At 52.5% G+C, this 70,369-nt stretch overlaps 1 protein-coding gene across 1 annotated transcript; it reads left to right on the top strand.

Moving 5' to 3' along the window:
* Positions 1-40,246: 40,246 nt before the first annotated feature.
* Positions 40,247-47,959, top strand: LOC146344244 (uncharacterized). Its single transcript, XM_084859782.1, has 13 exons — positions 40,247-40,266; positions 40,442-40,692; positions 40,930-41,024; positions 42,942-43,076; positions 43,551-43,630; positions 44,214-44,319; positions 44,625-44,723; positions 45,310-45,414; positions 45,904-46,039; positions 46,184-46,284; positions 46,718-46,870; positions 47,021-47,117; positions 47,668-47,959. The coding sequence occupies exons 1-13, from the start codon at positions 40,247-40,249 to the stop codon at positions 47,697-47,699; spliced, it is 1,410 nt and encodes a 469-aa protein (XP_084715908.1). The 3' UTR covers positions 47,700-47,959.
* Positions 47,960-70,369: the final 22,410 nt, after the last annotated feature.

Genomic DNA, 70,369 nt, shown 5'->3' with positions numbered 1-70,369 from the left:
AGACTGGGACTAGAAACCCAGACCTCCCTAAGCTCGGACCGCTGTCTTGATGCTGAAGACACTGCAAAGCCCACTTCTCACCTTCTGCTCATTTTGCTATAGGCTGGGAAAACGGCATGCCTCCTTCAACAAGAGGCCTCCAAAGGGCCAGCCCAGCCCAGCAGCAAAAGAAAAGAGTCCTGATGAATGAGATGGGCCTTCTGGCACTGCTGCTGAGGTGTCCGTATTCATGCCCTGGCCTCAAGACAACAGGAGCACAGCAATGAGGCCATCAAACGGTGCTCTGTTGTCAAGAGGCTGAATGCCCTGGGGATGGAAAGGAGGTCTCGGTTGGACGGTTCAGGGGACGGGATGTGTGGAACCGGGCCTGGGGTCTTCTTGTATCTTGCTCCATGACAGCCTTAATTCTTGGAAACAACCTGGGAGGCATCGACTGGGAGTATAAACCTGGGTCGCCATAAGCTCAGGACAACCCATTCAGCCTGAAGACGCTCCAAAGCCCATTTCCCACCTTCTGCTCACATTCTTCTTTGCTGGGAAGGGTGTAGTCCTTCTTTGAGAAGAGGCTTCTGAAGGCCAGCCCAGCAGAGAGGCATGCAACAGCATGCAGCTGCTCAGAAATTCAGAATGAATGCTGTCCATTGTGCCATCTTGTATCTCCGTCCCTTAATTGTTGTACACAAACTGGGAGGCACAGACTGGGACTAGAAACCCAGACCTCCCTAAGCTCGGACCGCTGTCTTGATGCTGAAGACACTGCAAAGCCCACTTCTCACCTTCTGCTCATTTTGCTATAGGCTGGGAAAACGGCATGCCTCCTTCAACAAGAGGCCTCCAAAGGGCCAGCCCAGCCCAGCAGCAAAAGAAAAGAGTCCTGATGAATGAGATGGGCCTTCTGGCACTGCTGCTGAGGTGTCCGTATTCATGCCCTGGCCTCAAGACAACAGGAGCACAGCAATGAGGCCATCAAACGGTGCTCTGTTGTCAAGAGGGTGAATGCCTGGGGATGGAGAGGAGGACTGGGTCAAGTGGCTCAGATGTGGGGATGTCTGGGCTTGGGGAGGGGGCAGGATTTCTGGGAGGGGACAGAGAATCAGGCCCTGTGAGAAGGCAGGTGTGGCTTTTTGACCTCTCGGATTCAAGAGCGCTTTCGAGAAAAGCAGCACCTCTTGAAGAAGGAAGGCGGGACTCCTTTCTCCTTTCTTCACCTTTCTCTGTTCTTGCCCCCTTGCCATGACTTTCCCCCGTGTTATCACAACAGTTTGGAGTGTTATATCTCCAAACACCACTGACAGAGAATCCCTCTTTTTTGTGTTTGCTATTCCCTCTTGGGAGGGGCTGCGGGTTGATGGGTCTCTGACTTTCCTCTTTTCTCTTTTCGGTCTTCACCATTCCCGGCTGCTGATGGAGACCCTGGCTTTTGCTCAATGCTGGCTTTTCACATCTCCGGGACAGAGCTGGCTTGAAAGGACATGGGATCTGTGCTGGCCCGGGTATTGGTCACCACACGCACATAGCGGCTTCCTTGGAGAAGCAGTGAGGGGCATTTTCCATTCTGCCCTATTTACCTCCCCTCTCATACAAGGCCAGGAACTGCTTTCCCTCATATCCTGTGTTAGACACAGTTGCCCATGAGGTTATTTTAAGCAGAAATTGCTGCTCCCTCGGGTTCAATGGCTCCTGCTTTTCTTCGATTTCTCTTCAGGGTCAAAGGATACGCTACATGGGAGTTCCATGACAATCCGGGACGTATTGCTATGTTACAAAGTGCATTTACGGGGGTGGGGTGACCATCACATTTGGGTCTGCAGCATGATTGGAAGGTGATCTAATGCTTTCCCCCTGCGCTACACTGAGCCAGGAAATCGAGTCTGCGTCCTCAGGTTGGTTCATCGGGGGAGTTTTCACCACGGAAAGAGAAAGAGCAGATTTCCTCCACGAGGTACGTTCTGGCCAAATCCAACACTGCTTGGCAGAGAAAGTTTCCTGGCTCTGAGGTGCCCAGTCGCTTCCTTAGCTGAAGCTGGACACACCTGTTCCATCCCAGGGCAACGAATTGCTAGATAACACACTGCGGCCCCGGGGGAGGGGCTGAGATCCCGTTCGCGACTGTAGCAGGACTGGAGGGATCCAGCACTCCCCCCTGTGCCAGAGGACCAAGCCAGCTCTCCGCTGCACAGGGCAGGGCTGTTGCTGGGGACCTCCAACACGTTCCCCTGGCTGGGACCAGCCTGAGCCACAGTCCCTCCCTCCCCCCCTCCCTCTAATCCACTGCTTTTCCTTTCCTCCCACCAGCAAAGTGAAGCCTCCATTCAGCCGGCAAGTTGAAGCACTGGTCCTCCGAGTGGCTCTCCATGCCGGTCTCAGCAGGGAAAGAGCGGATTCCAAAAGCAGGGTAAATTCTGGTTGGGGCATCCCTGGAGATGGCCCAGAGATGGCAGAAAAGAGCAAGCGGGTCCATGGAACTGTTTCCTGCAGCTGGGTCTCCTTGAACAGCTGACCTACAGGAACTTCTCTAGCCTGTTTGGAGCCTTCCGTCACTGGCAGGGAGGCTCCTTCGGCCGCCACACGCCAAGCTGCTGCTCTCTTTCCTTCCAGTGTTCCTATAGACCCTCCATTGTGGACACCCTGAGCCTCATGCCGAGGGGCTTGCTGGCGGGGTAGCCCGTCCTCAGCCATCTGCTCTTTCTATTGCAGGTGAGCGGCTTAAAGTGCGGGCAGGAGGGATTCATCCTGCAGTTTGGAGTCCAAGGCAGAGTTTCTCAGGGGGCCCATTACTTGCCACCCCTCAGGCCGATTATGGGCCAGCAGAACCGCCCAGCCTTCAGCAGCAGTGTTACGGAACGGGACCTAATCTACAGCCGATTACCTTGACGGAAACAGTTCTGGCTTAGAACATTTAAGATGGAGACATTTCTGGAGCAGAGGAAGAGATTCTTGTGTGGAGGCTGGGGAACCCGCTGTCTCCCTGGGGGCTCAGACAAGGTTCATATGGGCCTCTGTCTTCTGTTACTCCTGCCTCCTGCTTGCCTCTGTAGGAAGGAAGACGGTATTATGTCAAACTATTGTTATGTCAAACTGTTTGCAGTGTTATTGTAAGCCGCTTTGAGCATCAGTATACTTTGGAAAAGCAGTGTTCAAATAAGGTGGTGATGGTGAGGAGGGACATGATACCTTTCTTTGATATCATCTGGTATCAACGCTGGTATTCTACATGTGATTCTTTCCAGGCAACATGATTTGGCATTAAATCCAATTGCAGTAATCTGGTCCCATTTGAGGACCACTGTGGTTGAGCGGCGCTACACGGATATGGTCAATGAAATACCGTGGGCAGAAGCAGGCTTGGGTGTGGTTTGAAAGACACACACACACACACACACACACACACCCCGCTGCAAGGATTCTGAGATGCTGCTTCCTCCTACGGCCAGGAGAGCGGCAGAGCCTCATATGCGGCACGTCCCTGCAGCACTGTGCGTGCAACCTCCCAGAATTGGATGTGAGGAACCCCACATGCTTGCATGGGAAGAAGAGGCTTCCAAACTGCCCTTGGTCTGGAAGGGAACTAATTCTCCCATGTAACTTGCAGGTGCCTTGACAGGGGAGAGAAGGGACTCCGTTCAGAGCCACAGTGGAGGTCAAAGTGTTGGAGTCCCTTGCACCCCTGCCACGGTTGCATCCCAGATTGTGCCCCCAGCACTGCCAAATTGTGAAAGAAAAAGGTTACGCACGAGGGCAACCCACTTGATTAATGCAACGTGTCATTTGGCTCTGCGTGCTTTTAAGTCCCATCTTCATCTCATCCTCCCTCCCAAATGCAAAGTCGGGCAGGGGCATGCACGTGTGACCCCTGCAGATGTTTTGGCCTACAACTCCCATGATCCCTCAGGATTGGCCATGCTGGTTAGGGCTGATGAGAGTTGTAGGCCAAAACATCTGAAGGGCCTCAAGTTCCCCACCCAGCAGTACGGCCTCCCGCTGGACCTCATCTCGTTATTATGATAATTGAGAAGAGGGTGAAATGGTGGTGTGGCTATGTCTGCCCTTTGCAATTGCAGGACAGAGGTCAATTGACACAAAGGGAGGAGCGGGCACAGAAAGGTGTGTCGAGGCCCATCTTGTTTGCTTTCCCACCGGACATTAAGCCCTTCTCTAGGGTTTAATGCGGCAGGGCTCAGGCTTCATCAGACATCAGGCCAGGGAGGCCATCCGCTGCCTCTGCTAGCCCCTCTCTGCCAGAGGGCTCAGAGAGCTGGGAAGGATGGAACAAGCATCCCCTTTTGGCTGGGCCCTGAATCATCCAAACAGGTAATGGAAAGCCCCTTTAAAATCGGTCCCGTCCATCTCAAGGAATGATCACTTTCAGACACATTTTCCATCTTTGCCACCTTAGCACTGTCGCATCCAGCTGATGTCTGTTCTCAGGCTGGATGTTCTCCCTGTGAGGGATTCAGAGGGAAACGTATGCAATAGGGAGTAGGGCTCATCGGAGGAATGATGGCACAACTTTCGGGCTTGTTCTCCTTCCTCTGTGCTCAGAAGGGACCTGCCGTTGGTTTCATCTTGTGCTTGAGGGTTCCTGCTCCTGTCATCCGATGGGCTACACCCCACACAGAAAAAGAGAAGTAGGGAAGAAACCCACAGTCTATCTGGGATTGATTCTCTTCAGATGGACCCAGTCCTTTCTTCCACAAGTCTTAGTTCAGTTCACTGTTGGATCTCAACATCGACAATGTGGGACAAATCCCCTTGGTGGGAAATGGTGACGGGGGCCAGGTACCTAACAGGCACCTGTATGGGTCGGATGCCATTTCTCATGGGATGGTGACAGAAAGATGCCATAGTATTCGGCCAGAAAGATCCATGCTGTCGAGCAGGAGTCCCCCACCTTTGCAGGCCAGTGAACACATTTGGGAATTTGAGAAAGTGCTGTGGGCATCACCACAAAATGGCTCCCATGGAGGATGTGACTAGTCACATCATGGCTTGTAATCTTATACCAGCTTACATAGAAATCAGTGGGAATTACTTGTGAATAGTAGGCCTCTATTCACACACACACACACACACACACACACACCCCTTTCTGCCACTCCAATGGAAATAAAACTGATGCCAGGCCCCAAAGAAGAGAATTTCCCCCCCACCTCGAACCCAGGCTGAGCCACTCTGTCCTGAACCTCGCACTCCTAATGCCTCCTGTACCATCAGAGTCCCTGCCCAGGGAGGTACTGTGTGTGTGTGTCTGAAAGGAAGGAGAGAAGGGGCTGGGGAGGGAGCGAAAATGAGCAAGGCTTGGGGCTACCAGGGAGTGGGAAGCGGTGGGAGAAACACATGGCTGGAAGCAGGAGAAACAGCAAGGTAATGAGGGGATGAGAATCAAGTAGTGAGGCCACAGGCTGGGAGGGAAGGAGAAAGAGCAAAGCAAAGGGGGGAAGCAGAGAGGAAGCAAGACGCCAGAGGATGGCGGGGGGAGAAATAGAGAGGAAGATGTTGGGGCCTGCTTATCCCCCACCCCCAGCCCCCACATGGCGTTGTGGCCTAGGGTTAAGCGAAAGCCTGTCCTTCAGGAGCTTCTGCTGTGCACTACACAGGGAGGTGTCTGGAAGGAGAGAAGGACCAGGGCCCCCTCTTCCAATTGCCCCCCACCTGCACACCTCCCTGTCCTGACAGCCCCAAGCGAGAGCCACATGGCAGAGCAAGGGATGATGTCAGGGGGAAGCGGGTTGGCCCCAGTTCAAGCTTCGCTCTCGTAAAGATCGACGCTTCATCACCTAAGGCCTTATTTCCAGGTTGTGATACGGAGAGGTTGCTCTTGAAAGGTCTCCCTGGTCACTCTGTCTCACCCCGGATGCCAACTGACTAACGGTTAGTCCTGATCCGTCTTTGCGGTTGGAGCTCTCAGTGCCCCAGCGTTTAAAGGTAGATGATCAGCACAGATTGGGGGGGGGGGCTTTTCCTCCCACTCCTCCCGAAGTCTTGCCCCCGCTTGCTGAGCCCAAAACCGCACTACAGGCTTCTTCTTTCAGCCGGGGGAGAGGACTAAAGAGGAGAATTCCTGCAACCTTTCGAAGCAGGTTCGCCCTAGCTCTATTCACGGTCTAAGAAAAATGGAGATCGCCGTCTTGCACACACTCTTATTTCGGTGGCCACTAGTTGACTGTAGGTGCTTGCCAAAACCTTCACACAGAGAGAACTGAGCATCCCAGAAGCCAGCTTTGCTCGCGCACGGGGACCCCTGCCCAGGAGCTGCTGCGTTCGGTCTGCAAGAGGGGAAAAGGCCAGGCCCGTAAAGGGGGCAGCATTTGATGCAGAGGCCGCCCCTGTCTCATGAAGAGTGACGGGGGATAAAGGAGAGGGGTCCTCCAAGAAGAAAAGCCACCCACTCCTCCTGCAAACTTCTCCCTGTGAAGCCTGCTTATTAGTTTGTGTGTTTCCATGTTGCTAGACAATAGCAAAGAGTAAAATCCTCCAGCAGCTCCCTATGCTTTGCAGGCGCAAAGGTCCATGAAGCGTTGGAAGTCCCCCTTCCCAGCAAAGGGAACTCTGCCAGATTCCTGGACACCCCGGACCGGTGCACAGGCCAGGCAGCACGAGGGGCCAAGTTTGGCCTGAGCCTCCTCTGTGAACTGGGATCTTCACCCCTTCCTTGGGAATGACCACGTTCCAAATCGATCATTTAGCTGGGGATTTCTCAGCATGGACCGCCAGCGTTCACAGTGGCAAAACTGAGCCCTCAAGAAGTGTGCTTTCTGCCTGGGTGGGCAGCTAGTTAATCTCTCCCCCCCTTCCACCCCTGCCCCACGGCCAAGGAAGGCAGAGCATGACGGAGTCTCTTCTCTATCCGGATGAGGTCAAAAGGGAAAAAAGAGGAAAACAGCCTTACCTGCCCCAAAGAAATTCATTCACCCCCCAAACCCCAAATCCTACGATTTTGGGAAGGGGATCCCCCAAATTGGAGTCAGCTACATGTTTCCATGATCCAGGTCAAAAGACCATAAGACTCAAACCCCCCAAACAATGTCGTTCTGAATGTGAAATCTACAGTCACCCCTCCCTCAGTCAGCTGGTAACCTCAGTCATCAATCTCTTCTCTTCCATCCAGATGCTGTTATACTGGAGGACTCTGAGGATTTGGGGATCATCCCCTCAGAATGGCCATGCAGCTGACAGCATGCAGAGCAGCACCGAGGGAACGAAAAGACATGACACGTGAAACGGCCTGGGCCAGGAGTGTGAAGGCCCAGAGAGTTCGCACAGAGACAGACGATGGAAAGGCGGATTCCTCGCCCCCTTCAGAAAACATTGCACCCCTTGGTGTGGGAGGGGGGCAATTAAAGGGGCTTGTGTGCAGGGTTCTCTGGTTGGGGGGGTGGAATGGTCTTGAATGTGCGCTTCCAAAGTAAAGCCATGGCGAGCAATTGCGCTGCTGCCAGCCTCCCAGCTCAAGCATTCGATGGAGGGAGGTGGACAAGGCCGTGCCTGTCACATGGCGGAAAGGGCGACGCCACTGACGAAGCCCGGAAATGCGAGGAAGCCTTGAGGCCTAAGAGGCAGTGGCGGCTGGGGGCAGGCGGGGGCTGCTGCACGGCCTACTGCTTCCCCCCGCCCTCCCTCACCCAGAGCCAGCAGCAGGCCTTGAAAGCAGCTGACCTCCTCCTTCTTTTCCACCGAGAGTCTGTTGCCGGCTGGGGGGAACGCTGTGCGCGTGTGCCAGATCCCACGCCAGCTCAGAACCTCCCCCCAGCAAATGCTGTGCCCGTAGTGTTGTGTGGGGTGTGTGCACAGTGTGCCGACGGGAGGGGAATGGCTTTGGGCCAGGGCGACCTGTCCATCGCTCCCCGAAAGCCAGAAGTGTTGGAGAGCGCTCCCTCGCTGCAGAGCAAGGGATTCGTGGGGGTGGCTCTCGGCCCTTTCTGCTCAGGCAGGGCGCCTGGAAGCCAATTCCAGATCGGTCTTGTTCTCGAAAAGCCCATAAACACCCGTGGCTGGCAGGGAGCAGCAAGAGCCGGTCTTTGCGGCGGGGCGGGAATGGGAGAAGCGGCGGCTCAGCAGGATCTGGTAGGGGAGCCATTTCATTCAGATTTGTGTGCGGCCGTGTGCAAGGCCTGATCTGGACTGTGACCATGGCAATCCGGGGGGGGGGGATTCTCGCTTCCCAGTTTTCAGCCTGAAATACCCCCCCCCACACACACACACACAGAGTGGTGTTAAAAGAAGAAAAAAGGCCTTCTGCTGGAGGCCTAGGGGACTTCTGCATGGCGACGGGGAAGGGGAAGAGGAAGAAGGCATGATTCCCCCTCCCGGATTGCCATGGTCCAATCCAACGTGGGGCTGCACACACTTACACAGGAGTCAGGAACGGTCAAACATCTTTCCTTCAGTCTAAGTGGGCATGGAGCTGGATCGGGACCATGGTGCTCCAGGAAGGAGGGGGGGAACCTGGAATTGCACCCCACCCCACCCCACGTCTATCTGAGGCCTCAAAGCCTTGAGCAGAACATCAAGGGTCCCTTCTTGGCTTCTTGATCCCCCCCGGGGCGGGAGGGGGGGAATGGGATTCTGTCCCGGACGGGGAGGGCGCGCCAGTCTCCCTCCGGCAGTGCCACAGCCCCCGTTCAAACTGGGCCGCACGCACTTCCACTGCGGCAGACCGACATCCAGTTTTGCCCTGCGAGGGGAGGGAGGCCGAGGAGGAAAGCGGAGGGAGCGGGTCGGGGGGGAGAAAGCAACAGCCACCGCCACAGCACTCCAGGAGTGATGGCGACTGGCGGGGCAATTACTTCTGACCATGTTCTTTGTGGCTCGCCAGATGTTCCTCTTAAAAAAAGGATCAACTTGCTTACAATTATTTTAAAAATTATTCTTAATGATTGCTTTCAGTAGCAACCCCCCAAGCCACTTGTCTTCCAGAGCAAAGCTGAGCGGGAGACTTGGGATGTTTGGCTCCTTGCCAGGGAGGCAGCAAAAAGCTGCTCCTCCAAGGGCCAGGGAGCAGATTGCTAAGCAACAATGACACGCTCTCCGTTGTGACACTCCCCGCCCTGGGTGGCCTTCTGGAGGTCCTGGTGGGACCACGTCTTTGTGGGGAGTCAGGCGAGAGAGGAAGAGCTAGAGAGAGGGAGAGAGAGAGAGGGAGAGAGAGAGGGAGAGAGGGAGAGAGAGAGTTGTGAGATCCAGTTAGACAGTTACAGGTAGTTTTAGAACCACTTAGTTAGAGATAGTTGGTAGGACAAGTTAGAGTTAGAAGTTTTCAGTAGAACCCGTTAGAGAGTTTCAGATCCTTAGTAGAGCAAATTAGAGTGAGTTATAGTTTGTGACATTTGTTAGAGCAGGTTAGAGGGTGGGAGGGAGACTTAGTTAGATTGTGGGCAGGTGAGATAGTGAGAGGGAAAGTTGGGGAGTGAGACGCCAAGTTGCATCTTTCACCATGTGAGTAGGATCTCCTAGTTGGTTCTGTGTTCTGTTTCTCGGTGTTCTGTTTCCACAGCCAGGCACTTTTCAAAAAGCCCCGTCTTGTCCGCTTTCAGGGTTTCCAGTGTTTCAAGGCTTGCCTTGTCCTTGTTTCCAGTTTTTCAAGGCTTGCTTTGTCCTATGTAAGTATTTACGTAGCCTATCCCGGCAAAACTAAGGGAACGCAAATGCCGGCGGCTACGGCGGCCGCCATTTGCGTTCCCTTTTTTCCCCCCGTTTTAGCCTACGTAAATATTTACTACACCATTTGTGTTCTTTTTTTCTTTTTTTTCCGTAATAGCCTACGTAAATATTCAGACATCCGGCCGCTGGGCAGCCTGCGGGGATGCAAATGGCGGCTGCCGTTGCCGCCGCCATTTGCGTGCCTGTATTGTGCCGTGATAGGCTACCTCAATATTTACGTAGGCTAAAACGGCAAAAAAAACAAAGGGAACGCAAATGGCGGCCGCCGTAGCCGCCGCCATTTGCGTTCGCTGTTTTGTTTTGGTTTTTAGCCATGATAGGCTACGTAAATATTGAGGTAGCCTATCACGGCACAATACAGGCATGCAAATGGCGGCGGCAACGGCAGCCGCCATTTGCGTCCCCGCAGGCTGCCCAGCGGCTGGATGTCTGGCTGCGGGCGGCCCCAGCCGGTGGCTCCGTGGAATTTCCGCGGAGCGGAGCCACCTCGAGAGAATTTCGGGGCGGAGGGACGGAGCGCCTCCCCCCGCTGCAAATGTCACCCTTCAAAAAGGTAAATACATCTGTAGTGGCCACTTACACCTCACCCGAAAAGGGGATGCAGATTTACGTCAAGTGTTCCTGTGCATGGAACTGGTCAGAGTAAGCTTCCTGCCCTCACTCTTGTATCTTGGTCCATGAGAGACTTAACTGTTGGACACAAACTGGGAGGCTCAGACTGAGACCAAAGCCTGGGCTCGCCCAAAGCTCAGGTCAGCCGTCTTGAGCCCGAAGACACTGCAAGCCCGTTTCCCACCTTCCGCTCACTCTCTTCCAGGCTGCGCAAGCTGTTCCCCTTCTTCTGGAAGAGGCTTCCCAAGGCCAGCCCTGCAACACAGGAAGGGGATCCTCCATCATCTCCAGGAAGGAGATGGAGCTTCTGCTGCTGCTGCCGCCGCCACAAGAGCAGGATCCATCCCCTGGCCTCGAGACAACAGGAGCACAGGAAGGAGGCCATCGACCTGTGCTCCGTTGCCAAGAGGCTGAAAGCCCTGGGGATGGAGAGGAGGACGGGGTCGGACGGTTCAGGTCAGGTGATGCCTGGGCTTGGGCGGGTGGGGGGACTTCTGTCCGGGCACAAAGGATCACATCACGCCCACTGGGAAGATGGAGGCAGGTCTGGCTTTTCCGCCTCTAGTCTGATTCGAAAAGGCTTCTGGGGAAAGCAGCGCCTCTTGAAGAAAGAAGTGGGACTCATTTCTCCTTTCTTGCCTGTTCTCCTTTCTTGTCTCCTTGCCATGTCTTTCCCCTCGGGTGTCCCAACAGACAACTTTCTGCCACTGATCCAGTCCCAAAAGACCCTTTCAGAGGAGGTCGAGACCATCCGGCAGTTCATGCAGAGACTTCAGTCAGGGCAAAAGGTACAGCCAGCCATCGCCTTTCTTACTTGTCATGTCGAGGGAACCCAGGCAGTGGGGCTTTGGGAGGGTTCGACAGCCCTCAAATAATGCAAGGCTTGTTAGCTGGGCTTGACCCTCAGACAACTTCTGCTGCCTCAGTTCACCCAGCTCCCTGAAGGTTGCAAGCTAGGAGGTTGAAAACCAGGACCACCAAGGTGGCTTTCTCGAAAATGCAGGGGGGATCAGGAAATTACAGGCTGGTTATCATCACATCTGTTTTGGGGAACTCGGCTGAAAGCAGTATTAGGACAAGTCCTTCTGAACAAGAATCAACCTGGCTGGCTTCTGCAAAGGGAAGTCTTGTGTCACGAACCTTTTAGGCTTCTTTCCGAGTGTCATTAGACATGTAGACAGGGGTGATGTGGTAGACATTGTTCACTTGGACTTCCAAAAGGCTTTCGACAAAGTCCCTCACCAAAATCTCCTGAGCAAACGTAGCAGTCATGGGATACGAGCAGAGGTCCTTCTATGGATCAGTAACTGGTTAAAGAACTGAAAGCATAGAGCAGGAATGCATGGTAAATTATCCCCATTCAAGGGAAGTCAATAGTGGGGTCCCACAGGCATCTACATTGGGACCAATGCTTTTCAACATGTTCATCAATGATCTGGAATGAGGAGTAAGCAGTGAAGTGGCTGAGTTTGCTGATGACACCAAGTTCTTGAGAGTGGTTGAAACAAAAAGGGGTTGTGAGGAGCTCCAAAAGGATCTCTCTTAACTGGGAGAATGGGCATCCCAACAGCAAGGGCAGTTCAGTGTCAGCAAGTCCAAAGAGAGGCACGTTGTGGCAAAAATTCCCAACTTCAAGTATAATCTGATGGGATCTGAGCTAGTGGTGACAGACCAAGAAAGAGATCTTGGGGTCGTGGTGGACAGCTCAATGGAAATGTCCACCCAGTGTGGGGCCACTGTAAAAAAGGCCAACTCCAAGTGAAGCATAAATGGAAAAGGACTTGAGAATACACTGGCAATATTATACTGCCTTTCTACAAGTCTATGATGCGACTACAGTTGGAAAACTGGGTACAGTTCAGGTCACCACACCTGAAGAAGGATCGTGGAGAGCTGGGAAAAGGGCAGAAAAGGGCAACAACAATGATCAAGGGGCTGGAGCCTCTCCCCTATGAGGGAAGTTTACAACACTGGGATTGTTTCGCTTGGAAAAAGGAGGGTAAAGGGAGACATGGCAGAAGTAGACAAAATTCGGTGTGGATTGCTTGAAAAGGAGGTTAGACAAATTCCTGAAGGAGACGTCCAGCCCTGGCTATTAGGCTTGAGGGCTACTTGCCATGTCCAATACCAGAGGCGGTATGCCCACGTCCAACCGTTGCTAGGGAACATGGGCAGGAGGGTGCCGTTGCGCCCCTGGCCTGCTTGTGGTGTCCCGCTCGACAGCTGGTTGGCCAAGGTGTGAACGAAATGCTGGCCAAGATGGACCCATGGTGTGTTCCAGCATGGCTCTTCTTATGTTCCTATGAAACCACAAGCCATGGCAAGCCGAGGACCCATGGGAGACCCGCAGAACACGATAGCCCCCACTGGGTGAATTCAGCCACAGTGGGCTGTCATGTTGTCCCAACCAGGCCATTGCTTCTCTGCAAGGGATATTCAGCTTCAGATTTCATCTGTCTCTGGATCTGGCATCCAAGCAGAGGTTTGTGTTAGGGGCATCACTAGCAGCCTGTAAGTAACAGGATAAGGGGTTCAGGCAACTGCCAATTGCTGCCAGGTTGGCCCGCACCATATGAATGGACGGCTTGAGCTTGGATGAGGAGTAGGATACCACTTCGGAACCTGCATTCTGGCTGCCTGAACCATGTCAGACAAGGCCCGGAAACACCCCTCACTCCCTCACAGCCTGACCCTCCCCATTTCCAGAGGTTCCTGCTGGACTGCTGGATGAAGATGGCCTTCCTGCGTGCCATCCCCAGCTGCTGCACGGCCGCAGGCCAGAGCAGCTGGGGGACAGTCGGCCTCCTCTCTACCAAGGCGGAGCTTGCCCTGGCTGTAGCGGTGAGTGATATGGAGCCCCTGAGAGGCGCAGAGCTGGAGGGTGGAGGAGGAGCCCTGTATTCCAATGTTGGGCACCAGACCAGAGGAGTCCAGAGACACATTAGGGCTCTGGGGCTTCCATGGATGTTCTTTCACCCTCTGTGGATGGCGTACGGAGGAGAAAGGAGACAGAACAATCCAACCGTAGGCCATTTGCTGGGGGACACGGGCAGGAGGGTGCTGTTGCACGCATGTCCTGCTTGTGGGTTTCCCGGGGCCAGCTGGTTGAGCACTGTGTGAACAGAATGCTGGGCTAGATGAACCCTTGGTCTGATCGTACAGAGCTCATCACATGTTCTTACCTGGGTTGCAGGGCTGGGAGGACAGTTTGGAGAGGCCCTCTGTCTCGTTCTCGCCATTTCCTCCAGGGCCAGGCGGGGTGTCGGTGGGCCTGTGGTTCTCATCTGTTGCCTTTCACCTCTTGATCTCCCACAGGCAGCAATGGAGACCCTTCCTGAGGACTCAGGGCCGTCCTGTGTCCTGTCTGCAGCGATGCTGGCTATTCACCACCTCAGGTACGGAGGCGGCCTGTGGGCAATGGGATCTACGCTGGCTCAAGGACTGGCCTCCACAAGCCCATGGTGGCTGATTTGGGGAAGTGGGGGCAGGGGCAGAGTTTCGTCAGTGCTGTTTACCAGCTCCCGTGCTACGTGTAGGATGAGCCCAGGAATCACATTTCCCCAGACTCCACGTGACACAGACTTCCAGAAGGTTCCTCTTTGGTTTATTTTTCAAGAGAAACCAAAATGAGCTCGGCAGTTACTGGTCCCTCGGGGTCCCTCTCTCCTCAAGGGTCAAAGAACGTCTCACGTGAGAGTTCTGTCATTCAAACCTCAGACGTATTCTTGGTTTACACCTTGCGGCCCTGGGGGAATGGCTGGGGATCCCGTTTGCGACTTGAGCAGGGCTAGGAGGGGATCCCGCACTTCCCCCGGGGCCAGAGAACCAAGCCAGCTCTCTGCTGCACAGGGCAGGGCTGTTGCTTGGGACGTCCAACACGTTCTCCTTGGACAAGGCCTATCCATTGAGTCCCTCCCTCCCTCCCTCCCTCCCTCTCTCCCTCCCTCTAATCTGCTGCTTTTCCTTTCCTCCTACCAGCAAAGCGAAGCCTCCTTTGAGCCGGCAGATCGAGGCTCTGGTCCTCAGATTGGCTCTTCATGGAGTCTTGAGCAGGGAAAGAGAAAGAGCAGATTTCCACAGCAAGGTATATTCTGGCCAAATGCATCAATGTTGGGGCAAATACCCTGTCCTGGGTCTATGGTGCCCAATCCCCTCTTTACCAAGTTCCTTCCTCAGGGGGCAAATGGGGACGCCCTGAGAGGGCAGGAAGGGGCGAGTGGTCCGTAGCTGCTGCCCACGTTCCCTTCTGGTTCATGGAGCTGTCTCTAGCTGGCGGGTCTCCCTGGAATGGCTGAGCTACAGGACTTGCTCTCGCCCTGGTGGAGCCTTCCACCGCTGACTTGGAGGACCCTTCAGTCGTCCCACGCTAAGCGGCTGCTCTCTTCCCTTCCAGGGTTCCTGCCAACCCTCCCCTGCCGACACCCTGCAATTGATGCTTAGGGGCTTGCTGGCGGGGGAGCCCACCCTCAGCCATCTGCTGTTCTTGTTGCAGGTGAGGGGCTTCGGGGGGGGGGCAGGAGGGGTCGATCTTGCCCTTTGGATTCCAAGGGAGAGTCCATCCTTCAGCAGCAGCGGAGGAGGACGTGGCCCAAGGGACAGCAGCACAAGCCGAAGGGAGCAGGTCCCATGCAGAGCGTTCATGATGGAGCGACGGGGGCCATTTCTGGCACAGCCCTCCTGCCTGCTGCCTCCTGCTTGCTTCTGCATGGATGACTCTCTAGTCCATGAGCTGCGATCCATCAAGGCAGAAAGTCGGGGAGGGGAGGACGTGGTTGTGCAAACCTTGTATCATGTACCTTAGTTGGTGTGTAAGCCGCTTTAGGGATGATTTGACTTCCGAAAAGCAGCATCCAAATAAGCGGAGCAGGAGGAGGAGGAGGGACACACCTGATATCGAAGTCTGAGGCCATCTGATATCAAAGAGGGTCTTCAAGATGTGCTTCTCTCAGGGCAATAGCATCCATCTCACAATCCGATGGTATTGCTGCAGACCACTTTGTGATCCAGTTCGGTTGAAAAAGGTGGTGTGCAACCCCCATAGGACTCTGACCTGCTGCTTCCTTCCACAGCACATCAAGTACTGGATGCTGTCGAAACATGGCCAGGAGAGAGGCAGAGCCCTGACATGCGGAGCATCCCTCCTGCGCCATGCAGTCACCCTGCCAGACCTGGATGTGAGTATCCCCACATGCTGGCATGGCCTGGAGCCCTGGCCTGGGAGTGGGAGAGAATTCAGAGGATAGACCAAACTGCCATTGGGGGGCCAGGGAACTATTTTCTTTATGTGATTAGCAGGTGCGGGGGTGGGGGCGGGGAGGGACGCCGAATCAGAGTCACAGTTGCAGGTGATGGGTTAACCCCCCCCCCCCATGCCAGGGTCGTGTTCCAGGTCGTGCTTCCCATCTGGCCTGTTTGGGAAAGGACAATCTTGACAGTTTCGTGGGGAACGGACGTGTCTCTCAGTGCTGCTAAGACCCATAGTCGTCTCATGCTCCCCTCCCAAATGCAGAGATAGAGCATCCCACTGGGAACCGGTCCAGTTACCCTGAATGTGGAGAAGGTGGGTTAGAGCTCTCGCTAAGGGCTAATCCTACCAGTGGAGTTGCAGAAAGAAGTGCATTGAAGCAAAGGGAGGAGCTGAGAGTGGAATGTGCATAGAGATTCATCTCGCTTTCTTTCCCACTAGACATCTGGAGAACACCCTGCTCTCGGGTACTATGTGGCAGCTTTTGGCCTCCACCTTACCAGCAAACATGAAGAACTAAGGGACCAGGCGAGGGAGGCCATCAGCTGCCTGATGAAGCTGCTTCTCTTCCAGAGGGGTACGGAAGCTGGAAATGCTCCATCTGCTCCTGTAGTTTCTTTACCCCCTGCTTCCCTTGGATTTGTCTTGGGAAGGGAAGAGAAAGATGTCAGGCCCGTGGTAGAGGGCAACCAAGCTATAGCTTCTGGCGTGTCTCTGTTAGGGCAGAGAATGACTGACCTGGAGGAGGAGGAACTGTGGTGCCAGGGGGAAATGGGGACGAAGATGCTGCTGGCCTGCAAAGATACTTTCAGGGTTGGGGAGGTAAGGCTGTATCTCCACGTTGGTCGTAGATTTGGTTGCAGGGCTGCAGCCAGACGAGTCGCCTCTTGCAGCTGTCCAATTAGACCAGGGCGGGGGGACAACATTGCGTGGGAAGCTGAGGGTGTCTGTCGGAAGGGGAGGAGGGGAATGCCCTCCTTGAGTGCCCCTCCCTGTCTGGGATATATAATAATACCAACTCACATTAGGGGCTGGGTGGTGTTTTTTCCTCCAACCACTCCGGAGGTCTCCCCAAGCAAGTGGGGAGCCTCCAATATCAGTCCAAGGCTCCTGTTTCAGGCTGGCTAGAAGCCTAAAGAGAGGCACCGCTGCAAGGGTTTGTAGAGGGTCCCCCTCTTTCTATTCTCGTGCCATTAAAAATGGATGGCACCTTCCTGCACCCCCTCCAAGTACCGTGACTGCTTGTCCCTTTTAGGTCTTCCGGGAACTCTTCGCCGAGGGCCAGAAGAGAGAGTTCCTGAGCATGGCTTTGCTGACTGCGCATGGATCCCAGCTGCGGACAAGTGCGGCTGGGATCCTCTTGGTCTACGCCATGCTCGGGCAATCCCATGTGGTACTGGGGACGGAGGTGAGTCAGCGGCTAAGTCGGCTTGGTGCTGGGGAATAGACGGGTCTGCGCAGAGAACTGCATTTTTCATCGGCGGTGTCCCTGTGTCATGAATAGGGGGCACGGGGAAAGGAGAGCTGACCACACAGGTTTTGTTTCTCACCCTGTAAGGCAAAGGCAGTGAAGGAAAGGTACTGCAGCAGCTCGACATCCTCCAGAGGCAGAAGAAGGTCCCTGAGGCGCTGAGAGTCCTCTTCCCAAGCAAAGGTGACTGCCAGATCCTCGACACCCTGGATGTGTACACATGCAAGGCAGAGCAAGGGGCCACATGCATCTATGTCATTATTTGTGAATGTCATTATTTGTGAAAATAAAACAATTACAGCCCATGATTCTGCTGCAAGACTCCTTGATCCAATGTGCAGTTTGAGGTACTGATCCACAGCTTCCAACATATCAAAGATGAAGACAGGGACGTGCTTGTTGTAACCTGATGTCAGGGTGGAAACTGAGCCCATAGAGCCCCAAAGCAGCTCTTATTCTGAGGAAGAGCAGCTTCCCACGGGAGAGGAGCCCGCTCGTCTTTCAGAAGCGCAGCTGCAGGGAGAGATTCCTCCTGCCTGCGTTCCTGAGAGAGAGAGTGACCCTGGCAGTGAAAGAGCGGGGGACAGGGTGTTGGTGGACGCTGGGCGCAGACGCAGGGGGAGGTGTCAAATGGAGGGTGCTGAGAGGCGGCGCTCTGCCCGCTTGGCGCTACGACAACGCCCGCGTCCCGAGGACCCACGGGTGAGAGGGGGGACCTCTCCATAGCCCTTAAGTTCAGAGTCTTCCCGCACTACTCCTCCAAACGGGGACCAGCTGCCTTGCCTGGAGCTTAGGCAACTCTGCTACTGCCCCAGGGCAGTTCCTTGCCTAGTCGCGGGAAGTTAGCATCTGAAAGAGTCATTGAGTTGTAAGGGGATAAAGCCTTGGAAGAATCCCTTTTGTCTGTGTCTTGAGTTGGCCACTGGAGGGGACTTTAAGAGGCAGCTGGGGCGCTCCTGACCGCTGGGCTGAAGGGTGACAGCAGCACTTCTGAACCACACCTGAGGCCCAGCTTTTAAAGTGCTGAACAAATAGTGCATTGCATTCAAGAAATCGCTTCCATTGCAGTTCTGCTCTGCACACGCATCCTTTGGGAGGAGAGGAGGAGGGAGGAGGGGCAGGGCTGGACATGCCCTGGCCTGGCCCCTTGGCAAGCCCGCTGAGAGAAGGCCTGAACGTGGCTGACAGGCTGTGGGGAAGGAAGAGCTGGCCTGTGTGGGGAGGCCACCTGCCCCCTAGGGGCGGTGGGGGCAGGAGGAAGGCCTGCAGCGGCTGGCCGCTACTTTTTGCAGGGCTGCTTGTGGTTCAGGGCGTCCAGGTCTCTGCTGTGCTTCTCCGTCTACTCTGAGTGGAAGCCAGGGAAGACCTCTGAACCTCTGTCACAACAGGATCCTGCGCACCGAGAGGTGGAGGAGGTGTGTGTCTTATTTCAGGAGCCTGGCTCCCCTTCCACTTTAGCTGTGCTGCTCAGGGAAGGGGGGTGGGGTGGGGGTGGAGCTCTGCCTGCTGAGCTTCTGCCTGGTTTTGCACTGCTGCATGCCACGCTGCTTTGTGGATCAAGGCTGATACTGATCTCTTGGTCTCCCATGTATCCTGCCTGCTTTCCTCCAAGGAGCCCACGGCGGCGTACATGATCCTCCTCCTCTCCATTTTATCCTCACAACAGCAACCCTGTGAGGTGGGGTGGGCTGAGAGTCAGCGACTGGCCCAAAGTCACCCAGTGAGCTTCCATGGCCGAGTGGGGACTAGAACCCGGATCTCCCGGCTCCCAGTCCAGCACTCTCACCACTACACCACACTGGCTCTCCGATCGGACACTATTGATATAAATATATTTGTAGATATATGAGCATATATATACGTATACCACCATATATGGATGTGTGTGTATGCGTGTATCTATGTCTATGTCTATATCTATATATGGGCAGCTTGCCAAAGGGGGGTGGGGCATTATTGGCTATCATTGTCACACTTCTCCCTCGGAGAGGTTCAGTCTATCTTAGCTCATAAGGACAAAGAGTGCATCAGAGACAGGATCTCCGAGGGAGACTGCCATGAAAATGGAGGTGCCAGCCAATTTCAGGCATTCCCCCAGGGGTTCCGTCTGTTTAAGAGAGGCCAATGTTTTCAACAGGACCTCCAGGAGTTGACTGTTGTTGCCCTAAGGAAGGTGTTTACTCCCTCAGCATCTATGAGGAATGAAGAAAGGGACCCCCTATGCACAGCAGCTGTGTATCTGTGGTTCCGGAGAAGTAGACGATGTACTACATTACCGGGTACACGGTGCCCTGTATGAGGAAACTCAGGCTCTCTTTCTGGGAGAGCTTTTGAAGATAAGGGCAGGATGGCCCCCAGGTAACTTTATCTCTGACTTGTTGGCAGATTATACTAGTACTAATTTCATTGCACATAGGGTCACTCCCTTTGCAGTAGCAACACAGAAAATCCATCACAACGTTTAAAGATGTCTGCAGTGGGCTGTAAAGGAGATGATCTGTCTAGAACTTTTCTAACCGGGTTACTGACTCGTTGCTTTTCTTGGTATGTGTGTGTGTGTGTGTATATGGATGTATGTATATATGAAGAGAACCTGCCATGTTTAGCTCTTGCAGGAGGCCCAAGTGGAACCTCTCCCATCTCTCTTATGGCTGGCCTTGACCAGAGACAGTGTGCCATGCAGCTCCGGTGTTTTCTCCTGTATAGTGGAAATACAGAAAGCTCTTTTGAAGCTACCTGAATCCACTGTTTGCTGCCTGTAGAGCGGAGGCTAGCAGTGAGTTGAAAACCCCCATGAAACCAATATCCCGTGGAACATGGCCGCCTCCCCTACAAGGAGGGCCCTGCGCTGCCCCTAGGCTAGGTGGAGAGGTGTGTGTGGTGACGCTCCTGCTGAGCTGCCATACTGCCCAGCTCCCTGATGGGAAGGGAGGGAGAGAACTTGGCCAGTCGCCATTTTGAGCCTGGCTAGAAGGCCAGTGAAACACTGTGTACCCCTGCAAGTCACATATGTCACACCTCACTGGCTTCACGGATTCTGATGGGTGAGAAGATATTGAACAAACAGCGCTGAGGGGAACGACGCCCATCATAGAGCAAAGTGGCTAAGTAACGATGACATGACCGCTGTTCGGGGCAGCCCACTTAAGAGGGCTCTCTGGGGCCCGCACTGCGGCTCCCAGCGCACGCCCCCCACCTGCACCTTCAGAAATGAAAAGCTCTTTGCTGCATCACCGCCAGCTTCTGGGATTGCGCCAGCTGGCTTCTGCTGCTGTGCTGCTGGGCGAGAACCAGGACCGTCGTGTTTAAAAGTCAGCATGTGCAAACTCCTGCACATGCTCAGAGCGCTCCAGAGCCTTTCCCTGGAGTGGAAAGGCTTTCCGAGTGCGCCTGGCACCCAGGGCAGGGCAGGGCAGGGCAAACACCCACATTAAGAGGGGAAGTTCCACCCCAAAAGGGCCCAGCTGAAGCTCCCAGCCTGAGCTGGCCAACGAGAGAAGATCTCTGGCCACTTCCCCGGGTGGTTTGCCAATGATTTTGGTTAATTATTTTGCTCCTGCCACTGATGAACTGAAGTTCACACCTGGAGCCCACCCCTGCCCTAGGGACTCTCCTCCCCTGCCAGCCGTGGCCAGCTGATTTTCAGAGGTCCAGCTTGAGTGCTCCAAGCAAAGGGGCTTCTCACTTGTGGCTGTCTGAAGAATGTGGGGGCCAGTTATGCGTCGCCAGCAAAGAGAACACATGACACGAGGCTGCACATGGGCATATGCGAGTTCAGCCTCTAGATGCAGATCTCTCCCCCATTTGCCTGCTTCAAGCTCTTGCCAGAGCTCGCAGTTCCACTTCCCCCTGCGGGAGGCTGCCACTTCTAAAAGCCACACGAGACTCCAGCACGAAGGAGAAGAGCATCGCTGCCTGGAGACGTGGCTCTAGGCGCCGTCCCCCTGCAATGCCACAGGAGTCACCGGAAGGAAGGCTGGGCTTCGTGCCCTCTTTCCTGTGCATGTTTTGCAGCGGGACCATCCAGCAGCCCACAACACAATCCCCACCACGGGGGATTTCACCCCAGGCATCTCCCCTTCCCCCATTACCAAAATTTCCCTTCGAAGTGTGCGTGGCCTGTGAAGTTGGCGGTGAAGTAGGAGAGGGGGTGGAACACAACACCAATGCCGCACGAGAGGGTTTTCCACCTGAGCTCACGTTGCGCCGCTTTTATTGAGCAATAATACTTTGAAACTCTTGATACACAACAGTATGAAAGCACGGCAAAAGGTGATCACAATACAGGTGGAGCACCGCTGAGATTGCGCCCGGGCCATGGCAGCATTAACTGCTGGAGGTGCAGACGTTTGGCTATGGGGCAAGAAAGCAGGGGTGGCGTACATGTTAGCCACCCTGGGTGGGAGAAGAACCTTCTGCTGGAGAAATAGTACTAGATACAAAACAGTCATCACTGTAGATGTCCAAGCAAGCCCTATCCACAAGAAGCGTGTGACAGCACATTCAGGTCAAGCCTGGAGGTTTCAGGTGGCCTAAGCTCAGTGCAGCCATCTACAGTGTGAAGATACTGAAAGCCCATTTCGCACCGTCTGCTCCCATTCCTCTAGGCTGGGAAGGTTGCATTCATGTTTTCACAACAGCCTTCCAAAGGCCAGCTCCCCAGAACAGGCAAGGGATCCTCCGTCTACAGCAGAGAACCAACGGACCATCTGGTGCTGCTGCCACAAGAGCAGGATCCATCCCCTGACTGAAGACAACAGGAGCACAGGAAAGGGGCCATCGACCTGTGCTCCGTTGCCAAGAGGCTGAATGCCCTGGGGATGGAGAGGAAGACAGGGTCAGACGGTTCCGGTGAGGCGATGCCTCAGTTCTGCGGGTTGGGTGCCATGCTCACTTGGACTCAGATGTCATCCTGTGCCAATGGCATGGAACTGCTCAGAGTAAGCTTCCTGCCCTCACTCTTGCATCTTGGTCCATGAGAGACTTAATTGCTGGACACAAACTGGGAGGCTCAGACTGAGACTAGAGCCTGGGCTCGCCCGAAGCTCAGGTCAGCCGTCTTGAGCCCGAAGACACTGCAAAGCCCATTCCCCACCTTCTGCTCACTCTCTTCTAGGCTGGGCAGGCTGTTCCCCTTCTTCTGGAAGAGGCTTCCAAAGGCCAGCCCTGCGACACAGGAAGGGGAAGGGGATCCTCCATCATCTCCAAGAAGCAGATGGACCTTGTGCTGCTACCGCCGCCGACACAAGAGCAGGATCCATCCCCTGGCCTCGAGACAACAGGAGCACAGGAAGGAGGCCATCGACCTGTGCTCCGTTGCCAAGAGGCTGAAAGCCCTGGGGATGGAGAGGACGACTTGGTCGGATGGTTCAGGTGAGGTGATGCCTGGGCTTGGGCGGGTGGGAGGACTTCTGTCCGGGCACAAAGGATCATGCCCACTGGGAAGATGGAGGCAGGTCTGGCTTTTCCGCCTCTCTGATTCGAGAAGGCTTCTGGGGAAAGCAGCGCCTCTTGAAGAAGGAAGTGGGACTCATTTCTCCTTTCTTGCCTGTTCTCCTTTCTTGTCTCCTTACCATGTCCTTCCTCTCTGTTATCACAACAGACCTATTTCCGCCACCGATCCAGTCCCAGAACCACCTGTCAGAGGAGGTCGAGACCATCCGGCAGTTCATGCAGAGAATTCAGTCAGGGCAAAAGGTACAGCCATCCCCCTTCTCCCTTGTCATGTCCTGGCAACCCAGGAAGCAGGGCTTTTGGAGGCTTAGGCAACCCACGGATAACACAAGCCTTGTTTTAGCTGGGGTTAACCCTCAGAGAACCTCTGCTGCCTCCGTTCACTTGACAAGATGGCCTTCCTTCCTGCGTGCCTTCCCCAGCTGCTGCACAGGCGCTTGCCAGAGCAGCTAGAGGACAGTCGGCCCCCTCTGTACCAAGGTGGAGCTTGCCCTGTAGCGGTGAGTGAGATGGAGCCCCTGAGAGACGCAGCAGCTAGACAGAGGAGGAGGAGCCCTGGATTTCAGCGCTGGAGGGGAGACCAGAGGAATCCAGGAATGTATTAGGGCTGATAGATGTGCCGGAATGAAAAAATGTGCACTGCTGCCATACTTGGAACCGGGGGACTGAAGCGCATGGCAGCAAATTCGGGACAAGCCTGGAGCTTTCAGGTAGCCCAAGATCGGTACAGCCATCTACAATGAGAAGATACTACAAAGCCCATTTTGCACCATCTCCTCATTCTGCTCTAGGCTGAGAAAGTTGTTCTCACTCTTCCGTGAGAGGCCTCCGAAGGCCAACCCAGCAGCAGAAGAAGGGCGTCCTGATAAAAAGAACAGGACCTCTGGCAGTATCACCTACATGCAGGATCCATCCCTTGGCCAGGAGACAACTGGAGCAGGAGAAGGAGGCCATCAGTGTGTGCTCCATTGTCAAGAGGCTGAATGCCCTGGGGATGGAAAGGAGGTCTCGGTTGGACGGTTCAGGGGACGGGATGTGTGGACTCCCCCATGTTATCAAACAGAAATGGTTCCGCCACCGATCCAGTCCCAGGCGGACCTGTCAGAGGACGTCGATACGAACCGGCAGTTCATGCAGAGACTTCAGTCAGGGCAAAAGGTACAGCCATTTGTCATGTCGTGGGAACCCAGGGAGCAGGGGTTTGGGAGGGTTTCGCAACCCTCAAATAATGCAAGGCTTGTGTTAGCTGGGCTTGACCCTCAGACAGCCTCTGCTGCCTCAGCCCCCTTGACGTTGCTAGGAAGGCGGGTGAAATCCAGGACCACCAAGGTGGCTTTCTCAGAAACGCCGGCGGAATGAGGAAATTACATGGTGGTTAAGATAACGTCTCTTTGAGGTAAAATGGTTGAAAGCATTATTAAAGATAACATTCGTAAGCATATAAAAGGACAGGCCTGTCTGAAAAACACTCAACAAGGCTTCTGCAAAGGGAAGTCCTCTCTCACTAACCTTCGAGACTTCTTGGAGGGTGTCAATAGAGATGTGGACAGGGGGGGTCCGGTAGACAGTGTTTACTTGACACATAAGGCACAACCATCGCCATCCTCACCGCTCCTGGCATAGAAGTCTTCTTCCCCTGGTCCTTCCTGGATACAGCCCAGGACAATTATCCTCCCATATTGTCATATGCACTTGCTTTATGAACTCTTAAGGGAAATTCTTGTATCCAAAACCTGAATCGGTGCTTTTGTGTTAGGTGGAAGACAGTTACACAATGTGGGCTGAGATGGCTAAATGATCAGATGAAACACAAAATCCTACCAAGCGTACTGCTCCCTTTACCTTTGAACTAAAATGTCTTGATTAGCAGTAAGGATACACAGTACAGGATCAAGGCAAGTAACTAGCTACCATACAGAAATCAAGATGCAGATGCTAAACATGCATATTTCCCAAGGTCTCTAACTTGCTCTGCTGACAGAGAGGGGTGTGTGTGTTGGGAGGGGGTAGGAATCAGGGATATCGTAGAACAGAATCACAGCCCTTCTTTCAAAGAAGTGGTCCAAGTGTCTTGGACATCTGTGTTCCAAACGCAGGAATCCCAGTCCTCAAACGCAAAGCGTATCTTCATGGGATATCTCTTTCCTGACATCTTCTGTCTCTGAAGATGCTGTCCATGCCGAGGTTCATATGAGGGGCTTAAGAGGAGCAGTGAGTGGCAGAACTGGGGTTTCAGGCACCCGCCAATTAGCGTGGGGTAGGAAAGCACCGTATCGGCTGTAGCAGTGAGTGAGATGCGGCACCTGAGATCCAGTGGGAAGTCTGCAGCACTGAAAGGTGGGATGAGGAGCCCTGCATTTCAGTGCTGGGGAGCAAGGCAAGGAACCCAGGGACATAGCAGGGCTCACAGGGGTGTCTAGAGAAGAAATGTCCAGCCAGACGTGGAGCAGGACGGCCAATTATATCTCCAAACACCACTGACAGTCTAGCCTTGCTCTGGCTGATCTGTGGAGCACTGTGGACCGGAGAAGAGACAGAGAAATCCAACTGGGTTCTGGGGCGGGGAGGACAATGCGGAGAATCCGTCTTTTTTGTATTTGCTATTCCCTCTTGGGAGGGGCTGCGGGTTGATGGGTCTCTGACTTTCCTCTTTTCTCTTTTCGGTCTTCACCTCTCCCAGCTGCTGATGGAGACCCTGGCTTTTGCTCGATGCTGGCTTTTCACATCTCTGGGCAGAGCTGGCTTGAAAGGACATGGGATCTGTGCTGGCCCGGGTATTGGTCACCACACGCACATAGCGGCTTCCTTGGAGAAGCGGTGAGGGGCATTTTCCATTCTGTCCTATTTACCTCCCCTCTCGTACAAGGCCAGGAACTGTTTTCCCTCATATCCTGTGTTAGACACAGTTCCCCATGAGGTTATTTTAAGCAGAAATTGGTGCTCCCTCGGCTTGCGTCCTCAGGTTGGTTCGTCGGGGGAGTTTTCACCACGGAAATAGAAAGAGCAGATTTCCCCTACGAGGTACGTTCTGGCCAAATCCAACACTGCTTGGCAGAGAAAGTTTCCTGGCTCTGAGGTGCCCAGTCCCTTCCTTAGCTGAAGCTGGACACACCTGTTCCATCCCAGGGCGACGAATTGCTAGTTAACACACTGCGGCCCCGGGGGAAGGGCTGAGATCCCGTTCGTGACTGTAGCAGGACTGGAGGGATCCAGCACTCCGCCCTGTGCCAGAGGACCAAGCCAGCTCTCCGCTGCACAGGGCAGGGCTGATGCTGGGGACCTTCACAGGTCGAAGGGAGGTGCGGTGCCCTGGAATGGCAGAAAAGAGCGAGTGGGTCCATGGAACTGTTTCCTGCAGCTGGGTCTCCTTGAACAGCTGAGCTACGGGAACTTATCTAGCCTGTTCGGAGCCTTCCGTCACTGGCAGGGAGGATCCTTTGGCCGCCACACGCCAAGCTGCTGCTCTCTTTCCTTCCAGTGTTCCTACAGAGCCTCCACTGTGGACACCCTGAGCCTCATGCTGAGGGGCTTGCTGACGGGGGAGCCCGTGCTCAGCCATCTGCTCTTTCTATTGCAGGTGAGCGGCTTAAAGCGTGGGCAGGAGGGATTCATCCTGCAGTGTGGAGTCCAAGGCAGAGTTTCTCAGGGAGCCCATTACTTGCCACCCCTCAGGCCGATTATGGGCCAGCAGAACCGCCCAGCCTTCAGCGGCAGTGTTACGGAACGGGACCTAATCTACAGCCGATTACCTTGACGGAAACAGTTCTGGATTAGAATATTTAAGATGGAGACATTTCTGGAGCAGAAGAAGAGATTCTTGTGTGGAGGCTGGGGAACCCGCTGTCTCCCTGGGGGCTCAGACAAAGTTCATATGGGCCTCTGTCTTCTGTTACTCCTGCCTCCTGCTTGCCTCTGTAGGAAGGAAGAACGTATTATGTCAAACTATTGTTGTGTCAAACTGTTTGCAGTGTTAGTGTAAGCCCCTTTGAGCATCAGTATACTTTGGAAAAGCAGTGTTCAAATAAGGTGGTGATGGTGAGGAGGGACATGATACCTTTCTTTGATACCATCTGGTATCAACGCTGGTATTCTACATGTGATTCTTTCCAGGCAACATGATTTGGCATTAAATCCAATTGCAGTAATCTGGACCCATTTGAGGACCACTGTGGTTGAGCAGCGCTACACGGATATGGTCAATGAAATACCGTGGGCAGAAGCAGGCTTGGGTGTGGTTTGAAAGACCTCCCCCCGCTGCAAGGATTCTGAGATGCTGCTTCCTTCCACAGCCAGGAGAGCGGAAGAGCCTCATATGCGGCACGTCCGTGCAGCACTGTGCGTGCAACCTGCCAGAACTGGATGTGAGGAACCCCACATGCTTGCATGGGAGGAAGAGGCTTCCAAACTGCCCTTGGTCTGGAAGGGAACTAATTCTCCCATGTAACTTGCAGGTGCCTTGACAGGGGAGAGAAGGGACTCCGTTTAGAGCCACAGTGGAGGTCAAAGTGTTGGAGTCCCTTGCACCCCTGCCACGGTTGCATCCCAGATTGTGCCCCCAGCACTGCCAAATTGTGAAAGAAAAAGGTTACGCACGAGGGCAACCCATTTGATTGATGCAACGTGTCATTTGGCTCTGCGTGCTTTTAAGTCCCATCTTCATCTCATCCTCCCTCCCAAATGCAAAGTCGGGCAGGGGCATGCACGTGTGACCCCTGCAGATGTTTTGGCCTACAACTCCCATGATCCCTCAGGATTGGCCATGCTGGTTAGGGCTGATGAGAGTTGTAGGCCAAAACATCTGAAGGGCCTCAAGTTCCCCACCCAGCAGTACGGCCTCCCGCTGGACCTCATCTCGTTATTATGATAATTGAGAAGAGGGTGAAATGGTGGTGTGGCTATGTCTGCCCTTTGCAATTGCAGGACAGAGGTCAATTGACACAAAGGGAGGAGCGGGCACAGAAAGGTGTGTCGAGGCCCATCTTGTTTGCTTTCCCACCGGACATTAAGCCCTTCTCTAGGGTTTAATGGGGCAGGGCTCAGGCTTCATCAGACATCAGGCCAGGGAGGCCATCCGCTGCCTCCGCTAGCCCCTCTCTGCCAGAGGGCTCAGAGAGCTGGGAAGGATGGAACAAGCATCCCCTTTTGGCTGGGCCCCGAGTCATCCAAACAGGTAATGGAAAGCCCCTTTAAAATCGGTCCCGTCCATCTCAAGGAATGATCACTTTCAGACACATTTTCCATCTTTGCCATCTTAGAACTGTCGCATCCAGCTGATGTCTGTTCTCAGGCTGGATGTTCTCCCTGTGAGGGATTCAGAGGGAAACGTATGCAATAGGGAGTAGGGCTCATCGGAGGAATGATGGCACAACTTTCGGGCTTGTTCTCCTTCCTCGGTGCTCGGAAGGGACCTGCCGTTGGTTTCATCTTGTGCTTGAGGGTTCCTGCCCCTGTCATCCCATAGGCTACACCCCACACAGAAAAAGAGAAGTAGGGAAGAAACCCACAGTCTATCTGGGATTGATTCTCGTCAGATGGACCCAGTCCTTTCTTCCGCAAGTCTTAGTTCAGTTCACTGTTGGATCTCAACATCGACAATGTGGGACAAATCCCCTTGGTGGGAAATGGTGACGGGGGCCAGGTACCTAACAGGCACCTGTATGGGTCGGATGCCATTTCTCATGGGATGGTGACAGAAAGATGCCATAGCATTCGGCCAGAAAGATCCATGCTGTCGAGCAGGAGTCCCCCACCTTTGCGGGCCAGTGAACACATTTGGGAATTTGAGAAAGTGCTGTGGGCATCACCACAAAATGGCTCCCATGGAGGATGTGACTAGTCACATCATGGCTTGTAATCTTATACCAGCTTACATAGAAATCAGTGGGAATTACTTGTGAATAGTAGGCCTCTATTCACACACACACACACACACACACACCCCTTTCTGCCACTCCAATGGAAATAGAACTGATGCCAGGCCCCAAAGAAGAGAATTTCCCCCCCACCTCGAACCCAGGCTGAGCCACTCTGTCCTGAACCTCGCACTCCTAACGCCTCCTGTACCATCAGAGTCCCTGCCCAGGGAGGTACTCTGTGTGTGTGTCTGAAAGGAAGGAGAGAAGGGGCTGGGGAGGGAGCGAAAATGAGCAAGGCTTGGGGCTACCAGGGAGTGGGAAGCGGTGGGAGAAACACATGGCTGGAAGCAGGAGAAGCAGCGAGGTAATGAGGGGACGAGAATCAAGTAGTGAGGCCACAGGCTGGGAGGGGAGGAGAAAGAGCAAAGCAAAGGGGGGAAGCAGAGAGGAAGCACGAGGCCAGAGGCTGGCGGGGGGAGAAATAGTGAGGAAAATGGTGTCTGGAAGGAGAGAAGGACCAGGGCCCCCTCTTCCAATTGCCCCCCACCTGCACACCTCCCTGTCCTGACAGCCCCAAGCGAGAGCCACATGGCAGAGCAAGGGATGATGTCAGGGGGAAGCGGGTTGGCCCCAGTTCAAGCTTCGCTCTCGTAAAGATCGACGCTTCATCACCTAAGGCCTTATTTCCAGGTTGTGATACGGAGAGTTTGCTCTTGATAGGTCTCCCTGGTCACTCTAACTGTCTCACCCCGGATGCCAACTGACTAACAGTTAGTCCTGATCCGTCTTTGCAGTTGGAGTTCTCAGTGCCCCAGCGTTTAAAGGTAGATGATCAGCACAGATTGGGGGGGAGGGGGGGCTTTTCCTCCCACTCCTCCCGAAGTCTTGCCCCCGCTTGCTGAGCCCAAAACCGCACTACAGGCTTCTTCTTTCAGCCGGGGGAGAGGACTAAAGAGGAGAATTCCTGCAACCTTTCGAAGCAGGTTCGCCCTAGCTCTATTCACGGTCTAAGAAAAGTGGAGATCGCCGTCTCGCACACACTCTTATTCCGGTGGCCACTAGTTGACTGTAGGTGCTTGCCAAAACCTTCACACACAGAGAACTGAGCATCCCAGAAGCCAGCTTTGCTCACGCACGGGGACCCCTGCCCAGGAGCTGCTGCGTTCGGTCTGCAAGAGGGGAAACGGCCAGGCCTGTGAAGGGGGCATTTGATGCAGAGGCCGCCCCTGTCTCATGAAGAGTGACGGGGGATAAAGGAGAGGGGTCCTCCAAGAAGAAAAGCCACCCACTCCTCCTGCAAACTTCTCCCTGTGAAGCCTGCTTATTAGTTTGTGTGTTTCCATGTTGCTAGACAGTAGCAAAGAGTAAAATCCTCCAGCAGCTCCCTATCCTTTGCAGGCGCAAAGGTCCGTGAAGCGTTGGAAGTCCCCCTTCCCAGCAAAGGGAACTCTGCCAGATTCCTGGACACCCTGGACCGGTGCACAGGCCAGGCAGCACGAGGGGCCAAGTTTGGCCTGAGCCTCCTCTGTGAACTGGGATCTTCACCCCTTCCTTGGGAATGACCACATTCCAAATCGATCATTTAGCTTGGGATTTCTCAGCATGGACCGCCAGCGTTCACAGTGGCAAAACTGAGCCCTCAAGAAGTGTGCTTTCTGCCTGGGTGGGCAGCTAGTTAATCTCTCCCCCCCTTCCACCCCTGCCCCACGGCCAAGGAAGGCAGAGCATGACGGAGTCTCTTCTCTATCCGGATGAGGTCAAAAGGGAAAAAAGAGGAAAACAGCCTTACCTGCCCCAAAGAAATTCATTCACCCCCCAAACCCCAAATCCTACGATTTTGGGAAGGGGATCCCCCAAATTGGAGTTAGCTACATGTTTCCATGATCCAGGTCAAAAGACCATACAACTCAAACCCCCCCAAACAATGTCGTTCTGAATGTGAAATCTACAGTCACCCCTCGCTCAGTCAGCTGGTCACCTCAATCATCAATCTCTTCTCTTCCATCCCGATGCTGTTATACTGGAGGACTCTGAGGATTTGGGGATCATCCCCTCAGAATGGCCATGCAGCTGACAGCATTCAGAGCAGCACCGAGGGAACGAAAAGACATGACACGTGAAACGGCCTGGGCCAGGAGTGTGAAGGCCCAGAGAGTTCGCACAGAGACAGACGATGGAAAGGCAGATTCCTCACCCCCTTCAGGAAACATTGCACCCCTTGGTGTGGGAGGGGGGCAATTAAAGGGGCTTGTGTGCAGGGTTCTCTGGTTGGGGGTGTGGAAGGTTCTTGAATGTGCGCTTCCAAAGTAAAGCCATGGCGAGCAATTGCGCTGCTGCCAGCCTCCCAGCTCAAGCATTCGATGGAGGGAGGTGGACAAGGCCGTGCCTGTCACATGGCGGAAAGGGCGACGCCACTGACAAAGCCCGGAAATGCGAGGAAGCCTTGAGGCCTAAGAGGCAGTGGCGGCTGGGGGCAGGCGGGGGCTGTGTTGCACAAAATGCTAGTTTCGCCCCCTGGAGGCTAGTCTAATTTGCCCCAAAGAGGAGAGTCAACTTCAGGCTGGGTCCAACTCGATTTTATTGTTTGCAAACAGTTCGACAAAGGAGCTCACGCTCAAAGCAGAGTCGACCCTGGGCAACCTCTGCGCTACAGTTTTATCACTTAGCTTGCATTCCTCAGCCAGCGTGTTACTTTTGATTGGTTGCCAGCGGTTTGCTTAGCAACCTTATCTTAGGGTTACTGTCTGCTCATTCCAGGCATGCGCAGCTTTTATAGTACTATGTGCTGCTTAAGACACATACAATGGCTTTTAGGTTACATTTTTACTACAATTCCCCCCTCAAAAGGCTTTTCTCAAATTTATACTCTCTTTGGTCCAGTGGTGGACTACGCACTTAAAGGCGCAAACTATTATCGCTGTGGCATTGACGGTTTTCTCTAAACTGCAAGTGAGGCCTGGGACGCCTTTGTTCTAGCTACTAGAATGCTGACAACAAAAACACTTTTTTTTTGAACTTTTGGAACTCAGTTTTGTTCCGTTCATCAGGAACCCTTGAAACGAGAGCACCCTCTTTCTGTAGAGCTACTTGAGTCCTTTCAGGGGTTCATTATTCCAACGGTGACCTTCAGGTGGGTCAGCTTCCGGTGTGACCCTCTCTGATGCAGGTGATGCCTTTATTCAGTGTGATGAATCCACTTCTTTTCTTTGGCGACTTTCATAGCAATGGGAGTGGTAAGTAGGATCTGAAACAGACCCTTCTGCTTCTTGGTAGGTGGTTCATCTTTCTAGGACTGGATTAGCACCCAATCGCTGGGATTGAGATTATGCACTGGAGCATCTAAAGGCCAGGATTGGTGCGGTGTCGCAAACCTGTGAAAACAAAACAGACTGCAAAGCAGTAACATAACCTTGAATCTTAAAACTTTTACTTTTAAATTCACATTTAAGCTATCAGCCATAGGTAATATTTGAGGTGGGCACTTATGGAACGTTTAAAAGGTGTCAATTTAATACTTCCCTTGGGGGTGCACCATACTCGAGTCAAGGTGATTGGCAAGGCCTGTGGCCTTTCAACTTAATCTTTCAACAAATTCTAATGAGCATTGTCTTTAAGGTGCGGTTCATCTTCTCAACTTGACTTGTAGATTGAGGTTTCCAAGGGGGGTGTAGCTTCTAGTTAGTTTGTTATGCCTGGGCCACTACTTGCGTCACTTGTCCAACAAAATGGAGCCCCTGATTTGATTCACTCTCTTTAGGTAACAAGAGCTTAGGGATTACTTTTTAACAGGATCTTGGCTACTGTCTGAGCGGTGCAGTCAATTGCTTTTATCATTACTAGCAGGTACCGATAGCCATGAGTCTGGGGCAACTCTGAAAAGTCAATTTGAAATCTCTGAAAAGGATAGTAAGCACATGGGTGACTTCTCATTTGAGCTGGGGGCTCAAACATCTTTGAATCATTTTTGAGGCACAAAGGGCAGTCAGCCACTGTTCTCAGGTCTTGGTCTAACCTGAAGGAGGTGCTATTTGCCTCGGGCGCACCTAAAATTGGGGTGTTAAAGGGGGATGATCCCTTTATTAGCTAACCATAATTTTTGAACTTTTCCATGAGCGGCTTCAAGCCTGCACAGGTGGCTTTTTTCAGAGGATACTGCCTCACGCACACAGGGCTCTCCCTTTTTAAAGAAGATTTTAACTGGTGTCATGCATTTGCTTGGGCAGGGGTTCTGTCTGCCCACACACATGGATCAACATTCTCTAAAATCTCAGTCTCTTTGGCCTCTGACACAATCTTGATTGCTTGAAAGGCCATTTGATAATTTGAGCCCTGCATTGCTGGCAGCTGTACTACAATCTGATTATCACTGAAGAAGATTTTAGCTTGCAGTTTTGTTAACAAGTCCCGCTCCATGAGGGCAACCAGGTATGCAGATGAAACTACAAAGGCATGTTCCAGTATGTTATTTCCAGTCTTCGTGAGGAGGGGCTTACACAGGGGCAATTTAGTTTGTTTTTTTTTTTTCCTTTAATTTCTTCTATAGTTACATGCTTTCCACTTTCTCTTGCCAGGGGGCTTCACAGGGATCATAGAAAATGTGGCTCCAGTATCTACTAGGGCTTTACAGTCCTCGCCACCAACCCTTACTTTTACCTTGGGATTCTCCCGAGCGTTTGTTCGTAGGGTGGTGGCCCTTCAGCTAGACTCCCCCCCACTGGAGGACCCTGCCAGCATTTGGCAGCCTTCAGGGTGAGTCTCTTTTCTTTTTCTTTCAGCTCTGGACAATCTTTCTTTTAATGTCTCTTCTCTCGGCAATACGCACATTTATTGAGCCTCGGTCGGCCCTTTCCTTTTCTGCCCCCCCCCCCCTCTGGTCGCTTCTGTGCTCTCAAGCTGCTGTTTATATCTCCGCCCATGGTGGCTGCCAGCATTGCCTTTTCCTTTTTCCAGGAATGGCACTTTTTTATGTGCTCTCATGTGCACCATAGCTCTAAAAACTTCATGATCTGGGGTCTGATAAGGCTAAAGCAGGCGGTGATATTAAGGCTTGCTTCAATTTAAGAAAAGCCTTTTTTATTTTAATTGTCCACTTCTAGTGGGTAATATTTTTGTTAAAGCTTCATACGGGGGCTTCTCCCCTTTTTATGGCTACTATAGCCTCCCTCTTGTAACAGGCACACTTATCTTTTGGCTTGCCTGTTCTGCAAATCATGTTTTAAATTCTCTGTGCCATGCACAAGTTTTAACTCTTTGTTTTCTCTGCAAGTTAGGCTGTTTGCCATTGCTTCGACAGAGACTTGCTTGCTTAGATTTTACTAATTTCAACGACACAAATTTGGAATAAGCTTTCTTTCTTTTTTAAGCCTTTTTGTCTGCTACTTTCTTCTGCCTTCTTTTATACCTTTTTCATATCATTAAAATCTAACACCATGACTGGAAACATTTGTTTTGTATAGTAGGGCATGGTGGAGCAGATCTAACCATTATACTGCTCCTCTGACTGCATGGTCAGGGCCCATCAAAATTAAGGGAAGGGCGTTCTCATATGTGGAAAGAGTTCCAAGCCACCATTTTTGCATCGGCAACTCCACACTGCATGAGTTTTGGCAGAGTGTCAGGTTTGCCTCTGAGCAAATGGAACGTCAGAACAGTTCAGATTTTGAGAAAGAGCTGGAACACATGGGGCAGGAACTTTCTTAGGCTTCAGAAACACAGCTGGGCTTAGAAGTATCATGGGAGAGTGGGGGACTCTCTCTCTCTCACCTCTTAAGTTAAGAGAATTTGCTGCCCCCTTTTTAAAGGGAAACTAACTTTCGTAGTTTCTCTTTGAACTTTTTGAAGGCTGTTTCCTTTGTAGTCTATGAATCTCTAGCAATTTGTATCTGTATGCTTCATTAGGGTAAATGAAATCAAAGCCTTGGAAATCATAGAATCATAGAATAGTAGGGTTGGAAGGGGCTTACAAGGCCATCGAGTCCAACCCCTTGCTTACTGCAGGAATCCAAATCAGAGCATCCCTGACAGATGGCTGTCTAGCCTCGTCTTGAATGCCTCCAGGGTGGGAGAGCCCACCACCTCCCCAGGTAATTGGTTCCATTGTCGTATTGCTCTAACAGTTAGGACGTTTCTCCTGATGTTCAGCTGGAATCCAGCTTCCTGTCACTTGATCCCATTATTCCGTGTCCTGCACTCTGGGATTATTGAGAAGAGATCCTGGCCTTCCTCTCTGGGACAACCTTTTAAGTACTTGAAGAGTGCTATCAGATCTCCTCTCAGTCTTCTCTTTTCAAGGCTAAATATACTCAGTTCTTTCAGTCAAATGCAGCTTTTTATCTGAGTGTTGAAATCACAAATTAAACTGTACACTGAGCTGATCACAAACAAACACACAATCTACAACAACGGGAGTTTAAGGCTATGACAAGCCTCACAGTACTTTTTATGGCAAGTCTTTAACTGGCCAAAGTTCCAGTCTATGTGCAGAGTGCCTCTAACAAAGAAGGCTTTGGGCCATAAAGAAGGGATGCGTTTTAACAAAAGCTCTGTGTCTCTTCATCAGTTCGAATGGGGAAGGTGTAACCTTACACCTCTTCTAGATTCCTCCACAGATAAGAACAGAGCAGTGCTGCTCAGCTTTCCAGCCGTGATGCTTTTCTTGTTTTTTTTGTTTTTTTGCAAATCTCACTCTTTTGTCAGGTCCTCACAGACACCTTCCAGCCTCTCTGCTTGCTAAGGCTAAACCAGCCAGGGCGAAGGGGGGTTAGGCAAGTCCCCCTTGGCTCTGCTCTGAGCAGGCTGACAGAGATAAGCTTACACAGACCCTGATATTTTAAGAACTTGCTCTGTCTTTGTTTCTTGATTTTGCCTCAGTCTTTAAGTCGTCAAACAAATCTCTTTCTTCAGAAGTTGCAACTTTTTCAACTGCTTTTGCTTCTTCTAACAAACTTGGATACGGTGGCAGACAAACTGTCTCTGGAGGGCCCCCTTCCTCCCCCAACAACCTCTCCTCCCAACCTAACAGGCCGAATCAGACCGGGGGGAGCTCAGGGCACCTTGGGCAGGGTCTCCCAGTCTTCAAGCTCCTTCCGTGGGGCTTGAATCGGGGGGAACAGGGGCTTTGGGCTTCACCTCGGAGCATACCATCATGACTTTACAATATTGAACTTTATATTCAACCTTTTCTCACCTTCAGTGGATTTTGGTTGGCACTCATCCAAATGCTGATAACCTCACCTTCCCTGAGGCAAATTTATCTCTTACTACTTGATTCAGACACCACCCGGGGTCTCTTGCCCCTGTGGTCCTTTGCCAGTAACACATTTACACATTTACACTTCTGTAACTAAGGGGGATTCTTTCCGCACCAATTTAACCACCCATTAATATAGGCGAATTGATCCCATTGCCCATTATTCACCACATTTTTATATACAGCATTTACAAGATTTACACCAAAGGATCCTATGTCTGGCCAACTAATTCCAAATGCTGGCCAGTCCAATTGACAGTGTAACCAGCTTGCCTTTCGACATCTTAGTACACGGAGTCTGACAAACCTCAGACGCTTGACTTTGCTAAAGTTCTTTAGCATGCATCCCAAGGGAGTGGCAGAGCTTTCTAAACGGGAGCTACCCACCTCCATTGTGCCTACCTCTATTTGAAACCATACACGGAGCCTGACAAACCTCCGACACTTACACGGAGTCTGACAAACCTCAGACGTTTACACAGAGTCTGACAAACCTCAGACGCTCCGAAGGCAACTCAAACAGAAAGACAGAAGGGAAATCAAGTACTTACTCTGCCCAACACCCTAGTGCCGTCTCTTCAGACCCATTCAGCCTGGTTGACTCAATCAATGGAGTCCATGCCTTTAACCTCCTGGGTGTCCCGACCCCCGTTCTCTGGTGCCGTGGCAGACCTCAAAGGCGGTCCGGCGCGCCCCACAGGCACCTTCGCCGGTTCTGTCATTTGACCCCAGATTGGTCCAAGGGACTCCTGACTAGCTCGCCAGTTTGTTGCACAAAATGCTAGTTTCGCCCCCTGGAGGCTAGTCTAATTTGCCCCAAAGAGGAGAGTCAACTTCAGGCTGGGTCCAACTCGATTTTATTGTTTGCAAACAGTTCAACAAAGGAGCTCACGCTCAAAGCAGAGTCGACCCTGGGCAACCTCCGCGCTACAGTTTTATCACTTAGCTTGCATTCCTCAGCCAGCGTGTTACTTTTGATTGGTTGCCAGCGGTTTGCTTAGCAACCTTATCTTGGGGTTACTGTCTGCTCATTCCAGGCATGCGCAGCTTTTATAGTACTATGTGCTGCTTAAGACACATACAATGGCTTTTAGGTTACATTTTTACTACAGCTGCTGCACGGCCTACTGCTTCCCCCTGCCCTCCCTCACCCAGAGCCAGCAGCAGGCCTTGAAAGCAGCTGACCTCCTCCTTCTTTTCCACCGAGAGTCTGTTGCCGGCTGGGGGGAACGCTGTGCGCGTGTGCCAGATCCCACGCCAGCTCAGAACCTCCCCCCAGCAAATGCTGTGCCCGTAGTGTTGTGTGGGGTGTGTGCACAGTGTGCCGACGGGAGGGGAATGGCTTTGGGCCAGGGCGACCTGTCCATCGCTCCCCGAAAGCCAGAAGTGTTGGAGAGCGCTCCCTCGCTGCAGAGCAAGGGATTCGTGGGGGTGGCTCTCGGCCCTTTCTGCTCAGGCAGGGCGCCTGGAAGCCAATTCCGGATCGGTCTTGTTCTCGAAAAGCCCATAAACACCCGTGGCTGGCAGGGAGCAGCAAGAGCCGGTCTTTGCGGCGGGGCGGGAATGGGAGAAGCGGCGGCTCAGCAGGATCTGGTAGGGGAGCCATTTCATTCAGATTTGTGTGCGGCCGTGTGCAAGGCCTGATCTGGACTGTGACCATGGCAATCCGGGGGGGGGGGGATTCTCGCTTCCCAGTTTTCAGCCTGAAATACCCCCCCCCCACACACACACACACAGAGTGGTGTTAAAAGAAGAAAAAAGGCCTTCTGCTGGAGGCCTAGGGGACTTCTGCATGGCGACGGGGAAGGGGAAGAGGAAGAAGGCATGATTCCCCCTCCCGGATTGCCATGGTCCAATCCAACGTGGGGCTGCACACACTTACACAGGAGTCAGGAACGGTCAAACATCTTTCCTTCAGTCTAAGTGGGCATGGAGCTGGATCGGGACCATGGTGCTCCAGGAAGGAGGGGGGGAACCTGGAATTGCACCCCACCCCACCCCACGTCTATCTGAGGCCTCCGAGCCTTCAGCAGAACATCAAGGTTCCCTTCTTGGCTTCTTGATCCCCCGGGGGCGGGAGGGGGGGGAATGGGATTCTGTCCCGGATGGGGAGGGCGCGCCAGTCTCCCTCCGGCAGTGCCACAGCCCCCGTTCAAACTGGGCCGCACGCACTTCCACTGCGGCAGACCGACATCCAGTTTTGCCCTGGGAGGGGAGGGAGGCCGAGGAGGAAAGCGGAGGGAGCGGGTCGAGGGGGAGAAAGCAGCAGCCACCGCCACAGCACTCCAGAAGTGATGGCGACTGGCGGGGCAATTGCTTCTGAACATGTTTTTTAAAAAAGGATCAACTTGCTTACAATTATTTTAAAAATTATTCTTAATGATTGCTTTCAGCAGCAACCCCCCAAGCCACTTGTCTTCCAGAGCAAAGCTGAGCGGGAGACTTGGGATGTTTGGCCCCTTGCCAGGGAGGCAGCAACAAACCGCTCCTCCAAGGGCCAGGGAGCAGATTGCTAAGCAACGATGACACGCTCTCCATTGTGACACTCCCCGCCCTGGGTGGCCTTCTGGAGGTCCCGGTGGGACCACGTCTTTGTGGGGAGTCAGGCGAGAGAGGAAGAGCTAGAAAGAGGGAGAGAGAGGGAGAGAGAGAGAGAGGGAGAGAGAGTTGTGAGATCCAGTTAGACAGTTACAGGTAGTTTTAGAACCACTTAGTTAGAGATAGTTGGTAGGACAAGTTAGAGTTAGAAGTTTTCAGTAGAACCCGTTAGAGAGTTTCAGATCCTTAGTAGAGCAAATTAGAGTGAGTTATAGTTTGTGACATTTGTTAGAGCAGGTTAGAGGGTGGGAGGGAGACTTAGTTAGATAGTGGGCAGGTGAGATAGTGAGTGGGACAGTTGGGGAGTGAGACGCCAAGTTGCATCTTTCACCATGTGAGTAGGATCTCCTAGTGGGTTCTTTCTGTTTCTCGGTGTTTCAATGGTGGTCTACCGAAGGCCACCTTTCACTTTTAATCGAAGGCGTGAGCCTTCTTTTCAACCCAGGTTTGGCCTTGTTCGGGCAGTGTTGCGCATTGCTGCTGAAGGCAGGTGGCAATCTGCTATGGCTCAAATTCAGTGGCGTGCTATGAGGGGCTTTTCCGGGAGGGTGGGTTGGGTGCTTTCGAAGTGACTGAAGCTGGCCCCCAAGTAGAGATGTACAAAAGTCAGTTACCTTTTCAAAGGATGACATTCGCGGTGGGGGGGAGGCGCTCCGTACCTCCCCCCGAAATCCTACCCCAGCCGGCTTCACTCCACGGCGACTCCACGGAGCCGCCGGCCGGGTGCATCCACACGGGAGGTCTGCGGACACAAATGGCGGACGGCATAGCGGCCGCCATTTGCATCCCTTCGCTGAGCCGTGATATTTACGTAGCCTAAATATTTATGTAGCCTATCACGGCAAAAGCAGGGACGCAAATGGTGGCTGCTACGCCATTTGCGTCCCTGCTCTGAGCTGGGATAGGCTACGTAGATACTTACGTAGCCTATCACAGCTTGCCAGGGACTCAAATGGCGGCCAGTGTACCGGCCGCCTTTTGTGGCCACAGCCCAGCAGCAGCTGGAGACACCAGAGCTGCCGCTGCTGCCGGAGCCACCGCCGGCGCCGGAGCAACAGCCAGGTAGGCTCCGTTTTGCAGGTCTATCGCGAGGTGCTGGGGCGGGTTGCTCCATTCCGCCACAGATTCCGGGGGGCCAAATTCACTGGAATTTGGCCTCCCTGGGATCTGTGGCGGAATTCTCTAACATCCCTACCCCCAAGGCCTGAAGTTTCCCACCCCTACCCTTGCAAGACTTTCCCTGCCCTGCCACAGCCAGGCACTTTTCAAAAAGCCCCGTCTTGTCCGCTTTCAGGGTTTCCAGTGTTTCAAAGCTTGCCTTGTCCTTGTTTCCAGTTTTTCAAGGCTTGCCTTGTCCTATGTAAGTATTTCCGTAGCCTATCCCGGCAAAACTAAGGGAACGCAAATGCCGGCGGCTACGGCGGCCGCCATTTGCGTTCCCTTTTTCCCCCCCATTTTAGCCTACGTGAATATTTACTACACCATTTGTGTTCTTTTTTTCTTTTTTTTCTGTAATACCCTACGTAAATATTTATGTAGGCTAAAACGGCAAAAAAAACAAAGGGAACGCAAATGGCGGTCGCCGTAGCCGCCGCCATTTGCGTTCGCTGTTTTGTTTTTTTGCCGTGATAGGCTACATTAATATTGAGGTAGCCTATCACGGCAAAATACAGGCACGCAAATGGCGGCGGCAACGGCAGCCGCCAATTGCGTCCCCGCAGGCTGCCCAGCAGCCGGATGTCTGGAGGGAGGGACGTGTGTGCCTGCCTGTTCTGTCTGCTGCCCCGCTGCAACTTCAAGGCCCCTCCCTGCTCTCCCTCCTTCGGGCTGTTTCCCCTTACACCAGACTCAGATCTGGTGTAATCCGTGGGGGGGGGGATCCGCTGGACTGAACCCCTGCCTCAGTCTCTAGCGACCTCCCGAGATTGGACCAGCCTTCAAACAAAGGACTGTCCTTCACACAGCAGGGCACATGGCCATCTTCTTTGAGATCAGCACCAGGGCGAGGATTGTGGGGGTGTCAACAGGCTCTCCTTTGGTGTCTGTCTCTGCAGTTGGGTTGGGTACCATGCTCACTTGGACTCAGATGTCATCCCGTGCCAATGGCATGGAACTGCTCAGAGTAAGCTTCCTGCCCTCACTCTTGTGTCTTGGTCCATGAGAGACTTAACTGTTGGACACAAACTGGGAGGCTCAGACTGAGACCAGAGCCTGGGCTCGCCCAAAGCTCAGGTCAGCCGTCTTGAGCCCGAAGACACTGCAAGCCCGTTTCCCACCTTCCGCTCACTCTCTTCCAGGCTGCGCAAGCTGTTCCCCTTCTTCTGGAAGAGGCTTCCCAAGGCCAGCCCTGCAACACAGGAAGGGGATCCTCCATCATCTCCAGGAAGGAGATGGAGCTTCTGCTGCTGCTGCCGCCGCCACAAGAGCAGGATCCATCCTCTGGCCTCGAGACAACAGGAGCACAGGAAGGAGGCCATCGACCTGTGCTCCGTTGGCAAGAGGCTGAAAGCCCTGGGGATGGAGAGGAGGACTGGGTCGGACGGTTCAGGTGAGGTGATGCCTGGGCTTGGCCGGGTGGGGGGACTTCTGTCCGGGCACAAAGGATCACATCACGCCCACTGGGAAGATGAAGGCAGGTCTGGCTTTTCCGCCTCTAGTCTGATTCGAGAAGGCTTCTGGGGAAAGCAGCGCCTCTTGAAGAAAGAAGTGGGACTCATTTCTCCTTTCTTGCCTGTTCTCCTTTCTTGTCTCCTTGCCATGTCTTTCCCCTCGGGTATCCCAACAGACAACTTTCTGCCACTGATCCAGTCCCAAAAGACCCTTTCAGAGGAGGTCGAGACCATCCGGCAGTTCATGGAGAGACTTCAGTCAGGGCAAAAGGTACAGCCAGCCATCGCCTTTCTTACTTGTCATGTCGAGGGAACCCAGGCAGTGGGGCTTTGGGAGGGTTCGACAGCCCTCAAATAATGCAAGGCTTGTTAGCTGGGCTTGACCCTCAGACAACTTCTGCTGCCTCAGTTCACCCAGCTCCCTGAAGGTTGCAAGCTAGGAGGTTGAAAACCAGGACCACCAAGGTGGCTTTCTCGAAAACGCAGGGGGGATCAGGAAATTACAGGCTGGTTATCATCACATCTGTTTTGGGGAACTCGGCAGAAAGCAGTATTAGGACAAGTCCTTCTGAACAAGAATCAACCTGGCTGGCTTCTGCAAAGGGAAGTCTTGTCTCATGAACCTTTTAGGCTTCTTTCCGAGTGTCATTAGACATGGAGACAGGGGTGATGTGGTAGACATTGTTCACTTGGACTTCCAAAAGGCTTTCGACAAAGTCCCTCACCAAAATCTCCTGAGCAAACGTAGCAGTCATGGGATACGAGCAGAGGTCCTTCTATGGATCAGTAACTGGTTAAAGAACTGAAAGCATAGAGCAGGAATGCATGGTAAATTATCCCCATTCAAGGGAAGTCAATAGTGGGGTCCCACAGGCATCTACATTGGGACCAATGCTTTTCAACATGTTCATCAATGATCTGGAATGAGGAGTAAGCAGTGAAGTGGCTAAGTTTGCTGATGACACCAAGTTCTTGAGAGTGGTTGAAACAAAAAGGGGTTGTGAGGAGCTCCAAAAGGATCTCTCTTAACTGGGAGAATGGGCATCCCAACAGCAAGGGCAGTTCAGTGTCAGCAAGTCCAAAGAGAGGCACGTTTTGGCGAAAATTCCCAACTTCAAGTATAATCTGATGGGATCTGAGCTAGTGGTGACAGACCAAGAAAGAGATCTTGGGGTCGTGGTGGACAGCTCAATGGAAATGTCCACCCAGTGTGGGGCCACTGTAAAAAAGGCCAACTCCAAGTGAAGCATAAATGGAAAAGGACTTGAGAATACACTGGCAATATTATACTGCCTTTCTACAAGTCTATGATGCGACTACAGTTGGAAAACTGGGTACAGTTCAGGTCACCACACCTGAAGAAGGATCGTGGAGAGCTGGGAAAAGGGCAGAAAAGGGCAACAACAATGATCAAGGGGCTGGAGCCTCTCCCCTATGAGGGAAGTTTACAACACTGGGATTGTTTCGCTTGGAAAAAGGAGGGTAAAGGGCGACATGGTAGAAGTAGACAAAATTCGGTGTGGATGGCTTGAAAAGGAGGTTAGACAAATTCCTGAAGGAGACGTCCAGCCCTGGCTATTAGGCTTGAGGGCTACTTGCCACATCCAATACCAGAGGCGGTATGCCCACGTCCAACCGTTGCTAGGGAAAATGGGGAGGAGGGTGCCGTTGCGCCCCTGGCCTGCTTGTGGTGTCCCGCTCGACAGCTGGTTGGCCAAGGTGAGAACGGAATGCTGGCTGAGATGGACCCATGGTGTGTTCCAGCATGGCTCTTCTTATGTTCCTATGAAAAAAAAGCCATGGCAAGCCGGGGACCCATGAGAGACCCGCAGAACACGATAGCCCCCACTGGGTGAATTCAGCCACAGTGGGCTGTCATGTTGTCCCAACCAGGCCATTGCCTCTCTGCAAGGGATATTCAGCTTCAGATGTCATCTGTCTCTGGATCTGGCATCCAAGCAGAGCTTCGTGTTAGGGGCCTCACTAGCAGCCTGTAAGTAACCGGATAAGGGGTTCAGGCAACTGCCAATTGCTGCCAGATTGGCCCGCACCATATGAATGGAAGGCTTGAGCTTGGATGAGGAGTAGGATACCTCTTCGGAACCTGCATTCTGGCTGCCTGAACCATGTCAGACAAGGCCCGGAAACACCCCTCACTCCCTCACAGCCTGACCCTCCCCATTTCCAGAGGTTCCTGCTGGACTGCCGGATGAAGATGGCCTTCCTGCATGCCATCCCCAGCTGCTGCAAGGCCACAGGCCAGAGCAGCTGGGGGACAGTTGGCCTCCTCTGTACCAAGGCGGAGCTTGCCCTGGCTGTAGCGGTGAGTGAGATGGAGCCCCTGAGAGGCACAGAGCTGGAGGGTGGAGGAGGAGCCCTGTATTCCAATGTTGGGGACCAGACCAGAGGAATCCAGGGACACATTAGGGCTCTGGGGCTTCCATGGATGTTCTTTCACCCTCTGTGGATGGCGTATGGAGGAGAAAGGAGACAGAACAATCCAACCGTAGGCCATTTGCTGGGGGACACGGGCAGGAGGGTGCTGTTGCACGCATGTCCTGCTTGTGGGTTTCCTGGGGCCAGCTGGTTGAGCACTGTGTGAACAGAATGCTGGGCTAGATGAACCCTTGGTCTGATTGTACAGGTCTCATCACATATTCTTACCTGGGTTGCAGGGCTGGGAGGACAGTTTGGAGAGGCCCTCTGTCTCGTTCTCGCCATTTCCTCCAGGGCCAGGCGGGGTGTCGGTGGGCCTGTGGTTCTCATCTGCTGCCTTTCACCTCTTGATCTCCCACAGGCAGCAATGGAGACCCTTCCTGAGGACTCAGGGCCATCCTGTGTCCTTTCTGCAGCGATGCTGGCTATTCACCATCTCAGGTACGGAGGCGGCCTGCGGGCAATGGGATCTGCGCTGGCTCAAGGACTGGCCTCCACAAGCCCATAGTAGCTGATTTGGGGAAGTGGGGGCAGGGGCAGAGTTTCGTCAGTGCTGTTTACCAGCTCCCGTGCTACGTTTAGGATGAGCCCAGGAATCACATTTCCCCAGACTCCACATAACACAGGCTTCCAGAATGTTCCTCTTTGGTTTATTTTTCAAGAGAAACCAAAATGAGCTCTGCAGTTACTGGTCCCTCGGGGTCAGTGTCTCCCTCTCTCCTCAAGGGTCAAAGAACATCTCACGTGAGAGTTCTGTCATTCAAACCTCAGACGTATTCTTGGTTTACACCTTGCGGCCCTGGGGGAATGGCTGGGGACCCCGTTTGCGACTTGAGCAGGGCTAGGAGGGGATCCCGCATTTCCCCAGGGTCCAGAGAACCAAGCCAGCTCTCTGCTGCACAGGGCTGGGCTGTTGCTTGGGACGTCCAACACGTTCTCCTTGGACAAGGCCTATCCATTGAGTCCCTCCCTTCCTCCCTCCCTCCCTCCCTCCCATCTGCTGCTTTTCCTTTCCTCCTACCAGCAAAGCGAAGCCTCCTTTGAGCCGGCAGATCGAGGCTCTGGTCCTCAGATTGGCTCTTCATGGAGTCTTGAGCAGGGAAAGAGAAAGAGCAGATTTCCACAGCAAGGTATATTCTGGCCAAATGCATCACTGTTGGGGCAAATACCCTGTCCTGGGTCTATGGTGCCCAATCCCCTCTTTACTAAGTTCCTTCCCCAGGGGGCAAATGGTGACGCCCTGAGAGGGCAGGAAGGGGTGAGTGGTCCGTAGCTGCTGCCCACGTTCCCTTCTGGTCCATGGAGCTGTCTCTAGCTGGCGGGTCTCCCTGGAATGGCTGAGCTACAGGACTTCCTCTCGCCCTGGTGGAGCCTTCGCTGACTGGGAGGACCCTTCAGTCGCCCCACGCTAAGCGGTTGCTCTCTTCCCTTCCAGGGTTCCTGCCAACCCTCCCCTGCCGACACCCTGCAATTGATGCTCAGGGGCTTGCTGGCGGGGGAGCCCACCCTCAGCCATCTGCTGTTCTTGTTGCAGGTGAGGGGCTTCGGGGGGGCAGGAGGGGTCGATCTTGCCCTTTGGACTCCAAGGGAGAGTCTTAGTTGGCCCAGCCTTCAGCAGCAGCGGAAGAGGACGTGGCCCAACGGACAGCAGCACAAGCCGAAGGGAGCAGGTCCCGTGCAGAACATTCAGGATGGAGCGACGGGGGCCATTTCTGGCACGGCCCTCCTGCCTGCTGCCTCCTGCTTGCTTCTGCATGGATGACTCTCTAGTCCATGAGCTGCGATCCATCAAGGCAGAAAGTCGGGGAGGGGAGGACGTGGTTGTGCAAGCCTTGTATCATGTACCTTAGTTGGTGTGTACTCTGCTTTAGGGATGATTTGACTTCCAAAAAGCAGCATCCAAATAAGCGGAGCAGGAGGAGGAGGAGGGACACACCTGATATCGAAGTCTGAGGCCATCTGATATCAAAGAGGGTCTTCAAGATGTGCTTCTCTCAGGGCAATAGCATCCATCTCACACAATCCAATGGTATTGCTGCGGACCACTTTGTGATCCAGTTCGGTTGAAAAAGGTGGTGTGCAACCCCCATAGGACTCTGACCTGCTGCTTCCTTCCACAGCACATCAAGTACTGGATGCTGTCGAAACATGGCCAGGAGAGAGGCAGAGCCCTGACATGCGGAGCATCCCTCCTGCACCATGCAGTCACCCTGCCAGACCTGGATGTGAGTATCCCCACATGCTGGCACAGCCTGGAGCCCTGGCCTGGGAGTGGGAGGGAATTCAGAGGATAGACCAAACTGCCACTGGGGGGCCAGGGAACTATTTTCTTTATGTGATTAGCAGGTGCGGGGGTGGGGGCGGGGAGGGACACCGAATCAGAGTCACAGTTGCAGGTGATGGGTTAACCCCCCCCCATGCCAGGGTCATTTTTCCAGGTCGTGCTTCCCATCCGGCCTGTTTGGGAAAGGACAATCTTGACAGTTTCATGGGGAACGGACGTGTCTCTCAGTGCTGCTAAGACCCAAAATCGTCTCATGTTCCCCTCCCAACTGGGAACTGGTCCAGTTATCCTGAATGTGGAGAAGGTGGGTTAGAGCACTCGCTGAGGGCTAATCCTACCAGTGGAGTTGCAGAAAGAAGTGCATTGAAGCAAAGGGAGGAGCTGAGAGTGGAATGTGCATAGAGATTCATCTCGCTTTCTTTCCCACTAGACATCTGGAGAACACCCTGCTCTCGGGTACTATGTGGCAGCTTTTGGCCTCCACCTTACCAGCAAACATGAAGAACTAAGGGACCAGGCGAGGGAGGCCATCAGCTGCCTGATGAAGCTGCTTCTCTTCCAGAGGGGTACGGAAGCTGGAAAAGCTCCATCTGCTGCTCAAGTTTCTTTACCCCCTGCTTCCCTTGGATTTGTCTTGGGAAGGGAAGAGAAAGATGTCAGGCCAGTGGTAGAGGGCAACCAAGCTATAGCTTCTGGCGTGTCTCTGTTAGTGCAGAGAATGACTGACCTGGAGGAGGAGGAACTGTGGTGCCAGGGGGGAACGGGGACGAAGATGCTGCTGGCCTGCAAAGATACTTGCAGGGTTGGGGAGGTAAGGCTGTATCTCCACGTTGGTCGTAAGTTTGGTTGCAGGGCTGCAGCCAGACGAGTCGCCTCTTGCAGCTGTCCAATTAGACCAGGGCAGGGGGACAACATTGCGTGGGAAGCTGAGGGTGTCTGTCGGAAGGGGAGGAGGGGAATGCCCTCCTTGAGCGCCCCTCCCTGTCTGGGATATATAATAATATCAACTCGCATCAGGGGCTGGGGGGTGTTTTTTCCTCTGACCACTCCGGAGGTCTCCCCAAGCAAGTGGGGAGCCTCCAATATCAGTCCAAGGCTCCTGTTTCAGGCTGGCTAGAAGCCTAAAGAGAGGCACCGCTGCAAGGGTTTGTAGAGGGTCCTCCTCCTTCTATTCTCGTGCCAAGAAAAATGGATGGCACCTTCCTACACCCCCTCCTAATACCGTGACTGCTTGTCCCTTTTAGGTCTTCCGTGAACTCTTCACCGAGGGCCAGAAGAGAGAGTTCCTGAGCATGGCTGTGCTGACTGCGCATGGATCCCAGCTGCGGACAAGTGCGGCTGGGATCCTCTTGGTCTACGCCATGCTCGGGCAATCCCATGTGGTACTGGGGACGGAGGTGAGTCAGCGGCTAAGTCGGCTTGGCGCAGGGGAACGGACGGGTCTGCGCAGAGAACTGCGTTTGACATCGGCGGTGTCCCTGTGTCATGAATAGGGGGCGCGGGGGAAGTAGAGCTGACCGCACAGCTTGTGTTTCTCACCCTGTAAGGCAAAGGCAGTGAAGGAAAAGGTATTGCAGCAGCTCGATATCCTCCAGAGGCAGAAGAAGGTCCCTGAGGCGCTGAGAGTCCTCTTCCCAAGCAAAGGTGACTGCCAGATCCTCGACACCCTGCATGTGTACACATGCAAGGCAGAGCAAGGGGCCACGTGCATCTATCCCCGGGTTCTCCATCTCTTTCTGGGGAATGGCCTTGGCCTCAATCATTTAGGCTGGGATTTCTCAGCACGGACCACCAGTGTTCTTCGTGGCCAGATAGACACTCAATTAGTGTCCTTCCTGGCTGGCTGTGAAGCTGGCCGATCTCTCTCTCTCTCGCTGTCTTTCTCTTTCCGGGCGACGGGAAGAACACACAGGAAGCTCCTCACTAAAGTGTGTGTGTGTCAGGGAGAAAACCTATCCTTAAAACACTTCATTCCTTTTTGCCTCTAGTCCCCCAAACCCTCCAATTTTGGGAGGGAGATTCCACCTCCATTAGACTAATCTACCTGTTTTCTTGGTCTCAGTCACTAACAGGTAATTACGTAAACACCCCAAATAATGCAGTTTTATATGTGACGTCTACAGTCATCTGCTACCTAAATCAGGTGGAATACTCCAGTATCCCCTTTGCTTCTTTTCCCTTCTGTTCCATCCAGATGCTGTAATTGTTGAGGACCTCGAAGAGTAGGGGATTCGCCACCCCAAACTGGGCCATCCTCTTGACAAGCGGCACTGTCTGCAGCATTGAGCTAAATGAAAGTAAAGAAAATGCAAAAGGGTGCAGCCCAGGAACGTGAAGGATCCGAGGGAAGGAAAAGAAAAACACACACAGAAAAACAATGCAATTTGGGGGAGGAGGGATTAAAGACCAATACATTCTCAGTCAGCAGTCGGGGGGAGAAAAGTTTCTGAATGTCATTATTTGTGAAAATAAAACAATTACAGCCCATGATTCTGCTGCAAGACTCCTCGATCCCATGTGCAGTTTGAGGTACTGATCCACAGCTTCCAACATATCAAAGATGAAGACAGGGACGTGCTTGTTGTAACCTGATGTCAGGGTGGAAACTGAGCCCATAGAGCCCCAAAGCAGCTCTGATTCTGAGGAAGAGCAGCTTCCCACGGGAGAGGAGCCCGCTCGTCTTTCAGAAGCGCACCTGCAGGGAGAGATTCCTCCTGCCTGCCTTCCTGAGAGAGAGAGTGACCCTGGCAGTGAAAGAGCGGGGGACGGGGTGTTGGTGGACGCTCGGCACAGACGCAGGGGGAGGCGCCAAATGGAGGGCGCCGAGAGGCGGCGCTCTGCCCGCTTGGTGCTACGACAACGCCTGCGTCCCGAGGACCCACGGGTGAGAGGGGGGACCTCTCCATAGCCCATAAGTTCAGAGTCTTCCCGCGCTACTCCTTCAAACGGGGACCAGCTGCCTTGCCTGGAGCTTAGGCAACTCTGCTACTGCCCCAGGGCAGTTCCTTGCCTAGTCGCGGGAAGTTAGCATCTGAAAGAGTCATTGAGTTGTAAGGGAATAAAGCCTTGGAAGAATCCCTTTCGTCTGTGTCTTGAGTTGGCCACTGGAGGGGACTTTAAGAGGCAGCTGGGGCGCTCCTGACCGCTGGGCTGAAGGGTGACAGCAGCACTTCGGAACCACACCTGAGGCCCAGCTTTTAAAGTGCTGAACAAATAGTGCATTGCATTCAAGAAATCGCTTCCATTGCAGTTCTGCTCTGCACACGCATCCTTCGGGAGGAGAGGAGGGGCAGGGCTGGACATGCCCTGGCCTGGCCCCTTGGCAAGTCTGCTGAGAGAAAGCCTGAACAGGGTGCTGGCCGTTGCCTGCTTCATGCTTTTGCCAGAGCTCGCAGTTCCACTTCCCCCTGCAGGAGGCTGCCACTTCTAAAAGCCACACGAGACTCCAGCGCGAAGGAGAAGAGCATCACTGCCCCAAGACGTGGCTCTCATCCCCCGGCAATGCCACAGGAGTCACCGGAAGGAAGGCTCGGCTTCGTGCCCTCTCTCCTGTGCATGTTTTGCAGCAGGACCATCCAGCAGCCCACAACACAATCCCCACCACGGACCAAAAAAGATTTGCGTTCGCCATCTTTTTTTTTTTACCGGGATGTGATAGGCTCCATAAGTGCCCCCTACGCTATTTGCGTCCCCCTTTCTTTTCTTCGTCTTAGTCTACATAAATATTGACGTAGACTAAGATGGCGAAAAAGAAGGAATGCAAATGGTGGAGGCCGTAGCCGCCGCCATTTGCGTACGTGTTTGTTTGGGGGGGGTTGGTTACCCAGAAAACTCTGCGGACGGAAATCCGGCTGCGGATGGCCCTGGCCTGGGCCTGGCCGGCTGCTCCACGGAGCCATCGCGGAGCACAGCCAGCCGTCGAGGATTCCGGGGGAGAGGATCGGATCGCCTCCCACCTCCCACTATGAACAGAATCCGCGAAGAGGTAAGTCACTTTCGTACATACCTATTTCGAAGTGGGCGGGAAATTCTCTTCTTTGGGGCCTGGCGTCAGTTTTATTTCCATTGGAGTGGCAGAAAGGGGTGTGTGTGTGTGTGTGTGTGTGTGTGTGTGAATAGAGGCCTACTATTCACAAGTAATTCCCACTGATTTCTATGTAAGCTGGTATAAGATTACAAGCCATGATGAGACTAGTCACATCCTCCATGCTAACCATTTTGTAGTGATGCCCACAGCAGTTTCTCAAATTCCCAAATGTGTTCACTGGCCCGCAAATGTGGGGGACTCTTGCTCGACATGATGGATCTTTCTGGCCGAATGCTATGGCATCTTTCTGTTCCCATCCCATGAGAAATGGCATCCGACCCATACAGGTGCCTGTTAGGTACCCAGCCCCTGTCACCATTTCCCACCAAGGGGATTTGAACCACATTGTTGATGTTGAGATCCAACAGTGATAGTGAACTGAACTAAGACTTGCGGAAGAAAGGACTGGGCCCATCTGAAGAGAATCAACCCAGATAGCCTGTGGGTTTCTTCCCTACTTCTCTTTTTCAGTGTGTGGTGTAGCCTATGTGATGACAGGGGCAGGGAACCCTCAAGCACAAGATGAAACCAACTGCAGGTCCCTTCCGAGCACCGAGGAAGGAGAACAAGCCCGAAAGTTGTGCCATCATTCCTCCGATGAGCCCTACTCCCTATTGCATACGTTCCCCTCTGAATCCCTTGCACCTTGCAGCCCTGGGGGAGAGCCTGGGGACTCCGTTAGTGACATAAGCAGGGCTAGGAGGGGATCCCGCACTTCCCCCGGGGCAGCTCTCTGATGCACAGGGCAGGGGTGTTGCTGGGGACGTCCAACACATTCTCCTGGAGTCCCTTCCTCCCTCCCTCCCATCTGCTGCTTTTCCTTTCCTCCTACCAGCAAAGCGAAGCCTCCTTTGAGCCGGCAGATCGAGGCTCTGGTCCTCAGATTGGCTCTTCATGGAGTCTTGAGCAGGGAAAGAGAAAGAGCAGATTTCCACAGCAAGGTATATTCTGGCCAAATGCATCACTGTTGGGGCAAATACCCTGTCCTGGGTCTATGGTGCCCAATCCCCTCTTTACTAAGTTCCTTCCTCAGGGGGCAAATGGTGACGCCCTGAGAGGGCAGGAAGGGGTGAGTGGTCCGTAGCTGCTTCCCACGTTCCCTTCTGGTCTATGGAGCTGTCTCCAGCCAGCGGGTCTCCCTGGAATGGCTGAGCTACAGGACTTCCTCTCGCCCTGGTGGAGCCTTCCACCGCTGACTGGGAGGACCCTTCAGTCGCCCCACGCTAAGCGGCTGCTGTCTTTCCTTCCAGGGTTCCTGCCAACCCTCCCCTGCCGACTCCCTGCAATTGATGCTCAGGGGCTTGCTGGCGGGGGAGCCCACCCTCAGCCATCTGAACATTCAGGATGGAGCGACGGGGGCCATTTCTGGCACGGCCCTCCTGCCTGCTGCCTCCTGCTTGCTTCTGCATGGATGACTCTCTAGTCCATGAGCTGCGATCCATCTAGGCAGAAAGTCGGGGAGGGGAGGACGTGGTTGTGCAAACCTTGTATCATATACCTTAGTTGGTGTTGGTGTGTCCCAGAACCACCTGTCAGAGGAGGTCGAGACCATCTGGCAGTTCATGCAGAGACTTCAGTCAGGGCAAAAGGTACAGTCAGCCATCCCCCTTCTCCCTTGTCATGTCCTGGCAACCCAGGAAGCAGGGCTTTTGGAGGGTTAGGCAACCCTCAGATAACACAAGCCTTGTTTTAGCTGGGGTTAACCCTCAGAGAACCTCTGCTGCCTCCGTTCACTTGACACCACAAGCCACGGGAGGCCGGGCAGCCATGGACGCCCTGCAGAACACCACAGCCCCCATGGGAGAATTATGCCCGGGGGGGATGTCGTCTTGTGCCAACCAGGTCATTGCCTCTCTGTGTGGGATATTCCGCTTCGGATGTCCTCTGTCTCCAGATATGGCATCAAAGCAGAGCTCCATATTGGGGTCTGACAGAGGAGGCTGTGAGTGACAGAACTGGGGGTTCAGGCACCTGACGATGGCAGACAGGTAGGCCTGCACTGTATGGAAGGAAGGATTGAGCTTGGATGAGTAGCATTATTCGCCTTCAGAACCTGCAGCCTGGCTGCCTGGACCATGTCAGACGAGGCCCAGAAACATGCCTCACTCCCTCACAGCCTGGCCCTCCCCATTTCCAGAGGTTCCTGCTGGACTGCCGGATGAAGATGGCCTTCCTTCCTGCGTGCCACAGGCCAGAGCAGCTGGGGGACAGTCGGCCCCCTCTGTACCAAGGCGGAGCTTGCCCTGGCTGTAGCGGTGAGTGAGATGGAGCCCCTGAGAGGCGCAGAGCTGGAGGGAGGAGGAGGAGCCCTGGATTTCAGTGCTGGAGAGGAGACCAGAGGAATCCAGGAATGTATTAGGGCTGATAGATGTGCCGGAATGAAAAAATGTGCAGTGCTGCCATACTTGGAACCGGGGGACTGAAGCGCATGGCAGCAAATTCGGGACAAGCCTGGAGCTTTCAGGTAGCCCAAGATAGGTACAGCCATCTACAATGAGAAGATACTACAAAGCCCATTTTGCACCATCTCCTCATTCTGCTCTAGGCTGAGAAAGTTGTTCTCACTCTTCCGTGAGAGGCCTCCGAAGGCTAACCCAGCAGCAGAAGAAGGGCGTCCAGATAAAAAGAACAGGACCTCTGGCAGCATCACCTACGTGCAGGATCCATCCCTTGGCCAGGAGACAACTGGAGCAGGAGAAGGAGGCCATCAGTGTGTGCTCCGTTGTCAAGAGGCTGAATGCCCTGGGGATGGAAAGGAGGTCTCGGTTGGACGGTTCAGGGGACGGGATGTGTGGAACCGGGCCTGGGGTCTTCTTGTATCTTGCTCCATGACAGCCTTAATTCTTGGAAACAACCTGGGAGGCGTCGACTGGGAGTATAAACCTGGGTCGCCATAAGCTCAGGACAGCCCATTCAGCCTGAAGACTCTCCAAAGCCCATTTCCCACCTTCTGCTCACATTCTTCTTTGCTGGGAAGGGTGTAGTCCTTCTTTGAGAAGAAGCTTCTGAAGGCCAGCCCAGCAGAGAGGCATGCAACAGCATGCAGCTGCTCAGAAATTCAGAATGAATGCTGTCCATTGTGCCATCTTGTATCTCCGTCCCTTAATTGTTGTACACAAACTGGGAGGCACAGACTGGGACTAGAAACCCAGACTTCCCTAAGCTCGGATTGCTGTCTTGATGCTGAAGACACTGCAAAGCCCACTTCTCACCTTCTGCTCATTTTGTTCTAGGCTGGGAACACGGCATGCCTCCTTCAACAAGAGACCTCCAAAGGCCAGCCCAGCCCAGCAGCAAAAGAAAAGAGTCCTGATGAATGAGATGGGCCTTCTGGCACTGCTGCTGAGGTGTCCGTATTCATGCCCTGGCCTCAAGACAACAGGAGCACAGCAATGAGGCCATCAAACGGTGCTCTGTTGTCAAGAGGGTGAATGCCTGGGGATGGAGAGGAGGACTGGGTCGAGTGGCTCAGATGTGGGGATGTCTGGGCTCGGGGAGGGGGCAGGATTTCTGGGAGGGGACAGAGAATCAGGCCCTGTGAGAAGGCAGGTGTGGCTTTTTGACCTCTCGGATTCAAGAGTGCTTTCGAGAAAAGCAGCACCTCTTGAAGAAGGAAGCACCGTATCGGCTGTAGCATGAGACACCTGAGATCCAGTGGGAAGTCTGCAGCACTGAAAGGTGGGATGAGGAGCCCTGCATTTCAGTGCTGGGGAGCAAGGCAAGGAACCCAGGGACATAGCAGGGCTCACAGGGGTGTCTAGAGAAGAAATGTCCAGCCAGACGTGGAGCAGGATGGCCAATTATATCTCCAAACAGCACTGACAGTCTAGCCTTGCTCTGGCTGATCTGTGGAGCACTGTGGACCGGAGAAGAGACAGAGAAATCCAACTGGGTTCTGGGGCGGGGAGGACAATGCGGAGAATCCCTCTTTTTTGTGTTTGCTATTCCCTCTTGGGAGGGGCTGGGGTTGATGGGTCTCTGACTTTCCTCTTTTCTCTTTTCGGTCTTCACCTCTCCCGGCTGCTGATTGAGACCCTGGGTTTTGCTCGATGCTGGCTTTTCACATCTCCGGGACAGAGCTGGCTTGAAAGGACATGGGATCTGTGCTGGCCCGGGTATTGGTCACCACACGCACATAGCGGCTTCCTTGGAGAAGCGGTGAGGGGCATTTTCCATTCTGTCCTATTTACCTCCCCTCTCGTACAAGGCCAGGAACTGCTTTCCCTCATATCCTGTGTTAGACACAGTTCCCCATGAGGTTATTTTAAGCAGAAATTGCTGCTCCCTCGGGTTGCGTCCTCAGGTTGGTTCGTCGGGGGAGTTTTCACCACGGAAATAGAAAGAGCAGATTTCCCCCATGAGGTACGTTCTGGCCAAATCCAACACTGCTTGGCAGAGAAAGTTTCCTGGCTCTGAGGTGCCCAGTCCCTTCCTTAGCTGAAGCTGGACACACCTGTTCCATCCCAGGGCGACGAATTGCTAGTTAACACATTGCGGCCCCGGGGGAAGGGCTGAGATCCCGTTCGCGACTGTAGCAGGAATGGAGGGATCCAGCACTCCCCTCTGTGCCAGAGGACCAAGCCAGCTCTCCGCTGCACAGGGCAGGGCTGATGCTAGGGACCTTCACAGGTCGAAGGGAGGTGCGGTGCCCTGGAATGGCAGAAAAGAGCGAGTGGGTCCATGGAACTGTTTCCTGTAGCTGGGTCTCCTTGAACAGCTGAGCTACAGGAACTTCTCTAGCCTGTTTGGAGCCTTCCGTCACTGGCAGGGAGGATCCTTTGGCCGCCACACGCCAAGCTGCTGCTCTCTTTCCTTACAGTGTTCCTACAGACCCTCCATTGTGGACACCCTGAACCTCATGCCGAGGGGCTTGCTGGCGGGGGAGCCCGTCCTCAGCCATCTGCTCTTTCTATTGCAGGTGAGCGGCTTAAAGCGTGGGCAGGAGGGATTCATCCTGCAGTGTGGAGTCCAAGGCAGAGTTTCTCAGGGAGCCCATTACTTGCCACCCCTTAGGCCGATTATGGGCCAGCAGAACCACCCAGCCTTCAGCGGCAGTGTTACGGAACGGGACCTAATCTACAGCCGATTACCTTGACGGAAACAGTTCTGGATTAGAATATTTAAGATGGAGACATTTCTGGAGCAGAGGAAGAGATTCTTGTGTGGAGGCTGGGGAACCCACTGTCTCCCTGGGGGCTCAGACAAGGTTCATATGGGCCTCTGTCTTCTGTTACTCCTGCCTCCTGCTTGCCTCTGTAGGAAGGAAGAAGGTATTATGTCAAACTATTGTTATGTCAAACTGTTTGCAGTGTTATTGTAAGCCGCTTTGAGCATCACTATACTATGGAAAAGCAGTGTTCAAATAAGGTGGTGATGGTGAGGAGGGACATGATACCTTTCTTTGATACCATCTGGTATCAACGCTGGTATTCTACATGTGATTCTTTCCAGGCAACATGATTTGGCTTTAAATCCAATTGCAGTAATCTGGACCCATTTGAGTACCACTGTGGTTGAGCAGTGCTACACGGATATGGTCAATGAAATACCATGGGCAGAAGCAGGCTTGGGTGTGGTTTGAAAGACACCCCCCCCCCCCCGCTGCAAGGATTCTGAGATGCTGCTTCCTCCTACGGCCAGGAGAGCGGCAGAGCCTCATGTGCGGCACGTCCCTGCAGCACTGTGCGTGCAACCTCCCAGAACTGGATGTGAGGAACCCCACATGCTTGCATGGGAAGAAGAGGCTTCCAAACTGCCCTTGGTCTGGAAGGGAACTAATTCTCCCATGTAACTTGCAGGTGCCTTGACAGGGGAGAGAAGGGACTCCGTTCAGAGCCACAGTGGAGGTCAAAGTGTTGGAGTCCCTTGCACCCCCTGCCACGGTTGCATCCCAGATTGTGCCCCCAGCACTGCCAAATTGTGAAAGAAAAAGGTTACGCACGAGGGCAACCCACTTGATTAATGCAACGTGTCATTTGGCTCTGCGTGCTTTTAAGTCCCATCTTCATCTCATCCTCCCTCCCAAATGCAAAGTCGGGCAGGGGCATGCACGTGTGACCCCTGCAGATGTTTTGGCCTACAACTCCCATGATCCCTCAGGATTGGCCATGCTGGTTAGGGCTGATGAGAGTTGTAGGCCAAAACATCTGAAGGGCCTCAAGTTCCCCACCCAGCAGTGAGGCCTCCCGCTGGACCTCATCTCGTTATTATGATAATTGAGAAGAGGGTGAAATGGTGGTGTGGCTATGTCTGCCCTTTGCAATTGCAGGACAGAGGTCAATTGACACAAAGGGAGGAGCGGGCACAGAAAGGTGTGTCGAGGCCCATCTTGTTTGCTTTCCCACCGGACATTAAGCCCTTCTCTAGTGTTTAATGGGGCAGGGCTCAGGCTTCATCAGACATCAGGCCAGGGAGGCCATCCGCTGCCTCCGCTAGCCCCTCTCTGCCAGAGGGCTCAGAGAGCTGGGAAGGATGGAACAAGCATCCCCTTTTGGCTGGGCCCCGAGTCATCCAAACAGGTAATGGAAAGCCCCTTTAAAATCGGTCCCGTCCATCTCAAGGAATGATCACTTTCAGACACATTTTCCATCTTTGCCACCTTAGCAATGTCGCATCCAGCTGATGTCTGTTCTCAGGCTGGATGTTCTCCCTGTGAGGGATTCAGAGGGAAACGTATGCAATAGGGAGTAGGGCTCATCGGAGGAATGATGGCACAACTTTCGGGCTTGTTCTCCTTCCTCTGTGCTCAGAAGGGACCTGCCGTTGGTTTCATCTTGTGCTTGAGGGTTCCTGCCCCTGTCATCTGATGGGCTACACCCCACACAGAAAAAGAGAAGTAGGGAAGAAACCCACAGTCTATCTGGGATTGATTCTCTTCAGATGGACCCAGTCCTTTCTTCCGCAAGTCTTAGTTCAGTTCACTGTTGGATCTCAACATCGACAATGTGGGACAAATCCCCTTGGTGGGAAATGGTGACGGGGGCCAGGTACCTAACAGGCACCTGTATGGGTCGGATGCCATTTCTCATGGGATGGTGACAGAAAGATGCCATAGCATTCGGCCAGAAAGATCCATGCTGTCGAGCAGGAGTCCCCCACCTTTGCAGGCCAGTGAACACATTTGGGAATTTGAGAAAGTGCTGTGGGCATCACCACAAAATGGCTCCCATGGAGGATGTGACTAGTCACATCATGGCTTGTAATCTTATACCAGCTTACATAGAAATCAGTGGGAATTACTTGTGAATAGTAGGCCTCTATTCACACACACACACACACACCCCTTTCTGCCACTCCAATGGAAATAAAACTGATGCCAGGCCCCAAAGAAGAGAATTTCCCCCCCACCTCGAACCCAGGCTGAGCCACTCTGTCCTGAACCTCGCACTCCTAACGCCTCCTGTACCATCAGAGTCCCTGCCCAGGGAGGTACTCTGTGTGTGTGTGTGAAAGGAAGGAGAGAAGGGGCTGGGGAGGGAGCGAAAATGAGCAAGGCTTGGGGCTACCAGGGAGTGGGAAGCGGTGGGAGAAACACATGGCTGGAAGCAGGAGAAGCAGCGAGGTAATGAGGGGACGAGAATCAAGTAGTGAGGCCACAGGCTGGGAGGGGAGGAGAAAGAGCAAAGCAAAGGGGGGAAGCAGAGAGGAAGCACGAGGCCAGAGGATGGCGGGGGGAGAAATAGTGAGGAAAATGGTGTCTGGACGGAGAGAAGGACCAGGGCCCCCTCTTCCAATTGCCCCCCACCTGCACACCTCCCTGTCCTGACAGCCCCAAGCGAGAGCCACATGGCAGAGCAAGGGATGATGTCAGGGGGAAGCGGGTTGGCCCCAGTTCAAGCTTCACTCTCGGACAGATTGACGCTTCATCACCTAAGGCCTTATTTCCAGGTTGTGATACGGAGAGGTTGCTCTTGAAAGGTCTCCCTGGTCACTCTAACTGTCTCACCCCGGATGCCAACTGACTAACGGCTAGTCCTGATCCGTCTTTGCGGTTGGAACTCTCAGTGCCCCAGCGTTTAAAGGTAGATGATCAGCACAGATTGGGGGGGAGGGGGGCTTTTCCTCCCGAAGTCTTGCCCCCGCTTGCTGAGCCCAAAACCGCACTACAGGCTTCTTCTTTCAGCCGGGGGAGAGGACTAAAGAGGGGAATTCCTGCAACTTTTCGAAGCAGGTTCGCCCTAGCTCTATTCACGGTCTAAGAAAAATGGAGGTCGTCGTCTCGCACGCACTCTTATTCCTGTGGCCACTAGTTGACTGTAGGTGCTTGCCAAAACCTTCACACAGACAGCTGAGCATCCCAGAAGCCAGCTGGGAGTCCCCCACCTTTGTGGGCCAGTGACCCCTCCCTCAGTCAGCTGGTAACCTCAATCATCAATCTCTTCTCATGAATAGGGGGCGCGGGGAAAGGAGAGCTGCCCGCATACCTTGTTTTTCTCACCCTGTAAGGCAAGGGCAGTGAAGGAAAAGGTACTGCAGCAGCTCGACATCCTCCAGAGGCAGAAGAAGGTCCCTGAGGCATCTATCCCCGGGTTCTCCATCTCTTTCTGGGGAATGGCCTTGTCCTCAATCATTTAGGCTGGGATTTCTCAGCACGGACCAGCAGTGTTCTCAGTGGCCAGTTAGGCACTCAATTAGTGTCCTTCCTGGCTGGCTGCATAGCCGGCCGATCTCTGCGTAGCTGGCCAAACACCCCAAATAATGCAGTTTTATATGTGGTGGTGCTCTGCCCGCTTGGTGCTACGACAACGCCCGCGTCCTGAGGTCCCATGGGTGAAAGGGGGGACCTCTCCATAGCCCATAAGTTCAGAGTCTTCCCACGCTACTCCTTCAAACGGGAACCAGCTTCCTTGCCTGGAGCTTAGGCAACTCTGCTACTGCCCCAGGGCAGTTCCTTGCCTAGTTGCGGGAAATTAGCATCTGAAAGAGTCATTGAGTTGTAAGGGAATAAAGCCTTGGAAGAATCCCTTTCGTCTGTGTCTTGAGTTGGCCACTGGAGGGGACTTTAAGAGGCAGCTGGGGCGCTCCTGACCACTGGGCTGAAGGGTGCCAGCAGCAGTTGGGAACCACACCTGAGGCTCAGCTTTTAAAGTGCTGAACAAATAGTGCATTGCATTCAAGAAATCGCTTCCATTGCAGTTCTGCTCTGCACATGCATCCTTCGGGAGGAGAGGAGGAGGGAGGAGGGGCAGGGCTGGACATGCCCCGGCCTGGCCCCTTGGCAAGCCCGCTGAGAGAAGGCCTGAACAGGGCGCTGGCCGTTGCCGGGCAACGTGGCTGACAGGCTGTGGGGAAGAAAGTGCTGGCCTGTGTGGGGAGGCCACCTGCCCCCTAGGGGCGGTGGGGGAAGGAGGAAGGTCTGCAGTGGCTGGCCGCTACTTTTTGCATGGCTGATTGTGGTTCAGGGCATCCAGGTCTCTGCTTTGTGGATCAAGGCTGATACTGATCTCTTGGTCTCCCATGTATCCTGCCTTCTTTCCTCCAAGGAGCCCACGGCGGCGTACATGATCCTCCTCCTCTCCATTTTATCCTCAGAACAGCAGCCCTGTGAGGTGGGGTGGGCTGAGAGTCAGTGACTGGCCCAAAGTCACCCAGTGAGCTTCCATGGCCGAATAGGGACTAGAACCCGGATCTCCCGGCTCCCAGTCCAGCACTCTCACCACTACACCACACTGGCTCTCCCATCGGACACTATTAATATTTTTTTGAGATCTGGCAACTGACAACTTTTGCGCCAGACAGACAGAAGACTGGAGGGAGGAGAGTGGAAAGGCAGCTAGTCCTGATGTAAACTTTACCCCAAAGTGAGCCCTCTGCCTCTGCAAAAAGGTACGCGGAGGGCGGAACTGTAGCTGCTAAAAAAAACTCCTCCTATGTGGGTCACTCAGAAAAACAGCTTACTGACAAGGCTGCAGAAGTTCCTGGAGCCATCTCCAACCCCAGATTTTCTCACTTCCATGAATGCTGGATTTTGGTGGATGGGACGTATTGTAGGGGTGGATGAAAGTCGCTTACCTGTCGTCGAAGGACGTTCGCGGTGGGGGGGAGGCGCTTCGCTGCTCCCCCCGCGAAGTTCCGGCCGGGGGGGGAGGCTTCCCGCCTCGCCCCGGCCGAAATTCAGGCCAGGGAGGAGGCTTCCCGCCTCGCCCGGCCGCGAACGCGAAAGTTTTTTTTTTTTTTAAACGCCCCCTGATAGGCTACGTGACGATTCACGTAGCCTATCACGGCTAGATCTGCAAAGTCAGCCATGATAGGCTACGTCAATCATCACGTAGACTATCACGGGTGACTTAAAAAAAAAAAGCGCCTACGCTAATGGCGGCCCCCATAGGGAGACGCCATTCGCGTTCCTTATTTTGACACGTCTAGTCTACGTAAAGTTATACGTAGACTATGGCGAAAATAAGGACAACGCAAATAGCGTTGCCCTTATTTTTGCCGTAGTCTATGTAAACATTTACGTAGACTACAGCGACCAAATAAGGAACGGGAATGGCGGCTCCCTATGGGGGCCGCCATTATCCGTACGCGTTTTTTTTTTTTTTTTAAGTCACCCGTGATAGGCTACGTGACGATTTATGTAGCCTATCATGGCTGACTTTGCAGATCTAGCCGTGATAGGCTACGTTAATCGTCACGTAGCCTATCACGGGGGCGTTTTTTTTTTATTTTATTGGAATGGCGGCGGTGGCAGCTGGTCAAAAGACCGGCTGCCGCTCCAGCCCCGCTCGAACACCCGCCAAACCGCCGGCTGGACCCGCCGCTGGGATGGACATTCGGCAAAGGTAAGTCCCGTCCCGGGGGGGGGGGGCGGGGGGGCGGAGAATTTCTCCCCGAAACTTGTTCGGGGGGCCGAACACGTTGGTGCTTGGCCCCCCGAAGTTTCGGGGAGAAATTCTCCACCATCCCTACCTTGTCCACTTCATCAGAAGGAAGAAGCTGGAAATGATCCCACAAAACCAGTGTGCCACAGACTGCCTCCTGCTCACTAACTGTATCCACAGCACACGGAAGAACACTCCTAATTCGATCAATTTTATCTGCAAAGTGCCTTGCCAAGGCCTCACAGGAGGCCTTAGAATTACTTTTGCAAGTGATTTTCCTTCTATTATTGATTTTGGAGCATGTGAAGAGGATCATGTGTTCTCCCCTATTGTGATCATGTGGAGTGGCCCTGATCAGTATTATTTTAGCATCAGACACAAAATTGATTGCTTGAAAAGATTTTCCTTTGTTGTAGCGATATTAAGGATGGATGGTTTTTACAATCTTTGGTTTGGTTTGTCCTGAAACTTGACAACTTTTCCAGTGTTAAGTTTGGTTTATCCCAAACTTTGAGAATATGTGTGTGTGTGTGTGTTCACCTGAAAATGTGTATGTATTTTTGTGCTCATTTTTCCTAATACATGCCTTTTTGTATGCTGTTTTGCCTAATCTACACAACACATTTTTGAATATTTTTGTGCACATATACACATTTTGTATGCATTCTATGGAGAATTCCATTGCAAATTTTGGAGAAGTTTCAAAGGATAACTGTGTTTCTATCCGCATATTGGCTCAGAAGTACAGAATCAGGCAAGTTAAAATGCAACCTGAAAGAATTCCTCCACCATCTCTAAAGGGCACCAGCCTTTTGGACTGTCCTTAAAAATGAGGCCTGACAGGCCTAGTCCGTTCAGGTTTTTAGGAAAGTTCAAGTCTCTTGTTCTGCCACGTATTGGGGGCAGGCTGATTCAAATAACAAAGAGTTGCTACTGTTGTTGTTGCTTTTTAATAACTGTTCTTTTAATGCTGCTGTTAATAATGGTATCAGCCTTGGAGAATGGATGTTCACTTTGGTTTTAGATAGCTTCAATGAATGCATTTTATGATCAATTTTTAAAATTATTATTATTGAGAGACTACTGTGAGTCAAAGGGCAGGAAAGAAACATTAAACAAAAGTTAAAAACCTTGAATATCCTTATCTTTGACTGAATTGTGCCCCGAGATAGGATGGATGGATGGATGGATAGATAGACAGATAGATAGATACTCCTAATCATCTCCTGCTTATCTATGACAAGTAAATAAAAGTGTGTACTATCCATGAAACATACTTGCAGCACTGCTCCTAGAAGAGAAGTTAAGCTGGTGAACATTAAATTAGCAAAAATTCTTATGTAACATGCACTGATTTATTCAGGTGTGTTTGGCAGTCATGAAGAATCTAATAGTAGACACCTTTTTTTCTAACAGTACAGGGCAATAAGACAACTATTTGCCAATGTACTGAGTTTTATGCTCAGATTATCACAAAAATAGGTAATGATAATTTAACAACTTTAACAAAATGTATGAAGGTCAAGGTTAAGTTTGATCATAAGATGATATGCTCAAAATTTAAGTAAAGTTATTAAATGATATTGTTAACTTGTTAATGGAGCCTGCTTAAGAGCTTACACCTTTGTTAGCAGATTAGCAGGTCTAATTCATTTTGATCTGTTGACTTCAATTAGCAGTTTTAAAAAGGTGTTATCGTGCCTCAGTTTATGATTCAGATTCCTTGTGTTTACAACAAATGAGCTTCATTTCTGTTCTGATGGCCTAAAAAGAGCGGGTTATGGTTAGTGATAACACTTTTTTCCTTGAATAGATGCTTTGAGTTACTGATACCACTGAAGCACCAACCAAGTACCTGACATTATTCGTTTTATATTCTTGAGAGTTGCTAATAACGTTATTTAAGCAGAGACTTGTGAAAATGTGAAGATTTTTTAAATTAAAAATTGCAGTACCTTCTTGGCCTCCATGCCATGCGTTATGCTTACATACATGTACATGTATTCACACACCTCACATGCCTCATCCATGTACCACTTCCTGCCATCTACTTCCACCTGTTCACATTATTCATAGATAATTATCACGTATGACTCTCACCCAGATACCCATTTGTACTACACAGCCTCAGTTCATACATTCATCCACTGCGCTTCGTGTGAATTGTGTTTTCCACATGACCAGGGACAGCCCCAGTTTGTATGAGAAATGAGAATTCCTCCTCTCTTTTTTTTAAGCAGGAGAAATAAAAAAAAAAGCAAGGGCTCCATGGGATTAGCTGATCACATAAAACGTAATAATACGCACTCAAGACTACCTGCAGTGGTTTTTGTGCTACTCATTCTATATGGGGCGGGGAGCATGGGAAACATGCAACCTGTGGGCTACATGCAGCATTCAACACCCCTGATGTGCCCCATGCCACCTGCCATCCCCTCCCTCTACCATGTCACCAGCAAGCTCCTATGGAGCGGTGAAAACTAGATCTGTATACAAATGGCCCCTTGAAATTCTCCACCCTATTTGTGGGCAGAGAAAGTGTGTGGGGGGAGCACTTTCACCAAATTTCTCCAAAGGGAGGAGAAATTCTCCAACAGCTTCTCACAGGGGTGACTCACCAGTGGCGGGGGTTGTAGTACAGCTTTTATCCCCCTCCTAAGGGTTTTGTGTGTGTGTGTGTGTTTGCACTGCCACTGCAAGTGACAACAGCATTAACTGTGTTGGCAGCTTGGCCACCATTTTCTATCCTCCACAATGCCCCACATCTAACATTGTTCTGGAGAATTGTGGGGAAGAGAAGGAAGGCAGCCACCACCCAAAAAATGGTGACGAAAAAATGGAGAAAACTCTGCAAAGTGGCCTTTTATTTCTATGGGGGAAGGAAAAGAAAAAAAACTTTACAGAGAAAGATATCTTCTGATAAAATTTAGCTTACCTCTAGTTGTCCTAATAAATGAAAATGACATTAAAATTCTTCAAGGTTCAGCACTGTCTCAGGGTCTTACAAATATTAAATTTCTGAGTGGTGATTGTGGATACATCTTGTCTCTAAGGCAGATGCTTAATACCACTTACTTCCCTGAAAACCCTGTAACAAGGATGGGTGGGTGGGGGAGGCAGTGTTATGCACAGCTCCAGGGAAGAGGTGGAGCTAGTGCTCTGCAGAATCTATCCTATAACTTCCCGAAAATTTTCTTCCCCCATGAAGAAAACTTCTATTTTCCTGACTTATTCTCAGGGTGTCTTATAATCAATTCTGAATTTATTTTGGCGGTGTTTTTTGAGCTTACCTAATCATTGTGAAGTGGCTGAGGGTGCTGTGTGTGTTTTATTTCTCTCCATTGCTCTGCAACCTCCCAGGCTAGCTGAACGTCTTGATCTGAAAAAGCCGCATGGGAGGAATTACCTCATGATATCTTCTTCTCCTGTTAACTGAAGTGTGGGAAGCCAAGGAGGCTACAGGCTGTGGGAGAGATGATCATGCAATGTAAGTCATGACACTCATGCATACTCCTTGGCCACCTCATAATGAAGGTAAGCACAAGAACCACGGACTCAGCCCATTAGAATTACTCCAAATGTTTCTCCTCCTTTGAATTTCTTTTTGAAAGCCATTTCTTTTCTATCAAATTGAATGAGAATGGTCCGAAAAAAATTGGGAGAAATTTTCCAAACAGCATTAGTGAAAAGCCTAAATTTAGCTTGAGAACAAATTTAGCTTGCCTTATCAGGGTTCCCGATTGTGTGGAAATTTCTACTCACCTTCAAGCAGTAGAGGCTGGTGGCTCCAATGTCACGGGGGCTGTGAATCTGTTCCGGGTTTCAGTCAGAACTCTAAAAGAGCTATCCAAGGCGCCGAGCCTATGTTTGAGGATTGGGTTCACCACCTTGGGTAGCTCCTTTACAGTTCTGACTGAAACCTGGAACGGATTCACAGCGCCACTGACATTGGGTCCACCAGCCTTCACTGCATTCAACCAAACATCAGTAGAACTCATGTTCAGTTGAAAAGCAGATTGTGAATCCTCAGATAAGTACATCCTGGTGTCCCTGCCCTGCTGGAAAGGAGTGAGATGAGGCGTGGGGAGTGGAGTAGGGATGTACGAAAGTCACTTACCTTTCCGTGGATTATGTTGATGGTGGGGGGGAGGCGTTCCATCCCTCCCACCGGAATCCTCGATGGGGAGGGGAGGCGATCTGTTCCTCCCCTCCGGAATCCTCCACAGCCGGCTGTGCTCCGTGGCAACTCCGCGGAGCACCTGGCCAGGCCCAGCCAGGCCAGAGCCGTCCGCAGCCGGATTTCCGGCCATGGAGGGCTCTGGGAAAAAAACAAAAAATAAAACCTCGTACGCAAATGGCGGCTATAGCCTATCATGGCTGGGTTTAAAAAAAAAAAACGCGTATGCAAATGGTGGCGGCTACGGCTGCTGCCATTTGCGTTCCTTATTTTTGGCTGTCTTAATCTACGTAAATATTTACGTAGACTATGACGGCAAAAATAAAGGGGAACGCAAATAGCGTAGCGGGCGCTATTTGCGTCCCTTTTTGAGTCACCGTTTTAGCCTACGTAAATATCTACGTAGGCTAAAACGGTGACTCAAAAAGGGACGCAAATAGCGCCCGCTACGCTATTTGCGTTCCCCTTTATTTTTGCTGTCATAGTCTACGTAAACATTTACGTAGACTAAGACGGCCAAAAATAAGGAACGCAAATGGCGGAGGCTGTAGCCGCCACCATTTGCGTATGCGTTTTGTTTTTTTTTAAACCCAGCCATGATAGGCTATGTAAATCTTTACGTAGCCTATCATGTCGTTTTTTGTTTTTGTTTTTAAACCCAGCCATGATAGGCTACGTAAATCTTTACGTAGCCTATCACATCGTTGTTGTTGTTGTTTTTTACAAGACTGCAAATGGCGGTGGTGGCGGCCGGTCGGAAGACCAGCCGCCACAGCCGTCGCCGCCACCCAGAACACCCGCCCCAGGTAAGTTTCATCCGGGGGGGGATCCGCGGGAGGGCGGGGGGGTGGCAGGCTGTTCCGCCACGGAGTTCGGGGGGCCGAATGCACTGGCATTCGGCCTCACCGAGATCCGTGGCGGAATTCTCTGACATCCCTAAAGTGGAGGCATGCTAGTGTGTACGTGTGTGCATGCTGGGCCGGCATAGAGGGAGGGGGGGATGTATATGCCTGCTCTGCCTCCCACTTGTCCTTTTCTGATTTCAGTGCCTGCCCTCCTTGAATCTAGTGCAAGATTAGCTGGCTGCCCATCTCCAGGGCTGAATAGGATTTTTTTTTAACTGCTTGCAAATTGGCCTGCTGGGCAGGGATTTGGAAATCAGAAGAACTCGAGCTCACTAAGGTCCTCCAAGTTCCACCACGAAGTTTGGTCTGACTCATGTCCATATCATTTTTTTTCTCATTTGAAAATCATGAAGTACTTAGCATGTAATTGGGTATGTACTTAGGTGCACATCCAGAGCTAAGATTTCTTTCCCCACTGACTAAAGTGTGTTTGTGCACACTTTTTAAAAGTGCACTTTTTCATGAATATTTTTCTAATGTACACATTTTTGCACACATTTCTTACCTTCCTGACAACAGCACCAGAAGCTCAGGATTGCATGAGCTTTGTCTGCAGATTCTGCTCTCATTTGAGAGGTGTGAACAAGGTAAATTCTGGTCATAAACATACTGAAGCAAATTTCTCATACATCTCTAGTTAAGGTTTTGGAATTAGTGTGTGCAGCAGTATTAAACTGGTTGTTTTGGTCACTTTGGGCAGGGACATACACGGAGTTAACAGGTAGAACAAACCATCCTGAGGCACCTTTAGTGTGATTTAGGCTATTCCTGAGGCCTGCTGCTTTGGTCTGTGGGACTCATGGGCAGGGTGAAGATGGCCTTTGGTAGGCTAACCATATTTCGTTGAGACAAAACCAGGATATTAGGATGACAAAAATGGGACGGGGTTATGTAATATTCCACTGTAATAAAAAAATAGCTAACAGCCTGTTGAACCGAAATATGAGTCTGAAAAGTCCGAATCAAACTGAATATAGGGCAGAAAGAATCTCTATGGGTGGAATGATGGTAGAAATAACAGTAAGACTCACCTTCCCGGCTCCCACACACTGAACGGGGATTAGCGACCACCTCTTGAAATCCCCGCCACTGCAGACAAGCAAGGGGGCAGCGTCTGATCTTCGCTAGCTCAAGAAGCCTGGCTCTGACTGGATAAAGTAAATGGAACTTCCTCTTCCGTCACACTAGTGGTTTTACTGCACACATTGATTAGCATAGAGCCTTATGATAAACGCGTTCAGTTTTTTACAAAAAATTAAAAACGGGACAAAATTGACATTTATATTAAAATGACGGGACAGTCAGAAAATATGAAAAAAAATGGTACTGTACCATTTAAAATTGTACGTATGGTCAGCCTACGCTTTGGGGATAACTTGGTTCACCTGCCCAGAATTGTGGGGCACCAGGATGGGGTGACACAAGAACACCCCTTGCACACCTAGGTGTGGCTTGAGGTAATGGCAATGGGCAAGGCTTGGCACCCACTTCCTCTTAACCTGGCCAATGGTTTGCCCAAATAATGCATTCAAGCAGCCTGCTGGAGCTCTAGGGTCAGTTTTCTGCACTTTTCATCTCACAGATCCTGGTTTTACGTGTCAAATAAGTCTATTGTTTATTAATAAAAAATGGCTCTTGTTCATCCAAAGATTTGTGTCTGCCTCTTTCTTCCATCTCCAGCTGCAAAAGAAAATGGACTCCTGCCCAAGTATAAATTCTCCTTTTGTTTTTATAGTGACGAATAATATCACAATAATATCAAAGTCTACGATAATTCAGCCATAAAAAATACAATATTGCAACTGTGAAAAGCAACCCACATTGAAAGCTATGAGATGCTGCTCCCCCCCCCCCAAGATACATGTTTGAATTTAATATACTGGGGGTGGGAGGATGGGGGGAGCGGCAACTGCTAAAACAAGGAGCTGGTTTGCAACAATACAATTCAGATATAAAAGGTGGAAGTTATTTCTTTTTAAAGAAAAACCATGAAAACATATTTGAAGCCTATTTATTTTATTTGCGCTTTGAAAGTACACGTAGAATATCATATGCAGTTTGTTTCTGATTCTGGAAAATCAACTGTATCATCTTGCTGTTTGTGATGGAGCATTCCACTTAGGGATGGCGGAGAATTCCTCCACGGATTCCAGTGAGGCCGGATTCTGTAGAATCCAGCCCCCCAGAATCCGTGGCGGAACGGCGTCCTGCCCCCCGCGCCCCCCCCCCGCGGAATCCCCTGGGACGGCACTTAGGCACAGCGTAGGTTAGAACAGCGAAAAATAGCGAATGCAAATGGCAGCCACTGTAGCCGCCATTTGCATACATGTTTTGTTTTGTTTTTACTTTGCTGCGATAGGCTAGGTAAATATTTACGTAGCCTATCGCGGTTAAGTACACTGCTGCCCAGTGGCCGGATGTCCGGCTGTGGGTGGAGCCAGCCAGTGGCTCCGCGGAATCCCCGCGGAGCGGAGCCAGCTGGGCAGGACTCCGGGGGGAGGGACAGCGCGCCTCCCCCCCCGTCGAGTATTCCGGGGGGAGGGACGGAGCGCCTCCCCCCCACCGCGAAGCAGAACCGTGAAATGGTAAGTGACTTTCGTACATCCCTACCACTGTCTGTTCCAGCAAAAGATAATGAGTATCAACACACTAATTTTTTAAACAAACAAATGTGAATAACATTACTTGAATGATGATATTAGAGGTCACCATTGAACAATCAGCACTGAACACTCAATGCATGGGGAATCTGCAGTTCCTACAGAATACCTCCATTAGCCCCTACCAGCTTGGCTAATAGACAGGGATTATGGGAGTTTCGGTCCAAAACATCTGGAGGGCATCAGATTGTGCTAGTCCTTCTAGAGAAACTCTGGAAACCAGTGACAGGGATTTGTGAAAGTTTCCTCTTCTATCTCAAAACATTTCACTCTTTAAGATATATGTTTACATTGCAAACCTAGGCATGTCTGCTCACATATTAGTCTCTTTTAATTCAATGGAACTTAGTACCAGGTAAGTGGGTAGGTGACTGAGGCCTTGGTGTGTTTCAAAATTCCTCAGATGTTTTGCCTGAACAAGTACATGTTCTGTAGGCCTACAAGTTGATATCCGGGCCTAAAAGTCCTATGAAGCCTAGTCAGCATAGCCAATGGTGATGGGTCATGGGAGTTATAGACCAAAACATCAGGTGGGCACCAGGTTGCCCAACTCTGGTCTATGCCAAAACTGATACCAACTATGGGACACACATCCTTAAGAAATGTTGCTTATTCAAATTAGACTGCACATAAAATTCCTTTAATGTTTTGCCTGATTAGAACCTGTCCAATTCACTTTGAATTTCACATCTCAGTATCAATAGTAAATTGCTATTTGTTGTGTATTTTTAAAACACAGCCTAGCACTAGACATTATTTCTGAAGAAGCTAAAACATTGTCATGCAATCATTATTGCTGTGCTGCTCCACCTGCCCCTCCCTGGAGGGGCTACATAAGCTGGCTGGCTGAGGTGACCTGGAAGAGCCAGGGCCTGCAGGAGAAGCCACCACCACCACCACCACCGGGGAAGAGGCGTGCTTGCCGCCGCTGGGCCTGCTGCTGCCGCCGCTGGGCCTGCTGCTGCCGCCGCTGCCACCACCACCAGGCCTTCCTTGTGGACTTCTGCCTGGCAGACCGCCAGTCCCTGCAGGACCAGGCCCCCAGGTACCGAGCCAGCTGTGCTGCTCTACCTGCCCTCCCTGGAGGGGCTACATAAGCTGGCTGGCTGAGGTGGCCTGGGAGAGCCAGGGCCTGCAGGAGAAGCCACCACCACCACCACCACCGGGGAAGAGGCGTGCTTGCCGCCGCTGGGCCTGCTGCTGCCGTCGCCGCTACCACCGCCACCAGGCCTTCCCTGTGGACTCCTGCCTGGCATTTTTAAGGGGATTTTAATTGTTTTGTTTGTTTGTTTTATTTTGTTGGGGGAGATTTTGTTGTGTTTTTAGGGGTGGGTAGCCTGCCTGATAGGCGGGAGCGAGGGGGCATGTGTCCACCTGATGGAGGCAGTGGGGGGAGTGTTGGGGGTCAGAACATACCGAGGCTGGGCGGCAGGCGCTGGCGGAGCGCTAGGGGCAGGCCATGCCAGCTAAGGGGAACGAGGGAGAGATGTGTAGTATCTGTCCCCTGCTCCGGGCCTGTCCAGAGCCAAAGGATGGCTGGGGGAGGCGTGACCCCATCTTCTGGCCTTCGTTTGCTGCTCTGCAATGCCAGGTCTGTTACCCAGAAAACCTCCCTCATCCATGACATGATCCTGGATGAGGGTGCAGACCTGGCATGTATTACGGAGACCTGGCTGGCCGAGGCTGCTGCTCCAACCCTTGCAGCCATGTGTCCAGCTGGATTTTCATATGCACAGCAGCCAAGGGCTGGGGATCGGGGAGGGGGAGTGGCTGTTATCTACCGAGACTCCTTGGTCTTCACCAGACCCCCTCTCTGGGAGACCAAGGTTGTTGAGTGCATGTACTGGAGGTTGGGCCCGAAGGGCAGTCTGGGGATTCTGCTCGTGTACCGTCCACCCCGCTGCACGACTGACTCCCTGGCCAAGGTGCTTGAGGTGGTCTCTGATGTGCGTGTACAGTCCCCTAACTTACTGGTGTTGGGGGACTTCAACGTACATTCGGAGGCCATCCTCACAGGAGCACCTCGGGACTTCATGGAGACCATGGCCTCCTGGGAGCTGCACCATATTCTAACTGGGCCCACCCATGTAGCCAGTCATGCACTAGACCTTGTGTTTGTTTCTGGAGAAGCGGGGAGTGATCTGGAAGTCGGGGGTATATCCACCACCCCCTTGTCATGGTCAGATCACTATCTGGTGATCTTGGACTTCTCGGTTCCACAACCCCTCCGCAGGGGTGGAGGACCCA

Source organism: Heloderma suspectum, chromosome 5 (genome assembly GCF_057233095.1).
Source record: "Heloderma suspectum isolate Gila_16-S chromosome 5, 16-S_ref, whole genome shotgun sequence".
In the NCBI taxonomy this organism is placed as follows: domain Eukaryota; kingdom Metazoa; phylum Chordata; class Lepidosauria; order Squamata; family Helodermatidae; genus Heloderma; species Heloderma suspectum.
Note: the sequence above shows the minus strand (reverse complement) of the source record. Positions and strands in the feature narration are given on the sequence as shown.

Excerpts from the sequence above, each read along its gene's own strand:
- LOC146344244 (XM_084859782.1), top strand. The coding sequence starts at position 40,247 with ATGGCATGGAACTGCTCAGA. Across the intron at positions 46,871-47,020 it reads ATGTGGTACTGGGGACGGAG|GCAAAGGCAGTGAAGGAAAA; the intron begins GTGAGTCAGCGG and ends TCACCCTGTAAG. Across the intron at positions 47,118-47,667 it reads AGTCCTCTTCCCAAGCAAAG|ATGCTGTAATTGTTGAGGAC; the intron begins GTGACTGCCAGA and ends TGTTCCATCCAG.